This window comes from Adiantum capillus-veneris, chromosome 22, assembly GCF_014529385.1.
Source record: "Adiantum capillus-veneris isolate H3 chromosome 22, ASM1452938v2, whole genome shotgun sequence".
Taxonomy (NCBI): domain Eukaryota; kingdom Viridiplantae; phylum Streptophyta; class Polypodiopsida; order Polypodiales; family Pteridaceae; genus Adiantum; species Adiantum capillus-veneris.
This window is the reverse complement of record NC_140952.1, coordinates 97,576,345-97,648,433: the sequence shown is the minus strand read 5'-3', so window position 1 is coordinate 97,648,433 and position 72,089 is coordinate 97,576,345. Positions and strand designations below refer to the sequence as shown.

General features: G+C 42.2%; 1 pseudogene; it reads left to right on the top strand.

The window, feature by feature from the left end:
• The first annotated feature begins 40,585 nt into the window (after positions 1–40,585).
• LOC147429870 (F-box protein At5g46170 pseudogene) lies at positions 40,586–42,864 on the top strand (annotated as a pseudogene).
• The last annotated feature ends 29,225 nt before the right edge of the window (positions 42,865–72,089 follow it).

The window sequence follows — 72,089 nt, the reverse complement described above, 5'->3', positions numbered from 1 at the left end:
AGAACCACGTCAAGGGACTCAAGGCCAAAAGGTGCCGTTAAACATTGCCAAATTGATGGATTTCATGTCTTTAGAAGTTAGAACCACCATCATGTCCAAACTATATAAAGACCCTGAGCTAGTCTCAACTCTTTGAGCCTTCCTCAATGGAGAACTGAAGTTTGGGCTACCACAATTTGCACAGATGGATGGAGCTGGGGAGATTCCAATAGAGGAGGAATACATAGATCCACAACCCAACCTAGATGAGAACCTTGTTATAGAAATACCTGTTAACAAGTTGGGACAATACTTTGAGGGTGATGAATCCAATGCGACTATACCAATCACTACTAAGGGATTAACTGTGAAGGGAATCCTTGATGGTGGCGCTGGGGCTAGCATTGTGACTAAAAATTGCTGGGAAACTATGGAAAGACCTCACCTTGCGACCACAACCATAGTAGTGAATATGGCCAATGGGTCTATTGTTAAACCTATTGGGATGCTAGAAGATCTCAAGATCAAGGTCTTTGGACATAAAATAAGGATTATCTTTATTGTTATGGATTTCTCCAAACACACTATGGCATCGGAGATGATCTTAGGACGTCCTTTCATGAGGGAAGCAAAAATGGTGCATGACTGGTCCAAAAACCATGTCTACTTGCAGTTCCAAGATTCTGTCATTCGAGTGGATCTTGTGACGGGTCGAGCACATCCTCTAGGAAACAGATTTATAATTGATCATAGATCTGACACCACAGTTCACTCGGCCCCATTGCAGTATTGTTACACATGTAAAGCGGACACTGATGTTGGGGAAGATTCTCCTTATATGGATGTACTACCTGGGATGACTGAGTCGGACAATGTGGATTGGGTCCACCTAGCAGCAACCACAGACACTTGGAGAAATAGGGAGACGACCTGGGTAACACCTAAGGGGGATGAAATACCACCACTTGTACCCTTAAACATGCTAGAAGCAATGCATATAGCTTCTGATGATCTACAAGCACTACAAGAGGCTATTCATATTAGCGACGCTCACAAAGCGACGCTCAAAATAAAAAAATCCCGGCGTCGCTATGAGCGTCGCAAATTTACAAGTAAATTTGCGACGCTCATAGCGACGCCGGCTGGGCTAAAAAAAATAACAGAGAGCGCCCAAAAACTCAGATCTCAGATCTGAGTTTTTCGGCGCCCTCAAGCAAGGAGCAGGTAACTCTCTCCCTCTCTCTCTCTCTCTCTCTTTCTTCTCCACACACACACACACACGAGGAGAGGAAGGAGAGCCAGGTATGCTCCTTCCCTCTCCTCACTCTCATGTTCCCTTCCCCTCTTTCTCTCTCCCTCTCTCTCTCTCTCTCTCTCTCTCTCTCTCTCTCTCACACACACACACACACACACACAGTGTTTTAGAGAGAGAGAGAGAGAGAGAGAGAGAGAGAAAGAGTACAAACATAAACAAAAACGCACACACACATACATTAACAAAGAATGCACACACACATTGAGAGAGGAAAAGAGAGAGCATGCATAAACAAAAAAACGCACACACATTGAGAGAGAAAGAGAGAGAAACTAATTTAACGTCGTAGGAAACTAATTAAAATTAAAAGACCTAAAGATCTAGCCAACGAGGAGTTGAACTCAAGACCTATTATTCAAGAGGGAAATGGAATAACCAATCTATCATACTTGGCATGGGTGATAGAAAGGTTATACCATTTATCTCTTTTTATTGGCACACATATCCACACACGCGCACACACACAAGAAGAAGAGAGTTATAACGTCGTAGGAAACTATCCTAAAAGACGTTAAAGATTAGGTTAGATGTAGACTTACGTTAAATTAGATTTAGGTTTATTTAAGTTAAATTAGATTAGATTTAGGTTTATTTTTAGTTAGATTTACGTTTATTTACGCTAGATTTAGATTTACGTTATATTAGATTAGATTTAGGTCTCCATAGACTACGATGCCTGCATGAAGCGGGTGGAGAAAGCCCTCAATGGAATATAGGGTATTGCTGCCTTCACTCATGGTGGGCTCCGTCGATCCAAAAGTACTGGTGAAATGTCTTCAAAAGATAGGGAAGAAGGTGGATCTTCAGGGCGGCAAGAGTCACTACATCCCCAACAATGACCATCTAGACAACCTCTAGTCATTCAACAGCAACTTCAAAGTTAGTAACAAGAGCAAGAACGGTCCAAAGGGCCAATTGCTGTCGTCAGATGTGGATGGAGATGAGGCAGCGTCACCACTGGAAGTTAACTCTCACATCTTTAGTGATGAGAATGCCAACTCTTGCCGAGTTATGTGAAAAATTATGTGTTAAATCAGTTTTAAGGTTCTTATAATCCCTGTTAGTTTAGTTCTTTGTTTTTAATATAACATAATTTACGTTAGATTTAGATTTATGTTATATTAGATTAAACTTAGGTTTATTTAGGTTTACCCACACACACACACACACAAAAGAAGAAGAGAGTTTTAACGTCGTAGGAAACTATCCCAAAAGACGTTAAAGATTAGGTTAGATATAGACTTACGTTAAATTAGATTTAGGTTTATTTTTAGTTAGATTTATGTTTATTTAGATTTACGCTTATTTACGTTAGATGAGTCCACGCAAGAATTACTTACGGTTTAGGGTTTAGAGTTAGACGAACAGTGAAAAGATCTACTGTGAAAAGATGTTAAGATGCTGTGAAGTGCTACAGCTAGAGAAGAGGCAAAGGGGTTTTGTCCACTACATGCAGTATCATGTAGACGTGGGTCTGTAGATTTCTTGTACCCACAAATATAGGTATTGACCAATAAAGACGAGATTATAACCCGGTGGTTCTGATCTCCGTGCACCTCTAGACCGAGGTGTGCGGGGATTGGACATGACTAGAGAATGTGAGGTAGAGAGAGAGAGAGAGAGAGATAAGACGAAGAATGCCAATAGAATATTAAATTTGTTGTCCAGGTTATAAGATTTTTATCCTCATTATGAGTAGTGACGAGGATGTGGGACCGTCCAACCGAAACACCTATCTCTCAACGAGGGTCTTATGTCCTTGTAATCAATGCAAGCATGCTGTGCGACGAACAAGACGTGTTTCTTTGCAGCACGTTCGCGAATTTGGCGAGTTCGATCCATCTATTATAGATCGAGTTGTTGCCAATTATAACTCGTCGGACTCTGACACTGGCCAACAAGCAGCAATCTTGCAACCCAATAGACGTGTTCGCGGGCGCTTTGGTCAAGCAGCACATGTGAGGCCACAAGATGTAGCCTCTGATAGCTCGGGGGATGATCATGCAGAGCACATTCCCAACGAGGCAATGTTTGAGCCCGAGATTGATGAAATGATCGAGATGATCATGGATTCAGAAAGGCTTATCTATGATGATATGAAAAGTGAAGCCGATACGCCATTGTATAATGGAGCACGTATGTCTAGATTGAAAGCACTCCTGGTTCTTCTCAACATGCAGGCAAAGTTTGGATGGAGTGACACTAGCGTCACAACGCTTTTCAGGTGATCTATTACAATTAGTTTACTTTAATAAAACTCTAAATGTATAATGATCTGATAGATTTTTACACAACTGTATCGTATTTTTATGTTGTGTAGATTGGTTAAAGAGCACATACTACCAGCTGACAATGTGATGCCAGATTCCCGAGATGAAGCAAGAAAGATTTTGCAAAACTTGGGGATGGATTACAATTCTATCCACGCTTGTCCTAATGACTGCATTCTTTTCAGAGGGGAATACATAGACATGGAGAAGTGTCCGAAATGTGATTCCGAAAGATATCGAGTAGATCTCCACGGGACAAAAATTCCACAAAAGGTTTTGCGACATTTTCCTCTGCTTCCTCGCATCAAGCATTTCTTCGGATGTAAGTCCATGGCTGCCCTAGCATCATGGCATGAGGAGAATAAATCTTCGGATGGTGTGCTACGAATTCCTACAGATTGTGCAGCCTGGAAACATATAGATGGAACATGGTCGGATTTTGCCAGGGAAGCTCGAAATTTGCGCTTAGGCCTGGCTATGGATGGCGTAAATCCATTTGGTCAAAGATCAACATCTTACAGTGTATGGCCCGTTGTCATCGTCAACTACAACATTCCCCCGTGGTTGACTACGAAGAAGGGGCACCTATGGCTAAGCTTGATTGTGCCAGGGCGATATAAAGTGCAGAATATTGATGTGTATCTTCGTCCACTATTGGAAGAGCTACAACAATTGTGGATTGGCATTCACATGATTGGCATAAAATGTGTCAGGTACGTCCGGAGGGTAGCATGGCAGAAGGTTGGTTGGTATCAGAGTCCCTAGTGTACATTGGAGAGTGGCTAGACGGATTTGATAAATCCCGAGACACGCTATGGCGAACCATAGATGATGAGCGCATATCTGGGATTGTCATGTGCAATCTCGGTGTTGAGAAGAAGATGACAGAAGATCTAGAGGCTAAAATCAACCGATTTTGCATGCTTCACAATCCAGTGATGCAAAAGTGGATTTCACAATATGAGGATGCAAAGCAAGAGCGACAAAGGACACGAATCGAGTGGAGACGGGGAAGACGACCACCGATGCACTATCCGACGGGTCTAGAGAGCCTACCAACATTCATGAGCTTAAGATGGTTGCACAACCAATTGAAAAGCGCACAACAATGCGGTGACGAAGTGACTGAGGAAGAGTGGGAGTACTCTTGTGGTTGCGCGACCAAGGTAAGTTTGCAATGTACGACTAGCTAGTGACTTTATATCTAAACGTTTGAACGACCACTCATAATCTTGCCTCTTCTATCACTCAATTCATTGCGTCATTGTATTTATATGCGTCATTACGTCATTGTATTTAATGGTCTTTGCGTCATTGTCTACTCTATTCATTCAATATTAAGTTTAAATATTCGTGTGTTTAATGCAGGTATGGATGATGAGGAGTTTCTTTCTTCTTTGTCACCGCAGCAGAGACAGTGATACGTGGAGCGTCATCGCTCTGGCGCATCATCGCGCGTTCCTACTCCATCCGCATCTCCCTCTCTTTCGGAGCATTCGGCGCGCTCCGAAGCTTCGGTGTCGACGAGACGATCTTCACACTCGTCTAGACACCGGTGCTCTAGTGGTGGCGGTGGCAGTTGTTGTGGGGATTCCGCCGCCGATGCCTCCACACCGCCTCGTGTTCGACGAGGCTCTTTACCCTCCCCTTCTTTGCCCGCCCCCACACCAGCCACAGCATCGCCATCTACGCCAGGTTTTGCGCGGCTGACTGTTCCTAGCAGCTACACACCTCTACCTACTCCACCAGGAGCCACCCCACTCGACACTCCTCGCTTCGGGGCCCAGACACCGGTGGAGACACCTGACGTCCGTACCCCCATCGACATGCCGCTAGAGACCCCTGCCGAGACACCCAGGTTCATGCGTCACCGGCCAGAGGGCTTGCCTTACTCCGTCGACTTCAGCGGCGGCATCATCATGGATGATGACGGCAAGAAGGTGATCTCGCGCATGCGTGGTCTTTGCTCTCAGCTATTTAGACACTACATACTAAACAAATGGAGTGAAGTACCAAGTGATTTAAAAGCCAGAGTCATCAGCATACTTCATGATGAGTTTCCCATTCCAACACGGGATCAGCGCTTCAATGAAGACCTGATGAAGATTCGAATGCGCGAATACTGCAAACACAAGCGTTCCGAAGTGCAAAAAGCAATCAAGCATGGGTGGAACAGGCCAGATTGGCTGGCCAAAGAAGATTGGAAGAATGCGAAGAAAGCAGCGCGCGAGAATCCCGACAAGTGGAAGCAACAAAAGGATGCAGCCAGAGCGCGAGTAGAGGCAGGGAGCTCGCACCACTTGGGGAGCGGTGGATGGGCATCATTTGAGGCCGATTTTGTAAGTGTTTTCGCATTGCTCTTTATGTTCGATAGTTTAGGGTTTATGAGTTTTTTAATTCTAACATAATGAAATCTTTGTATGTTTTGACAATGGTCGATGACAGGACGTGATCCCACACCGTACGAGCGCGAGTACGCAGGCAGGAAGGGCTTAAACGCCCTGATGGACATTCTCAGTTCTCGCGACGGCATGGTTAGTATTAGGGTTTACTCTTTTCTATTTTTTGTATTGTTTTATAAATGTCGTTATATGTTTATACTTACTGAAAGCTGTCTTATTGTCTTTTTTTGCAGAATCCGACAGATACGCCGCTTGGACGCGATGAGACGTCTGACTAGACGACGTCAGTTTAACCGTAGCTAGATAGCATTAGTTTAGGGTTTCTCATAGCTTATGTATCATGAGACGGATTTTATACGTCTTTTTGAACCATGTATATTATTACATTTGTCACCGCAGTTCATTTTGCCAATCAATTCTTTATGCCTACGATGTTGTACAATTGTCATTATTACATTTGCCAATCAATTCATTTTGCCTATGATGTGTACAATTGTCAATTTTACTGTTGTCAATTTTGCAAACAATGCGTCTTGTGGGTGACTATTTTGGGTCTATTATCTACCCTTGCACCTTTTTAAAAAAGTGAATCAAGTACAATATGGTTGATGGGTGGCAGGGCATTCAATGCCCTGTCACCAAAAAAAATTTCTCTCGGGCGTCCCTATAACCGTCGCTATTTATGGCTCTAGAGCGTCGCTATAGACTTCTGTGTAAACATCGCTATAACCGTCGCTATGAGCGTTTCTATATAGCAACGCCTATAGCGTCGCATATAGCGACACTATTAGCGACGGTTTTAGCGACGCCGGGGGTTATAAAAACCCAGTGTATTGGCGTCGCTAACAGCGTCACAAGAGCACACAACCTCTTGTAGTGAAGATGAAAGTTTGACTGGCATTGAAACCAATAGCGCCTCACAAGACTATAGCCCACACGATTTGGGGTCAGAATCATCAGCTAAAATTGACTCTGAGGACGAAGAATCTGAGTTAAATCTTAGTGAAAATGTGGGGACAAACCATTCAAGGCCCAGTGGTAACCTAGATGATAATCTATCCAAGGGCGCAGAAGACACAAGTAGTGATTCATCTAGTGATTCTTCACTAAAAATCAACCGTAATCGAGAATTAAACAAGAAGAGTAAGAGATATAAGAGGCGACGATATCGAGCAAATGTGCGTGATAGAATAAATGAAAAGAAATCTACCGTAGAATGGCTTAATTATATAGGGGCATGTGATGCTCATCGAAAGTTGGTAGATAACTGGGGTGAATACCTTCAAAGTGTTATGTGGTGTAGTTCACAACCCATTGACATCTCACAACTAGAGGCTACACAGAAGCCAAAGTTGAGCCGTACCATAAGGAGACGACAAAATCGAGAGTTAGCTCAACAACAAAAGGAATCAAAAGTTAAATCACAGTTCACAAAACAACAGGACCCCACAGACTTACACCCTGCACCTGAACATTTCAAATCCTATACCATAGAGGAACGTAAGGTTGTGTATACAAAGGCTCAAAGAAAACCTATCGATGGGAGCAATGGAGTCTATGATGGTCTAGCGATAGTTAAGGAAATAGAATTAGCAGACCCAGGAGAAGAGTCTAAACCTGTTTTCATTGTCCAAGATCTGACCGAGAGTGAGGAGTGTGTACTTAAAGAACTTCTCAAGGAATTCAATGATATATTTGCCTGGACTTATCATGATATGAAAGGTGTTCCACCTTCCGTGGTGCAACACACAATCCCTATGAATAGCATGGCTAAACCAGTTCAGCAACGACCCTACCCAATGAATCCTAAATATGCAAAAATCGTTCAAGAAGAGATTGAAAAGCTTGTGGAATGCGGATTCATATACCCTATTGAGCACTCAGAATGGGTGTCACCAATAGTGATTGTGCCAAAAAAGAATGGGAAACTCAAGAAGGTCAATGCCGCCACTAGGAGGGACCATTACCCCTTGCCATATTCAGAACACGTGCTTGAAAGAGTTGCAGGGAAGGAAGCTTATAGCTTTCTAGATGGGTACTCTGGCTACAATCGAATCACAATTGTGCTGGAGGACCAAGCCAAAACAACCTTTATAACCGAATTTGGAGTGTTTGCATTTCGTGTTATGGCTTTTGGTTTAACCAATGCCCCTGCTACCTTTCAAAGATTAATAAACACTGCTTTTAGAGAATATTTGAGGGAGTTTTGTGAAGCTTTCTTAGATGACCTTTGTGTTTATTCCTCCTGGAAAGAACATCTATCATGCTTACGAAAAGTGTTTGAGAAGTGTAGATTGTATCGCATCTCCTTAAACCCTTTCAAATGCCAATTTTGGGTTAAACCTGGAGTCATTTTAGGGCATATAGTGTCCAAAAATGGGATTTCCATAGATGAGAGCAAAATTAAATCCATTGTTAAATTGCCACCACCTACAAATTATAAAGGAGTTCAAAGGTTCATGGGCCATGTTGGTTATTACCGATGGTTTATTTTAAACTTTGCTGAGATAGCTCGTCCTTTGTACAAGCTTCTTATTGAGTTCCAATGGACTGCGGAGTGTGACCATGCTTATGAGTCATTGAAAAAGACCTTGACTAGCGCTCCTGTTCTACGAGTGCCTGATTGGAATGTAATTTTTCATGTGCATATTGATGCATCGAACTTTGCTATTGGGTGTGTTCTAGCTCAACCAGGAGAACATAAACTGGACTACCCCATTAGCTTTGCAAGTCGTCAGTTGAATGATGCCGAAAGAAACTACATCACTACAGAGCGAGAAGGTTTAGGTATGATTTATGCAGTGAAGAAATTTCGCTACTACCTTCTGGCCAACAAGTTTGTGTTCTATGTTGATCATCAAGCCTTGTTGTATCTAGTAAATAAACCTTGTTCCATGGGAAGAATTACACGATGGTTGTTAATTTTCCTTGAGTTTGATTTTACCGTTGTGGTGAGACCTGGTAAAAGAAATTTCATGGCTGATCATTTGTCTCGCATACCCAATGGTGAAGCCCCTACTGGAGTCGATGATAAATTGCCTAATACTTCTCTATTCCTAGTCAAAACCATACCTGAATGGAGTGAGAATATTGTGAACTTTCTAGTTAATGGTTTTCCACCCAAAGAGCTTCGTAAAGACAGAGCTTGAAAACTGTTAAAAGAATGTGAACCTTACTGTCTCATTGCGGGAACTCTCTACAGGCTAGGGAAGGATGATATTCTTAGACGTTGTGCCCGTGAGGATGAGTATTTATACATACTGCAAGAAGCCCACATGGGTATAGCCGGAGGACATTTCTCAGGGGAACTAACAGCTCGAAAGGTGTTGCAATCAGGCTATTGGTGGCCAACCTTATTTAAGAATGCATCACTTTTTGCAAAAGGATGTGATGAATGCCAACGTTACAAGATCACACAACAAAAGGATAGGATGTCCTTACATCCTGTTAAAGTGACTCAACCATTTGAAAAATGGGGTTTGGACTTTGTAGGCCTAATTAGTCCGGCATCTCGTAGCACTCAATCTCGATATATTATGGTTGCCACTGACTATGTGACAAAGTGGGCGGAAGCCAGGGCGACACGTAAGGCCGATGCGAGGTCAACTGCCAAGTTTCTATTTGAGGACATTATTACAAGATTTGGTTGTCCCTTTGAGATTGTGAGTGACAATGGTACTCATTTTATAAATGGAGTAATAAAAGAACTCACTACCAACTTTATGATAGCTCACCATAAATCCACACCTTATTATCCACAAGAAAATGACCAAGCTGAGAGCACCAATAAGACCTTAATCTCTATCTTAACCAAAACAGTGGAAGCTCATCGCACAGATTGGGATTTAAAGCTTACATCAGCTCTATGGGCTTATCGTACTGCGTATAAAGTTACCATTAATTGCACACCATTCAAGATGGTGTATGGCCAAGAAGCGGTTATGCCATGGGAGTTTGTCATTCCTAGTCTTCGAGTAGCTTCTCAAGAAGGTTGGGATGGTAACCCCTTAGTTGAGCGATTATATATCCTTGAAAGGCTAGATGAAGAGAGGCAATTAGCTATGCAAAATGCACTTGTGGAGAAAGATAGGAGGAAGAAACGGTTTGACCGTCATCTAAAGAACAAGGATATCAATGTTGGTGATAAAGTCCTTATGTATGGAGTGCGTAACGAAAAGAAAAAGTTGAAATATGCGGGAAAAGGACCATATAGAGTATGTGATATCACCCCACAAGGAACCATTCGTGTGGAGACTCTTGATGGAGTTGAAACCATTGGATTCCTCAATGGGAGCAAATTTAAAAGATACTATGATCCTTTAAGCCAAGAGGAGTTGTGTGCCATCCATACAAAAAAGGCAGCCAACGCACAAATAGAATTGAAGAAGATACAAGCTCAAGCTGAGGCTAAGGAGCAACAACAACGTATACTACAAAAACGAGAGGCTAACCTTGGAGTCACACATGCATTCCACGTTGAAATCGACGAGGATTGATTGGACTCTGACACACCTCTACGATACCCTATTGAGCTAAACAACACCTATGGAAAAGTGCTATATAACGCCTTATTGGACACGGGTGCTAAATATAATCTGCTATCATATGGGGTGTGGTGTCAGTTAGGGAAGCCACCTCTATCTGAGAGTATTATCCAAGTCAAGGGTGTCAACAAGAAAAAAACTGCAGTTTTTGGAATCTAGCACACTTCTGTCAGTTATGACAATGGGGTTGTAGCTCAAGACTTTTTCGTCATGCCTGTTGGAACTATGGAGGGTAATATAAACCTAGGACGCACGTGGATGATAGCCACCAAATGCACTATTGATTGGGGGACAGGGGGTGTCGCAACACAGAAACCAACTCTTAGCCCTGCCACGCAAGCCATAGTCCCTGAGATATTGCCTCTTAAGGAAATAAAACCCAAAACATTGCATGTCCAAGAGGTTGAACCATATGTCCCCATAGCCCAAGTCTCTAGAGCTTCAACTGATGTAGTTGAAATAAATCTTGAGACACACAAGACCCATCCCAATATAACAAAGAAAACATACAAGTGAGTCCCTAAAGCTTCTTTAGCAACCATAGCCAATGCTAAAAGACAGGAGCCTGGTAAGAGACGTCCCATTCGCCCCAAGAAACGTAAAGAAATGTTGCGTTGGATTCCTAAAAAACTATTGGAAGCCCAAGGCTACTATGAAGGAAATGATCAAATCTGGGTGCCAAAACGTAAATTGTGCTCTTACTTGTCACGGGGCCCATGTGAGCTCAATCCTGTGGCTCCAAAACAAATTGAAGATCGTGGAAAGGAAAAAATCATGGAATGCGACACACCCGCTCCAGAGCTAGTTTGGGTACCAAAGAAAGAACGATTTGTTCCACATAGCTCAGGAACAGGGAAAGCAAATGAAGCTTCTTGCTCTTCATGTAGTTCCTATACGGAAATAGAAGCTTCGACACAACCTCCACCTACCATTGTACATATCCATACAAGCAAGAAAGAGTTTACACCTCCCGTTGTGAGTTCACCACCTACAACGATGTTGCAAATAAATTCATGGGAGAGTACCTTACCACTCTTGCAACTAGATGAAACGCATAGAGCGGTCGAAAACTATTGGTTAAAGCCTTCACCTATAACAACTTGGAACAATCGGTTTCAAAGGGTGACGGCATTATTTCAAACGGTATGATCTACCCAAGGAAGGGGGGAGTGTTTGTTGACATCCATCATTCACTTGCTTCCCTCTCAACCTTTCTCCCTGACCTCTTAATCTCCAATCTTAGGGAATGTACATATAAAGCCTTATACTCACAAAAACAAGATAAAAAAGTAAAAGAGCAAGAGCCATAACACAAAATCATAAAAACACATTATGCACAAGAACACGACCCTTGTAATATTTGCACTCTAACCATCATCTATTTGCATGTACGGATATGGCTAGTACGCTAGAGTCATCCACTCATGCCTTGGGTGAGAGGTACCCTCGTTACTTTTCACAAATGTTTCACATGGTCTTTCCGGTGCTTGCATGTGAATGGGATTTGGTAGGTACGCTAGCATGTGAGAGGAATTTTGAGGAGTTAGAGTGGCTGATACGTCTCTTGACCACGACTCATCCATACTTAGTAGAGAGCGTTTCTCCCATTGCACAAGCCTATCCTTTTGACCAAGATGACTATAGGCGTCTAGTGACCTTCTTAGTAAACATAGGTACCTATGATGAAGAAGAGGATTTACATGACTACACGGATGGCACATATGGTCTCATGGATGATGACTTTGTTTATCTCGACGACGAGGATAGGGGTTTAGCCTTAGGGTTTCCTCCCAATCTCTACAATATCCTATTCCCTTGACTCTCTAGGGGGAGTGAAAATAATTAGGTTAGGGTTCCTTATGTTTTTTTTGTTGTGTTCAATAAGTGTTGGTACCTTTTCCCACTGATGTGCCTCCTAGAGGTATTCTTTGTGTTTCTTAGTGTGTACAGGAACGTGTTGCTGTTGTTAGGATTTGGACCTTCATGGGAGCTTTCTCGCATTCACACTTCAAATCAAGCGCGACCATCGACACAAACAGGTGTTTCTTGTCCATAAGCATTGCCCCTTATCTTTTTGCATCCATATTTGTCTGCCTTGATTGTGATTGGTGGCATAATATTCAGCGCATTTGCTTAGTACCAAACATTAAATTCAATGATTTTTTTGTCATAATCACTTGTCTAGATTTAAAAATCAAGCAGTCCGACTAAGCTAGTTTGACCAAGTTAGGTGTTAGAGATCTTCTCTTAATACCATGGGGAATGCCTTCCTAATAATCAATGGTTACTTAGGTTCTTAATTTGATTTAAGCATCATTGTGTGAAATGTACTAGGGCTTTCTAGTGGGCTTGATCCTATTGACCTTTAGCTTAAGTATTATAAAGGGAGTTTATTTGTGTGATGAGCCTAGGGAGGTGTATCAGTGTTATATGACCCCCCAAAGTTACAAAATTAAAATGCTGAAAATGAACAAACAAAAAATCAAAGTGCCACAATGTAAAATCTTAAGCTAGAAGAGAAATTCAGCTTGATTGGGTACTTCACTCACATGTATCGCCTATGGTACTAGAGCCCTAGAGGTTCCCAGTGTGGGCGCTTTTCCTTGAAAATTAAAAAACCAAAGGCATATAAAATAAGCACACACATCAAAATTGAATCACTGTGAAAAGACTTTGGGGGGTTAAAAAAAAGGTAATCAGTCAAGCGATGATTTCATGAGAAATTCCTTTTTGTAGACATGTAGTAGTGTTAGTGTGTATACGCGCTTCACCAGAGGCACTTTTCTCCCACTAGGTTTTTCTCCCTGGACATCTGGTGTGAAAGGACACCTTATCTCTTAGGGTTTCATATAAACTTTGTAGCTCTGAGTTTGTACATACTCTATTATTCTAATACAGAGAGAGAGAGAGAGAGACTACAGAGATCTCGTACGCAAGCTCTGTGTCTTCTCCTTCTCCATCTTCTTCCTACTCTGAGTTGCTGTCTTCCTTCTGTTTCCTGTTTCATCATCTTCAACAATTGGTATCAGAGCAAGGTGATTTTCAGAGCCTCTACTTGCTTCAGGCAGTTTTCGGAAAATTTGCTCGTGGGAGCATCCTCGACGTTCCGAGAGTATTCTGAGTAGGTGACCTGAAGTTTTACTCCCCTTTTGAAGCCGTTCGAGCCCTCAAAATTTTGTTCTGAGCAGCGTAGCAGAAGTTACTTTTCGGAGACGTTTAGATCAAGAGGGTGTGCTTTTTGACAGATTTTCTTCAAGTAAACAGTTCTTTTAGGAAGCATCTTGTCTTAGCTTTGTGCTGAGATTTTGTGTAGAGTTTTGCTTGGATTGGAGAGGAGATTTGTGAATCTCTTGGAGGTTCTTTTGCTTTCTTGTGTGCATCTACAATATGGCTCAATCTACGGAGAAAGAGATTTTTGGTGCGTTTACATCCGAAGACAAATTGGATGGTACCAACTATTCTCTTTGGTCTTTTATGGCCAAAAATGTTTTGGTTGGTAAAGGATTGTGGGATTATGTATCTGGAGATGAAGTTCTTCCAGGTAGCATTGCACCTGCCACGCTTGGTCGTGGTGCAGCTGTTGGTGCAGGACCCTCACAAGTCACTCCAGAGCAAAAGAGATGGGATACTAAAGATGCACAAGCTATGGCTGTGATTGCCTTAACCATAAAGAGGACAATCACACCACATATCAGATCTTGCAGAACTTCTGAGGATGCTTGGAACACTCTGCAAGCTATGTTTGGAGGAAGAAACGCTGCCAGAATATAGTTTTTGAGGAAACAACTTGACAAAATACAGATGGACGAAGGTGACGATATCGTCGAGCATCTTACAAAAATCAGGGATCTTAAAGAGCAATTGCTTAGCATTGATGAAGTGATTCCAGAGAAGGACTTGGTTTCCAAAACACTCAATTCACTACCACCATCTTATTTGACTTTTCAGACTTTGACTTTGTCTTTGCGAGCTAATCCTGAGCCTCTTCATTTTGAAGAGTTAGTGGCTTTGCTATTGTAGGAGGATCAATCACGTAAGAACAAGTCTTTACAGGTGGATGGTATGGATCATGCTCTTGTTGTACAGAACAAAAACAAGGGTAAAGAGAGTGCTCATCACTACAAGTCTGGTGCAGGACAGTCTTCAGAGAAGTCTAAAGGTGATTCCGACAAGTCTAAGAAGAAAGGTAAATGTCACTACTGCAAGAAACCTGGTCACTACATTAGTGAGTGTAAAAAGCGAATTGCTAAAGAAAAGAAGAAAGAGTCAAGTTTGGTTGTTTCAGCTTCTGGTGATTCTTCTACAGCTAAAGAAGAGTCTGCAAACTTTGTGCAGGATTCTTATGCTTTCTTAGTATATTCAGATTTTTTTGCTTACAGTGTTGACGAGACACAAATGATTTGGTACTTTGATAGTGGTGCATCTAGGCATATTACTTCAAGGAAGGATTTGTTTTGTTCATTGGATGCAGCTCCAGCAGGAAAGAAGGTGGCATGTGCAAATAATGCTTCTTATCCAATCAAAGGCGTTGGTAATATTTTGATTACCATTTCAGATGGTTCAGATTTATGCTTGCCAGATGTCTTATATGTTCCAGGGATCAAGATGAATTTTTTGTTTGTATCCTCTCTTGCAAAAAATGGTCTTCGGGTCATTTTTGAGGATGACAGATGTGTTGTACGAGATCGAGAGAATGGTTATTATCTTATCACTACAGGTACGCTGGAAAATGGACTATTTGTGCTAGATCGTTATGAAAAGCAGATTCAGGTATGTATTGCAGAAACAAAGACTCACGCCATGCAGGATGCTGAGTTGTGGCATGCTAGATTTGGGCATGTTAGTTATGGCAGTTTGATGACTTTACAACGTCATAATATGGTGCATGATTTGTCTTTATTGGAGATGCCACCAAGACATGTATGTGAAGATTGCGTTCTTGGAAAGATGCACAGATTTGCATTTTCGTAGGATGGTTCAGTTAGAGGGACACGAAAGTTGTAGCTTGTACACAGTGATGTATGTGGTCCTATGAGGACGCCATCTATAGGAAACAGCCTTTATTTTGTGACCTTCATTGATGACTTTTCCAGGTTTTGTTGGGTGTATCCACTCAAAGCAAAGTCAGATGTGTTTGCAGTTTTTCAACATTATGTCGCCATGGTTGAAAATGAAACAGGTTGCAAAGTACAGACTCTTCGTACCGATCGAGGAGGTGAATACATGTCAGGTGCATTTAAGGATTTTTTGGGAACGAAAGGCATTAAACACCAATGCACTATGCCATACACACCACAACAGAATGGTGTTGCAGAAAGGAAGAACAGGTCTTTAATGGAGACAGCTAGATGTATGCTCAAGGCTAAGAGTTTGCCTCATAAGCTATGGATGGAGGCAATTGCTTGTGCAGCACATGTTTTGAACAGGTGTCCTACTCGTGCCTTGAAGACCATTACTCCATATGAAGCTTGGTATGACAGAAAACCTTCAGTCAGTTATCTTCGTGTTTTTGGTTGTCTTGCTTATGTTCACATCCCTCAGCAGTTACGTGGGAAGCTTGATGATAAGGCAATCAAATGTATATTTGTGGGGTACAGTAGTGGAAGTAAAGGTTATAGACTTTACAATCGTGCTACAAACAAGATTTTTGAAAGTCGTGATGTAATTTTTGCAGAAACTACTTCTCAACCTATGGTTTCTTTTGATGTACCTCATATGCAGACACATGATGTATTTGAAGGTTTGCTTCCTTCTTTTGTGGAGAATCAAGAATCACAACAGGTTGATAATCTTGATCAATCTTTTAATCAGCATGTGACACCTTATGATATAGAGGAAATTGTGCGTGAAGACCAAGAAGTTCTCAGGGAAGAAAGAACCTTGCCTAAATGGGTGCAAAAAACTTTGCAAGATAGCAAGTTGGATGCAGCGTTGCCACGAAAAACACGTGCTGGTACTACTTTTGGTAGAGAGCAAGTAGATTTGGCTTGCTTTAGCACTCTTTGTGATGCAGATGAGCCTGATTCATTTGAACAAGCTTTAGAGTGTGTTCAGTGGAAAGATGCTATGCAGCAAGAAATTGATTCTATTCATAAGAATCATACATGGGATCTAGTGGACTTGCATACATGGGATCTAGTGGACTTGCCTACAGGTAAAAACCTATTGGTACAAAGTGGGTTTTTAAGGTAAAAGAGAAACAAGATGGTTCTGTTGACAGGTACAAAGCAAGGCTTGTGGCAAAAGGCTATGCGCAACAGAAAGCCATAGATTATGATGAAACCTTTGCTCCTACTTCTCGTGCGTCCACAATTAGATCACTAGTTGCAATTGCTGCTCATCATGGTTGGAAAGTGCATCAGTTGGATATCAAAACTGCTTTTTTGAATGATGATTTGCAGGAAGAAGTTTATGTAAGTCAACCAAGTGGTTTTGTTGTAAAAGGTCAAGAGCAAAAGGTATGTAGATTGCGTAAAGCTTTGTATGGTCTCAAACAGGCTCCAAGAGCATGGTATGAGAAGATACATGCTTATTTGATTGGCCAAGGATTTCAAAATAGTCCAACAAAAAGTACTTTGTATGTCAAAAAGAGAGATGGAGTTCTCATTATGCTAACACTTTATTTGGATGATATGCTTCTTACAGGCAATACTGCAGATGAAAGCGTTTAAAGATGCTTTGAGAAAAACCTTTGAGATGTCTGATCTTGGTTCACTACATTATTACTTGGGTATTCAGTTTGTGCAATCAGAGGATGACATATACATGTTGTAGGCAAAATATTTGCATAAAATTTTGGACAAGTTTGGTATGCAAAATTGTAAACCAATCTCTACACCCGTAGAAACTGGATCAAAGTTGAGCATGCACGATGCTGGAGAACCTTTTGATGTACATACTTATGCAGCAGTGGTTGGTTGCTTGATATATTTGGCAGGCAACACTCGTCCAGACATTCAATTTGGGGTTTCACAAGCAAGCAGATTTATGCACAGCCCAGGTATGCATCATTGGCAGGCTGTGAAGCGCATACTTCGTTACCTTTCAGGTACCCCTAATCTTTCCATGTTCTTTCCAAGGGGGGATATATATGCAAAGCACAGTTCTATGCAACTTCTTGGTTACAGCGATTTAGATTGGGCTGGTGATTTTAACACACGACATTCCACAAGTGGCAATTGTTTTTTCTTGGGAAATGCATGTATATCTTGGCTAAGTAAGAAGCAACCCACATTGGCTACATCAACTTGTGAAGCTGAGTACAGGGCAGCTTTCACGGCAACAGTTGATTGTGTATGGATACGCAGGTTATTGGCAAATCTTTGTGAGTGTCAACAGGCATAGTTCTATGCAGCTTCTTGGTTACAGCGATTCAGATTGGGCTGGTGATTTTGACACACGACATTCCACAAGTGGCAATTGTTTTTTCTTGGGAAATGCATGTATATCTTGGCTAAGTAAGAAGCAACCCACAGTGGCTACATCAACTTGTGAAGCTGAGTACACGGCAACAGTTGATTGTGTATGGATACGCGGGTTATTGGCAGATCTTTGTGAGTGTCAACAGGCACCCACTACCATTTTCACTGACAGTCAGAGTGCTATGGCAGTTGCAAGGAATCCAGTATTTCATGCAAGAACAAAGCACATAGAGGTTCACTACCACTATGTCAGGGAAACGCTACATGCAGGGGAGATCACACTAACTTACTATCCTACACAGGATAACATTGCAGATCTATTTACGAAGGCGTTATCACGAGAAAATTTTGAAGCTTTCCGAAAAGCTTTGGGCTTACTCTCATACACATGATGATCTGCTACCTTGTACGGATTCACACTATCACTACAGGGGGGATTTGTAGACATATAGTAGTGTTAGTGTGTATACGCGCTTCACCAGGGACACTTTTCTCCCATTGGATTTTTCCCCCTGGACATCTGGTGTGAAAGGACACCTTATCTCTTAGGGTTTCATATAAGCTTTGTAGCTCTGAGTTTGTACATACTCTATTATTCTAATACAGAGAGAGAGAGACTACAGAGATCTCGTATGCAAGCTCTGTGCCTTCTCCTTCTCCATCTTCTTCCTACTCTGAGTTGCTGTCTTCCTTCTGTTTCCTGTTTCATCATCTTCAACACTTTTATCGTAGCTTAACTACAAGGTCTTCTAGGTATAGCCTCTAGTTAGCCCTCGAACATGAAATACTTGGCTCTCGCGATTAAACAACTGAATTGACCAGAGAAAATTAAGAAGCTTACCCATGGTATTAATAGTCCATCTCTAGTGCCTTTTGATCGTTAAATTAGCGACCCCAGACTTGTTTAATTTTTTAGCTTTACATCTATTTATGCATTTGATTATACTGCAATTTAATGTTTATTGCTGACAAATTGTTTAAAATTCTGTTACCAATCAATTTGTCTGCCTAAAACTGCATATGCTTTTTAATTGCTTATGAGTATGCAATTATTATGCCAATGTTGTTTGACTTTGTAGTGACTGAAGAAGGCTAAGGACATTCATCTCAAATGCTCTTCCACCTCGACGAACGAGCTTCAACTCAATAGCTTCCGAGGACGGAATCTACATCAGGAAGGGGGGCATGTTAACCCTCACGGCTCACGGACACCCTATCATCTACGACAGACGTTGTAACCTACGGCGGACATTGTATTATTTATTTGGTAGAGTCAGGTACCGAGCTTGTCGGTCCAATAGCAAAAGGGTAAGAGTGATCGCCGATGAGAGGCGCACTCTAACTGGAACATTTAAGGGATTAGTTGGCTAAGCATGGGCGCCCAAGTGTGAATGGGGCGAGCTCATATAAAAGTCAACTAAACCTAAAATTCACTCATTCTCTCATTTGAGAAATAGAAGAGTGCTCTTGCTCCATCTCCATCTTCTTCTTCTTCATCTCCTTGTGTGTGTGTGTATACGTGAGAGAGAGAGAGAGAGTGCGATCGAGCATAGCGACGACGGCACGGCGGTGGCGAAGCGGTTGAGCACGGCGAAGCGGCGGCTCCTTCTTCTTCGCGGCGAGGAATCCTCCACGAAGCAAGCATAGAGTGGTGAGTGACACACCATCGCCTTCTTTGAGCTTACTAGTTTAGGCTTGTTGTGTGCTTGGAGCCATTTGTGGCTCGCACACGGTGTATCGGCAAGTTCCTTGCATTGACACGTGCGACATACACACACATGGCCTCAGTATATGAAGATATTTCTGTGGAAAGTGATGTGGGGTGCTCTGCCGACGGGTGTAAAGATACAAGAAAGAGGAATCGGGTCCGATCGTTGCTTGGGGTGCAGAATAGCTAGTGAAGACCTAGCCCACCTTTTCATGGAATGCCAGGCAATCAGTGGCATGGCTAGAAAATATGCAAGTGGATTCAAAGGACATGGCAAATTAAGTTTTTCAAGACTAATCTGTTCTTTGGTAGTAACAGGTTGGGAAGTCCTGCTCTTCTTGTCTGCACTCAATAATCAGGTACTACTTTTGTCACCATATTTGGCAAGCAAGGAACCGCCACGTGTTTGAGGGGGATCTGGCTGTGGCAAGCTTTTGTGAAATCATACAAGAGAGCAGAGTGACGATCCACATGATCAGAGGCAAACAAGGCTCAGAGGACTGGTCTAGAATAATACATGTCATGATGACATCTTGTAATAAGTAAAGCGTAGGAGTAGTTGTGGTTTCTTTGTCAAGCAGAAAACTTGTAATCCTTTCACCCTCAAGGCTCGGCCTGAGCTCGAGGTTGGTGTATATTTCTGATTCTGATGTTCTTAATACTATCCACTCAGAATTGTGAGTTTTGCAAAAAAAAAAAATGATTTTTTTGCATCGTAGATACTATCCCAAGGGTCCTCAATGATCCTGCATGGGAATATTATTGCAGTAAAATAGAACACTTAAAAGGGAACTGGAGTAGCAAACCTACCAACTTTGGGTTATCAAAAGGCTATCCCTTTTTTTGTGTTCTTACTCAAATCCAAAAGATCTCAAAGATTTACCAATTTAATCTTTGGATAATAGAAAGATTATGCTTGTTTTTTGTGCTTTCTCTCACCCAAACAATATCTTCACTTATCTTAACAATATCTTATCTTCACTTAAACTTTAAAAAAAAAAAAAAGGTTTTTTAAGTATCATATGAACAATCCCAAGAGGTCTCAAAGATTTATTGGGTTCATGGGATAAGTCTAAGTCTAGCGAGAATTGAACTAACTAGCCTACCACCTTTGGCTAATAGTAGCTTTGGTTATGGCAAGTTCACTTATACCCAAAGGGTATTGCAGCCATGGATAAGGTTAAAAAAAATTCATAGGAAGAGAAAACAATCCCAAGAGGCTTTAAATACCCATCAAGTCTATGATATAAGTCTTAAGCTCAAAATTTGGTATTCTAGAGAGAATTTGGTATTCTATGATATAAGTCTTAAGCTCAAAATTTGGTATTCTATGATATAAGTCTTAAGCCTTGGCTATTAGAAAGTCTTTGGCAATTTAAGTGCTTACTTATACCCAAAAGAGTCTAGAGCCATGTCTAGGGCAAGAAATTTTCTCCTAGTTTTCTTGGGTTACCAGTACTTGCAAACCTTAAATATCAATATCTACTTGACGAGACCTATTTAAATCTTATACTATAGATGAGAACTAGGATAACCGATCTAGTTTTCTTGGGTTACCAGTACTTACAAACCTTAAATATCAATATCTACTTGACGAGACCTATTTAAATCTTATACTATAGATGAGAACTAGGATAACCGATCTAGCTTCAAAGATCCATTGATTCTAGGGGATAAATCTTCAATTAAAATCTAGTACTCTAAAGAGAATTGGAGTAACCATGTTACCACTTTTGGCTAATAGCAAGGTTATGCCAATTTCATGAGCTTAGTTATACCCAAAAGGGTATGCACACACGATCAAGGTCAAAAAGGTTATTCCAATTCTCTAAGGAGGGCTTCTAATGTCAAATGTTTTCTTTAGTAAAGAATAACTCTTTTGGAAAGGTTATAGAGCAACTACACATTGAATTACACTATCTTTTGTTTTCCCCTCGGTGGCAATATAGCATGTAGGATTTTTGCTCAATGCATAGAAGAAGAAATGGAGATAGTTTTCAATCACATTATGATCGGTTACTCTCAGAAGGAGAAAGCGGGCTTTTATCAAAGTATTTTTCAAGGCCTCTTTCTCGGTGTTAGTATCAAAGAAGCCATTGATTGCACAACTATGACTAGATGCAACACCAAGTGTTTGTGAGGATTCAGGATGGCCCCTCTTGATGGTTTTGTAAGCTACACCTTCTAGATCTAAGTATTGTTGGGATACTCAAATACCTACTACCTAAATTCGGAGTTAGGCTTCTATTCTATCTCTGAGGTTGTTAGTAGAATTTATGTTCTAAAAAAAATTGTGGGTGTTGAAAAGATTGAGAATTTTAAAATGCTAAACCCTCTTTTCCAATTTTGAAACCTTCTTTAAAGAAGAAGTACTTGATTACGTAAGAAAGAAAGGTTTTATCTTATTGTAAGTTTGTTCAATTATTAAATATAAAGCTTGAGTTCTATTCATTAATTGTCAAAAAATAATCCACTATCTAGAAAAATTTCAATAGATTCATGCACATCAAAGTGAAAGAGATAAAGTTTATCTTTTTATCTTTAGTCATTTTGGAGGCATGTTATGAAAGAGGGTCTATACTTAGTATATAATATAATAGAAAGGTACTATTCAAGGAGAGGCATTTGTTATCTTAAGCTTTTACTATGGAAAAAATAATAAGTGTCCCTTCTATTTGGGCTTTCATTCTTCCCCTTTGCAACAATTGTGATTTTTGTGTATAGTGAAATGGAGATTGGGTATGTTGCACCTCTCGCAATTGCAACCAATGGAGCAACCTCTTTTGGAATGCAGACAATAGCTACATCTCTTCATGGAAGAGACAAAAAAAAACTCCTTCTTGATTAAGGTGCTTGAGGTGCTTGTCATGCTTGTCTAAGATGCTTGAGGTGCTTGTCGTGCTTGCCGACTAGAGAGCTTGAGGTGCTTGTGGGAACACTACCCAAGCTTGACGTGCTTTGTCATGCTTGTTGACTAAGGTTCTTGAGGGTAAGGTGATCCACAAAGTCAAAAAGGTCCCTACAAGGAAGGGGCGAACCCTACAAGAGGGGACTAGAGAGAGAGCACACACCCTCACACAAGGCAAGCTTGGTACCAAGAAGGCAAATAGGACACTTGTCAAGCTACTCCTCATCCCTCATGGTGTGCCTAAAGCCTATTGGTTGGCCTTCTAAGGGGTCCAATGAGATTCAAGCATGAGCTACAAGCGGGGGTCGCCTAAAGCAAGAAGGGGGCTAGCTTGGGGGGTATGATCTCCCACACACACACACACACACACACACACACTCTCATTGTGTGAAGTGCAAAGTGCAAGAGATCCATCTCCTTCTCCAAGCTAGTAGAGAAGTTGAGAGCCTACACCAACACTCTTGGCTATGGAATGCAAATCCAACCAAGAGCCATGCTTCAATGCTTAAGCTGTATATCTTCTCCATCTTCATTACTATATTATTATGTATGCTAGCAAGAAGAGTGATGATAAGTGAGTAACTAATTCTTTCTCCTATGGAATGTTTCTTCTTCCTCTTCCCTACCCTCATTCCCCGCTAGTTCTCTCCACCTTCGAAGGTGTTTGAGGCCTTGGGACTGAGGCTTGGGATAGTTAATGCTTTTTGCAAAGTTTATGTTATGTTCAAGATGCATGAAGCTTTCCATCTTCATTGCATCGCCTAGGTCACAAGGAACACAAAGATTTTATTGTACCAAGTCTCTCTTGATGGGATAATCTATAATACAAATGGCTACTGGAGGGGGAATTGGCTCCACATAAATCTGGTCCTCAGCTGTTGTCATGTTCTCCAAACTCTCTCTCTTGCAAAAGAATTGTTCGTGCCAAGTTAACTAAGTACTATGTTTATGTTGCTACCATCAATTAAGTTCATCTCTATGCTCACAAGTAATCTCACAAAAATGCTTTCTCTAATTTTCCTAATTTTGCTACTCTCAAAGTTCATCGGCCATTTCCATTACATTTTATATATTGTCACCCACTCCCCCCCCCCTAGCTCGAGGGTTGAGAGATGGGTAAAAGCGACAGATGTGCACAGATTGGAGAATGAACATACTTGTGAGGAAAATTTTCTCAAATTGTGGAAACTTAGAAGGTGATAATAGCACTTTTGAGAATCTTCAAGGTCATTCGCAAACTTTTAGCATGAACCACAATCTAGTAATCAAGGCAATACTCTACAACACGAAGTTAGACCACAGTGGATTGTGGATATGAATGAAGATGACCAGGAGCAAGGGGAAGAGGTGACAGTCAAAGAGCTTGGTGGATGTACTTTGCTTGAATTGAATGCGAACCTTGAGGTGGATGATTTTCCTCCTACTCGGCAACGAAGGGCATTGCGGAGAAACGATGTAAACATAGATTTCATTGTAGGTTAACACTTCATTGAGGTACTAAACAATTGAATGTCATGCAAACCCTTTTTTTGGTGGCTTGCGGCCCATAGGCCAAGTGACATACCATAATTTTTATTTTATTGTCATTTAACACGATAGTCTGAGTTTTGTCATTTATGAATATAAAAAGTATCATAAATTTTTTTTGCAATTCCAATGGGAGGCTTTGTACACTTTGCATTTATAAAATTACTTTATGCACCAAGGAAGACTATCAAACCTTCACGGATCAATTTATCAACATTCAAAAAGTCACAACAAGTTTTACAAGTCTTCAATGTTTGTTATTACAAGGGAGACATATACAAGGATCATAGAGTCACTGCAATCCACTCCAGGTTAAGATGTTTAAAATTCACAAATATAAATTCAAATTATCCAAAATAGAGTCTCTCTCCCATGCAGTTGCCGCCAATAAGCGTTGAAAGTCTTTCTCCATTTTGAACATGGAATACATAAGCTCATCAATCGGAGCCTTGCAAATGTGGCAACTGCAAGGGAGAGAGAATAGTTTGTGGCCACATGCATCATTTACCATGTTTAACATGAGACATGGAAAATGATGCATGTGGCTACAAGCTATTCTGTAGTGTCCACTCCAACTATGGAAAAAGTGTCCGCAAACCAAGCAAAGGCCCACTGCATCCAAAGTTTAAGCTGGAGGTGGCTGCACTATGTTAGGATGATCGATCATTGTCATGATTGTTTTTTGTTGAACCCATTCCTCCATTTCACAGAGTTTACGCCTGAGCAGCTTGATATCTCTCTGTAACTCTTTGTTATTGCTTGAGTCCCCTTCCCCCGTCGTCTATGTGGAGGTACGAAACTGTGTTTGCAATTCCTCCACAGTGTCACGTGTTTGCATAGAGAAGCCAGCCAATGCATATCTTAGATCCTCTCGTGATATTGTGATTGTCTCACTTCGGATATCCACTATGATCTTATTGGGGGCTTTGCTGCTAAAGTCCACTGGCTCATTTTGAACAAATTGGACGTATAGAATCTTTGCAAACCACAAGGAACAATCTGTGTGGTTTAGTGTACCCCGCGCATGTAAGGTATATAGTTGTGGCATGCGTGCGAATGTCTGGCACAACACACTTATCCAGCTTCCATCTTCCCTTGCGGATAGAGAATTCAGACACATTTGGCCATGCTTCTTTGACCATATCTGTGGTGACGTCTTTGTTGATGTCTTTCCACGCTTGCCATTTGCCGACACCCACTCACTGGTCCTTGCAGCAACTCTCGCTTGGTCATTTAGGCCAGTTGCATCTGCAAGTGCAGGCAAGCAATCGTATGCTTTTTTAGATTTCTCACGCTCGTCCATACTTGGCACAAACACATTTACACTATCTCAATGTGCGATAGAACTTAAGTTTGCTTCACAGATACAATTGCAAATGCAGTGGTACACCGTGGTTTAAGTTATTAAAACACACCACATTCTGTATTAATCATTTTGCAACATGAGTCCATCATTATAAAAATACTTTACTTGCAAATATAGTGCACCACATTTTGCATTGATCGCTTTGCACCATGACGCCATTGCAAATAGATGTCCAGATTGAATAGAAAATATCACAATACACCACATTCTGTATTAATGGCTTTGCTCCATCATTATAAAAGACTTTACTTTTGAATACAGATTCCAAAATTCAACAGAATATATCACGACACACCACATTGTGTATTAATCTCTTTGCACCATGACTCCATCATTATAAAAAGGTACTATTTAACTCAATGCTCCGTGAATATACAAAAAGCTCCATTTACATTTGTCAGATAATCCAATATCGGCCACTGTTACAAAAGCGACCAAAGTAAACTAAAATCTAGGCATCATCTCACTAAGCGACACAAATACACCTCCGATTGAGCTCTAACATATCTAAATGCTCACTCATTGTCTACAATGTCTTTACCTTCCTAGGTGGTTGTTGTAAGTAGTTTTTTCGCATTATAGAGGCAATCATGCCGCAATCAGTTTGCTTTTGCTTTTGCCATGGCACATTTTAATGCTCTAAAAAATATTTGCACCCATCACATCGTTGTTCAATGCAAAAAGCAACTGCATAGGTGTCAGTGGCTTTCGAATACAGACAACCAATTTTGGGTTGCAAAGTTCGAGGGCCCTCCAAGGACGTAGGGCATGCTCTGTGGGGTCTTTGATGTTGGTTGCTCGATTCTCAATGCCTACTCGCAGTGCCAACCCCCAATCAATGACACCCACATGCGGCACACCCTCCTTTATGAAGTCAGTCATGATGTTCCATGGGTACAAGTCATATTGTTTGTTGTGTGCGTGTGCCATGGTCTTCACCAGAGCATCCATAAAAGAAGGCACCCAATTGAGCATGTCCTTGCACATCTCTAACTCTTGCTCTATGGGAGGACGTCTAGGATCTTCTTTTTGAGCTGCCAGTATGCTATAAAATTTGCCTTTGGGTGGTGGAACACACTCTAACATGTCACCCAGGTCCATTCCATTGAAGCGAGAAAAAATTAGGGACCATGGCTCTTGGTGTGTCTGTGCTATGCATCTAACGATGCCCATATGGAACAATTGCACGCTCGCCTCCAGAGCGAAAGATTGGGGGCTCTCTGCTGCATCTCCTTTGAAGTATTTGACCACATACTGCACTTTTGGCGGCAACCAAGTGATTCCTTTGATTGTGCACTCTGACACAACTCTGTAGCATCTTTTCCAAGCTTTCGGCCATGTTTGGTAGCTTCGGGTGTGAGGTAAACACCGATGGCACACTGAGACACAAAAAGGGTGCATAATAAATGCTTGTGGTCCGTCCTAGCTTCTGTATTTGATCTTCCCACTACTGCATCTTGAGAGGACGCTGTTGAATAAAAGATGGATCTATCTTTGTGGCTATGGACATCTTGAGCATCAATATCATGCGCTCTTTTCCACTTTGACCTCTCTACACGCCATATATTAGTCCAATGTTGTAGCTTGGCTAGATCCGCATCCCGCTAGTGCATCAACACCCAAGTCTCTTAAGCGTTGTGTCATATTTCCCACAATACTATCTATTAGCCTACGGATAGCCTTGGCATCTACAGTTGAGAAGTGTGCCTGAACTGCTTTAATTATGGTATCAAAGAAACGATCTCTACGTGTCTCACTCTCCAATATAGAGGTGATCTCCTCCGTAGTCAGGGCACATATACACGTGACCAACAGAGTTCTGATCTTGGTTTTTAACTCCTTCACTTCCATAGGATCCATGTATGCTACAATCATCACATATTTCATGATTTTTAAAGACAACATAACTTTAAATTTTATAACAAATATATACTTCGTGCATTGAAACTGACGACAACACTAACTTAAAGAGTAGGTAATCATTCAATGAGAGTGATGACACCTCCAACCCAATAGTAGGGTTGATGTCGAAACCACCACTGAACTAACCCAAAAAAACAAGGCATCATTCAATGCAACTAACGACACCTCCAACCCAATAGTAGGGTTGATGCCGATAGCAACACGAAACTAAGCCTAAAAAGAAGGGCATCATTTGATGAAACTGACGACACCTCCAACCCAATGATAGAGCTGATGCCAAAAGAAATACCAAACTAGCCTAAAAGCAAGGGCATCATTCGATGAATCTAACGACACCTCCAGCCCAATAGTAGAACTAATGCCGAAAGAAACATCAAACTATCCTAAACGCAAGGGCATCATTCAATGAATCTAACGACACCTCCAGCCCATAGAAGGACTGATGCCAAAAGAAACACCAAACGAGCCTAAAAGCAAGGGCATCATTCGATGAATCTAACAACACCTCTAGCCCAGTAGTACGATTGATGCCAAAAGAAACACCAAACTAGCCTATCAGCACATATATCACTCATAAAACAAAGAAAGCAATCTATTAGCTTGTACAACAACACTCCCAGTCCAATAATAGAACTGATGTTGATAACAAGGCTAATAGAACTACCTATAAATTGAATGTAACCAACCATGTTCAGCAACGACACTTCCGATCCAAAATAGAACTGATGCCAAAATGAACACAATCCACACATTGTAAAACAGTGCCTATTGTTCTAGCATTTCACAACAGCACTTCCAATCCAATATTAGGACCGATGCCGGCTTGAAAAGAAAGATCAACATCCTTTTAAAACTACAAAAAACAATTATTTTAAAAAAAGTATACCGACTTAAAAATCAAAGTGGTTAAACAAGTTATGAAATTAAGCTAAAAATTATACCGTTGGAGAGGGGGAATGGGGAACACACCTGACACACAGTACAATGCCTCCCTATAGCGCAAGGTATCCACAACACCCCTAACCTCCTGAATAACACCTTCAAATTGGCTAATTTACACTAACAAAACCGCCTTTGCACACAAAACAACAATTTTCTACTTTGCAAAAACACCACCCAGCACGAATGCACCTTGATAGCTCAACTCACCCTTCCCAACTCACACAGCACCCTGATTCTTCCCTCTTTGCACCACCCTATACGCTGCGGCCACACACCTCCACAAGCATCGACATGCACACAAAGAGCAAGAGAAAAGGAGGGGGATGGGGAGAAGCGACACCTGGAAAATGGGGCAAAGGCTTAGTTGTATTTAGCAAGCAGATAGCTCAACTCACCCTTCCCAACTCACATAGCACCCTGATTCTTCCCTCTTTGCACCACCCTATACGCTGCGGCCACACACCTCCGCAAGCATCGACATGCACACAAAGAGCAAGAGAAAAGGAGGGGGATGGGGAGAAGCGACACCTGGAAAATGGGGCAAAGGCTTAGTAGTATTTAGCAAGCAGATAGTACAATCGATTTTGCAGCTCCAATGGCAAACTTCTACACACAGGCTTGTAGACCTTCAAAAAATCCTCCTGGCAAAAAAGCCCTTTAATTTTCATGTGCAACCCCTTTTATAAGAGTGGCTAAGCTCAAAGAAAAAAAGGGAGCTCCCCAGCTCGTGCACCTTAACTTGAGCTCCTTTTGGTATTTTTTACATCCTTTACTTGCTTTAATCCTTTTAGAAACCTCTGCATGAGCTTGCCACCCTTACAAGTTTCTATTTCGCTTCTCCCTCCCCCTCCAATGGCACTTTGATCACTTTGTCCGGCTTGGGTTTGGACCCTTGGAATTGCCCCCTTGGATTGCTTTGCCGCTTTAAATTATCCTCTAGGCCACCTGGCTTGTCCGCCCTTTGAACTGGTCCTTACCTCACCTTGGAGCCCCCTTGGATTTTTTCTCTCTCTCTCTCTCTACTCCCACTTTTGGACTGTCCCTTGCTTCCCTTAGCATATGGCGCCCCCGTTGGGGGATCTTTGAACTCTCTCTCTCTCTCTCTCTCTCTCTCTCTCTCTCTCTCTCTCTCTCTCTCTCTCTCTCTCTCTCTCTCTCTCTCTCTCTCTCTCTCTCTCTCTCTCTCTCTCTCTCTCTCTCTCTCTCTCTCTCTCTCTCTCTCTCTCTCTCTCAACATGGGAACCACCTCCTATATGTGCTCGGGACCACTGGCCATATCGCTAGTGGTGCCCTAGCCTTTGCCTCAAAAAGCTTGGCGGCGTGTGAACCGGCCCGCAACGGGGACCATGCCACGTCATCATCATGCGCGCCTCCTCTCAAAGCCACCGCCGGCCAGTGACAACGGGCTCTGCCACGTGCTACCTTCACCAACCAAGATCGCCGCCAACGATCAACTGCTCCAACGCGCACGGCCAACATAGAGCCCGCCGAATACGGCCCGCCATCGCTGAGCACTAGGGAGAGCTCTCTCTCGCCTTCACACTCACAAATGGGCTCACGCCCCAGGTGATATACGCTGGCCGCCTTCTTCAACACTTTGCATGTGGGTTTAATGTCAGCCTGCCAGGTGGCCGCATATGGGGGTGTCTCTCCTTTGAGTGGGTTGAACAAATCTCCTTTAGCATAGAAAAACACATTTTTTTAATGCCACTTCCTTCCCCTGCCATTTCTTACCTGAGGCTCTAATTGCCCTGTTGTAAAAGACCAACCACAACTCCACTTTTGTGACTTCGAACCCCTTTAGCCCTGCATTTCGACTCCCGCATGGTCTCGAACAGCGAGTACCAAAATTGAAAAAAACATATGGCATCACTTTTACCGCAACTGCTCCCTGACTTACAGTTGCTTTAACTTTCCGATCTGGGCTTCGTTTGACAAGCAACAACTTTCCACCATCTCCATATGAAGTGTTCTACCTTCTAGAATGAGGTTGAACCCAAAATGATTCTCGATGGACCAATTCCCAATGCAATCAACTCGACGCATAACTGGCCCCTGGCAAAACTTCAATTGGCCATAACTTGCAATCCAGAGCTCTGATTTTGGCAATCCGAGTCGACGGCCATTCTCCATAATTCAAGCACTACACGTCTATACAATAACATCCACTTGGGCCACCTGTCCCCAGGTGCCCTTCCCGGCAAGGATTTGCAATGCACTACACCTTCAAACTCCAATATCTTGGGCTCCATAGCTCCGCTTGATGAGCCGTCTGGACCTGCTCCTTCAACACCTCAAACTCTACATATCTAGGCCCAAAAATTGCACATTGAACCTCTTTCATTTGCTACCCAAATTAACCCCTTTTGGAGCCCTTCCTGGCCTATAAGCTGCATCAGCCATACATATCCATTGCTACCTATCTGTCGAGGATCTTTGTAGCTGCTCTAGCCCTTTGCCATGCTTCTACTAGCCTGCACATACCTGTCCAAGCCATCTTTTGTGGTCGACAAACTTTGGCTGCATTATCATTGCCCACCCCCTAGTTGAGCATTCATGCTCAACCAAAAAAGGAGCTTTATTCCACTACAAACTGCAAACACTGAGCACACTATGAGAAAACCCAAAAAAACTCAGTTGTATGTACATAGTTTTATTCCTAGCCTATTAGAAGCTTGCTTAGGTTGGTTGCCCAAACGCCTCCATTAGAACCTGATGCACTGCTGGCACCAACTCCCTCTCGAAATAGAGCTTGAGACGCACACCATTGACCCTGTTCTTGAGAAAGCGACCATCTATCCTCATCAATGCGTAGGTACCATTGGGAAAAGCCTGATGGACCTTGTAAGGCCATGTCCACTTCTTCTTGAATTTCTTTTGAAAGGTGAAGTCAAGATAGCTCTTGTACTTCATCACTAGATCACCCTTCTCGATCAGCTTTTTTGGCAAATGTTGGTTGAACTTCGCCACTCTTTTCTCCTGCTGCTTCACTAATGAGTGCACGTGTGCACGAATGAATGCATGTGTGCGGGGAAGGGGGAAGAGCACAAGCTGGTGTGGGTGGAGCAGCCTCGAAAGACGTAAGATGAGGAGCTCCTTATTCTCACATGTAATGAAGATTAAGGGTATGTACACACATGGGCGAGTGGTCGAACACTGGACATCCGAGCGGGCAAAAGACAGAGCGCCTTTACCCCAACAATCATCAATGTGCGTGTGCACGGTGCTGTGCGTGCGAGGTAGGGGAAAGAGCACAAGCCGGTGTGGGTGGATCAGCCTCGCAAAACTTAAGATGAGGAGCTCCTTATTCTCATATGTAATGAAGAATAAGGGTATGTACACACGTGGATGCGCGGCCGGGACACTGGATGTTCGGGCGGGCAAAAGGCAGAGCGCCTTTATCCCAACAATCTCCCACTTAAAGGCGATGCGTCGATAAGTGAGGCCTACTAGCTAAACTACTAGTATGTACAAGAAACTAGGCGAGAGACTCTCTCAACCTACGTCCACTGGCTCACTCTGTCGATCTACACGCAGTTGTATTGGTTCTGGTGGTAGGCTAGTGTGCGTACCCATGCTAGAGCCTGCATGTAAAGCCCGCACACAACTCTGTATGGTCTGCAAATCTCTGCAAAGCGTCATGCTAGTGTCAGCCACCGTACAGCTAACAATCCTTGTTGCAAATGCTCCCAGTGCACTTGCTAGGTCGGGCCTTGATAGTAAGAAGTCGAACATGAGACGCCCGATCGCTGATGAAATATGCACAAGACTGGCTGTACTTGCCTCTCTTGCGCTATCTACAAACACTGCATCCTCAAGGCTATCAATCGCGTATGGATGTGTCAACACCGACACTGGGGAAACTACGTCCCTCTCACCCATAGGAAAAACTATGCGTCCTGGCACAACTCATTAGCCTCTAACATGAGCATGTCAAAAAACTCCATATCTGTCAGCTATGTCCGTGTCTCTAGGAAGCAGACCAGATCTACCTCTACTTGCACAAAGTCTGACAACAGCTATTGTGTCTCACTAGAGCACTGCCGCTCTATCTCTGTCTCTACATAGTCTACTAGCATGTCTTGCATAGCTAAATGCTCTGTCTCCTGAGCATGATGGAGATCACTGGCAAAAAAGACACGTCTCATCTCTCGCTCAAAGCATGCTAGCAACAAAACCGAGACTACGCCGTCTTGAACCTCAGACACATGCATAGGATATACCAGGCCGCTGCGGGCTCTTGTGGCAATCACTAGTGAACTGCAATGCATCTGGAAAGACTGCTCTCTAAGCAGTACCTAACAACCAAAAGCTTCCAACTATCTCACTGAGATCAAGCTCTATCTCAGTTGAGGAACATAGCGCACATGTCATAGCGTGTGTGACGCACCACTGGGCAATGACAAACAAACATCTCCTGCACCCTCTATGTCAAATGCCAAACCATCGGCCAAGTGCACACAACCAAGTCTCCCACTAGAAAATGTGCTAAACCACTCACGACATGGTGTGACGCGGAAAACTGCATCGCTATCTAGTAACCACTGTGGAGAAAGTGTGCTAACCATAGACAATTCTGCAAGAGGTACACTGGAGGCAAGCGTGACATCGCCGTCACTGGCATAGACTGCCACTAGAATTGCCTCTCTAACATCTGTCAAAGTTGTATCTGCATCTCGCATACATCTCCGCTGCTATCTCATACGTCTAAAACAACGGCATCTAATGTGCCCTGTGTACCACAATGCCAAGAACACATGTATCGGCAAGAACAAGACTGCCGTCTCTCAATGTCACACATGTCTGCTGCCATAAGTGAACGCCAAAATAGCAACAAAGCAGAAGATCAGTCGATCACTATGCTAATCAAGCATAAACCAACTAGTAGCTCAATAGTGAAAACTGTAACCTGCATGCTGTAGTCTCACACTTGGAATATGCATCGATGTGAGAACATGAGGCAAAATCAAAGGAAACCTGTAACCACTACGAGCATACTATAAATGAATGGCTAAGAACCAAAGTATGGCAAGAAATCTAGGAAAATATGACAAAATCTCCCCTGTAAACTGAGCAAAACCTCAAGTACAATCTCAACCATAAACCATGCCAAACTGGCAACAAAGTGGGAGGTAACTCGACCACTACACAATGCTCAAAAGCATGATCAAACGCATCAAAACCAATGCTCACATATGCATAAAGCTAACTCCACAATCTGCAAACTTTGCAAGCATAAACTAGGACAAACTACTCAATAGAGCATAAAGCACATAACCATATACGCAAGTAAAGAACAAGCTAGCTCAAAATGCATCCCACAATAGAAACTATCTGCAAATATTTGCAAAAAATATGTGAAACCTATGACTAGCAAAGTCTGTAGCCACACAAGCATGCACAATGTTTTCTTTCAACAACCCTTGACTCACACAATCATCGCAAATTCTTCAAGGCGCAAGTGTATGTGATTGCATTTGGAGAGATGCCCTGTCTCTGCTGAAAACAACCCAAAGCTTACCCTTGCCTTCGTATGTGATTTCACCTCAAGAGGCACCCTAGCTTTGGATCCACCGAAAAGAGCCTAGAGCTTCTTGGCCTTGTCCAAGTTGGCATATCCCGGAATCAGTGCATTCCAAGAAACAATGACATCCTAGACAGGAAGCTCCTTAAGCACTTTTTGTGCTTTATGAAGTGCACCACATTTGATATACATGTCGACCAAGGTAGAGCCAAGTATGACGGTTTCTTTCAGCAATCCCTGACTAACAATATCATCGTGAATTCTTTTGCACATATCAGCCTTTTGTGTGCTACCAGATGCCTTCAAGGTGCAGTTGTGTGTACATGATTGCATTTGGAGAGATGCCCTCTCTTTGCATCTACTGAAAATAGCCAAAATCTTCCTAACCGTGACCATGTTGGACATATCCTACAATCAATGCACTACATGAGACATCATTGTAGCCAAGAAGCTCATCGAGGACCTCTTGAGCTCACAAAAGAATGACTTTTTCTCTTCCCCTTCATGTTTGCTTGTGTGGCGATTATTGCTACTTTCTTGGTGATGATATGTTTTCATGAAACCAAGATATCTCGTATCGACCTCTTCAACTACATTCTAGTCTAGCTCTACACCCCAGTTGACCAACACCATCTCCCTTGACCTCATGTTTTCATCCTTCGTCACTCCTCCAGTTATAAGTACGTCTTCCACCCTGTTCCTCTCCATTACAGACACATTTGTTTAGAGGATGTAGCCTCCGAACCAACTCAGTTTAGTAGTGTTGCACCTAATCCTCAAGTGCAAGATACTACTATTGCTCCAGAGAGAGCAGAGTCCAACAGTCATGCACTGAGACGCTCTGTAAGAGTATCACGTGCGCCCAAGTGGTTTGATCCGGGTATACACCACATTTTGGTCACTGACAGTGGAGAGCTAACCTGCTACAAAGAAGGTATACAAATGGACGATATCGTCAAGTGGGAGCAGGCTATGCAATCAGAATACAATTTGATTGTGGCTAATGAGACATGGGATTTGGCTGAATTACCAAAAGACAAAAATGCTTTACCTTGCACGTGGGATACAAGAAGAAGTATACACCGGAAGATCACGAGCCTAGATACAAGGCTCGTCTAGTTGCCAAGGGTTTCAAGTAGCAAAAAGGTGTGGATTTTGATGAGTCTAGTAGTCAAGATGACTATGCTTCGCACTGTGCTTGGCTTGGTTGCTATCCAGGACATGGAACTTGTCCAAATGGACGTGAACACAACATTTCTTCACGGGGATCTAGATGAAGATGTCTACATGAAACAACCAGAGGGATTCATATGTGAAACCCAAAAGCCAATGAGGGCAGAATTGGTTTGTAGACTTAAAAAGACACTCTACAACCTCAAGCAAGGTTCAAGACAGTGGTGTCAAAAATTTGACAAATTCATGCAGTCTCAGGGTTACATAAGAAGTCAAGAGGATCACTGCTTATACACAAAAAGATTGAACGATGGTTCTTTAATCATCTTGATCTTGTATGTAGATGATATGCTTATCGCAGGTAAATAAATTGATGAATCAATCAGTTGAAAAAGATGCTAAGCACTAAGTTTTCCATGAAGGATTTGGGAAATGCCAATCAGTTTCTTGGTATGCAACTCAAGAGAAACAGGCAACGTGAAATTTCTTGAATTATCTCAAGAAAAGTACATCCACAAAGTCTTGCAACATTTTAGTATACAGGGGGGGAAGTCATTGAGTACCCAATGCAAGCATACTCCAAACTTAGCAAGGACGATTCTCCCAAGACAGTTACTGAGAAAGAGGAAATGGTGAAAGTGGCATATTCTTTAGCAGTTGGCAGTTTGATGTACGTTATGGTAGCCACAAGACTAGACATTCCACATGGAGTGGGAGTGGTTAGTAGGTACATGGCAAACCCTACCAAGAAGCATTGGGAAGCAATGAAGAAAATTCTCAGATATTTAAAGGGTACATCTAGCAAGTGTTTAAGCTTCGGAAACAATGATGCATCTATTGTAGGTTACATGGATGCGGATTATGCGGGTTGCATGGATCCTAGAAGATCCACATCTGGCTATGTGTTCATGTTTGCCAGAGCAGCTATCTCTTGGAGATCGTGGCTCTAAGACTGCACGTCTTCATCTACCACTGAGGAAGAATATGTTGCTGCGTCTGACGCAAACAAGGAAGCCATATGGTTAGCTCGTCTAGTGGGAGATCTGGGCATTCACGAGGTTCCAATACTGCATTGTGATAGTCAGAGCGCCCGGTGTTTCACTGAAAGTCGAAACACATAGAGGTCAGATACCATGCCATACAAGATGCATTGGCTGACAAGCGCATCGAGCTTGTCAAGCTTCACACTGACAACAACCCCGCAAATGCTCTCACGAAGAGCCTAGCCTCGGAGCGATTTACACATTGTATAGAACTTATGGGTGTAGGATGAAGCCTAAGCGATGCTCCATCAACTTTGTATAGACTAACTATACTGATGCCACTATTGGCCACCATGACCTTCAAGTGGGAGGTTGTTGGGGTGTAGGCCAGGTGGTCGTGGGAAACCGCCCTTGTTTACTTTCTTTACCTAATGAATATAGGGAGAGAAAGTAAGAGAGTTGACCACTCTCTCACCTTCCTCTCCATTAACCCAACTCCTTGGTGTGTAGCTTCTCTGTGCTTCATCCCCTTCTCCTTCCCTCTCTTGCACTCACCGCACGGAATCTCCGATCCCCACATCTCCAACACGCACGATGAGGATGGAAAGCTCATCATTCTCCACCTACTGATGTAAATGGGTTTTTGGTCGCCATCACCTCGGTTATGGAAAGAGTCAACACACCCACACACACAAATATGCGACGCTCACCAAGAGCAAAGGCTCAAAGAGTCTCTCTCTCTTTCTTTCTCTCTCTCTCTCTCTCTCTCTCTCTCTCTCTCTCTCTCTCTCTCTCTCTCTCTCTCTCTCTCTCTCTCTCTCTCTCTCTCTCTCTCTCTCTCTCTCTCTCTCTCTCTCTCTCGCCTAAGACGTTGGGCTGGAGGGGTCACTCATCGGGTGAGCCATGTCATCCTTTCACCTCACTGGTGCTCTTTGACTCTTGAATTAACAAATCCCCCAATTTAGCTTTCCTTTTGATAAGCATTGTGATGTGAAGCCCACAACCTTTTCAAGTGAAACGTTGGCCCGAATAATGTATAATAAATTACCCTTCTTTGTTCCCATATAGACTTATCTTGGCTTCCAATGCCCAAGGTCACCCAAATAGGAACCACAATAGCATATAAATGAAGACAAAAACTCGGGTGCAGCTTCAATCCTGCTCAGAGAGTCAAGGGCATCTTCTCGATCACCCTCGCAAGGCTATCAAAACACCTAAGGAAACCATACCTTCCTCATAGGTTCATGATAAATTGACCGTTTCATTTTATTACATCTCTCTTTATCTCTCTTAGAGTTCACAACAATCTCGCTCTCTCTCTCTCTCTCTCTCTCACACACACACACACACACACACACACACACACACACACACTATTGTGAACAACCACAAACACTGCCACTATACACAAAAACACAGTCGCAGAGTGTGTGGTCATGCATGACATGACAATGTGTGTGAGTGTGTCCGAGAGAGAGAGAGAGAGAGAGAGAGAGAGAGAGAGAGAGAGAGAGAGAGAGAGAGAGAGAGAGAGAGAGAGAGAGAGAGAGAGAGAGAGAGAGAGAGAGAGAATATACCTGATCATGGTCCGCACCTAGGTGGTATTGCTCTTCGACATCGGCTGCATGTGTGCGGGTGGTGCTCTTGTTTGTCAGCAACCATCAAAGCTACTCTCCCTTGAAAGCAGTTTGCCACAGTTATGCCAAGACTTTCCATCTGTCCTCATCACCGTGTTTGTTCCCCTCGAGTGCTGCCCCTTTAATGCGATGATTGTTGGGTGTGTAATCGACTCACAAACTCCTGCTTGCCAAGGTGTGGGTGGAATTGCCTACTCACGATCTATTGCCCTTGCGTGGAGCTCTTGCAACTCACACGTGCAAGCATGCTCATGAACCTCTCTCGCTCTCTCTCTCTCTCTCTCTCTCTCTCTCTCTCTCTCTCTCTCTCTCTCTACGCAATCAAGTGCCTACCTATGGGAGGTTGACAGCTTGCAGTTTTGTGTCCGTCTCGAGAGCTCGCTGCAAGTGTTATGGATTTGATATCTTACTATTTATTGCAGCTGACAGGTGGCAAAAGCTTGACCGAGCTAGGCTATTGCAAAAGGATATTATATTTTATGTATATTTGATTATTCAAGTGCTCTTATGAGCTTTGGCCATTTATGACCGGCCGGCCAGTTTGTACTCAATAGAAATCTATAAATCAAATACGTGCAAGAGGGAAATGGTCACTCTTGCATGGGGGGGGATTGCACCCAGCGTCGTCTTATTCTTCTCTCCTATCCTCTCTTTTCATCTCTGGTTCCTTCTTTCGTTCCCTGAGTGCTATTTCTCCATATTTATATACCTATATATATATATATATATATATTTGTTCGTATTATATAATTATATCCAAAGCACACACTTAATATATAATCTCTTCTGCATACTGTGGATGAAGCTAAGCAGGTTTAAATTCCCGTCTTAAATAAGAGATTATTTTAATCTACTAATTCAGGGTATAAATACATAATTGAGGAAACATACATGCACTGGCTACGTAATACTTACATTAATATTTCTCAATAATAAGATATCTCTCCTAATATTTCTAACAAAAAATAAACAAAAGAAAAAAATAGAATGAACCGTTCATATTCTGCTACAGATGGAGGTGCAGTTGCCCTGCAAAATACTCGAACACATAACAAGACATAAACGAATAAATCTACGTACCTGCTGACTCGCATAAATCCATAAGCGAGCACGACACAAGCAAAGAGATACAGAGAGCGAGAGAGAGCGAAAGAGCACGTGCAATGGCGCGCCTCCTAGAGCGGAGTGCTACGCCTGGCACATCGAGAGAGACAAGAGAGAATAGGAGAGACGAATAAGACGACACTGGGTGCAATCTCCCCCCGTGCAAGAGTGATCATTTCCCTCTTGCACGTATTTGATTTATAGATTTTTTGAATGGTCAAATTGAGTACAAACTGGCCGGCCGGTCATAAATGGCCAAAGCTCATAAGAGCACTTGAATAATCAAATATACATAAAATATAATATCCTTTTGCAATAGCCTAGCTCGGTTAAGCTTTTGCCACCTGTTAGCTGTAATAAATAGTAAGATATCAATTTAATAACATCATTTCACTCTTGCGCGGGGGGAGATTGCACCTAGTGTCGTCTTATTCTTCTCTTCTATCCTCTCTTTTCTCTCTCACCGTGCCAGGCATAGCACTCCGCTCTAGGAGGTGCGCCTTTGTACGTGCTCTTTCGCTCTCTCTTGCTCTCTGTATCCTTCTGCTCGTGTCGTGCTCGATTATGGATTTATGCGAGTCAGCAGGTACATAGATTTATTCGTTTATGTCTTGCTATGTGCTATTTCGAGTATTTTGCAGGACAACTGTGCCTCCGTCTGTAGCAGTGGTATCAAAGCGCAAGGGTTGTTCTTGGGGAGCTGTTTATCATATCAACAAAGGCCTCCATGTGCAACAGAATATGAATGGTTCATTCTATTTTTTTCTTTTGTTTATTTTTTTTGTTAGAATTATTAGGAGAGAGGTCTTGTTATTGAGAAATATTAATGTAAGTATTACGTAGCCAGTGCATGTATGTTTCCTTAATTATGTATTTATACCTTGAATTAGTAAATTAAAATAATCTCTTATTTAAGATGGGAATTTAAACCTGCTTAGCTTCATCCACAGTATGCATAAGAGATTATATATTAAGTGCGTGCTTTGGATATAATTATATAATACGAACAAATTATATATATATATATATATATATATATATATATATATATATATATATATATATATATATATATATATATATATATGGAGAAATAGCACTCAGGGAACGAAAGAAGGAACCAGAGATGAAAAGAGAGGATAGGAGAGAAGAATAAGACGACGCTGGGTGCAATCTCCCCCCATGCAAGAGTGACCATTTCCCTCTTGCACGTATTTGATTTATAGATTTCTTGAATGGTCAAATTGAGTACAAACTGGCCGGCTGGTCATAAATGGCCAAAGCTCATAAGAGCACTTGAATAATCAAATATACTTAAAATATAATATCCTTTTGCAATAGCTTAGCTCGATCAAGCTTTTGCCACCTATCAACTGCAATAAATAGTAAGATATCAATTCCATAACAACAAGAGTTCTCTCTCTCTCTCTCTCTCTCTCTCTCACCACCAGATGTGGCAGATGCTGCCGGAGTTAAGAAATATCGACACTTGACAAGGAGAGATGTTGGAATCCCTCCATGCTTTAATTATTAGTATAGATAGATGGTATGAGACAAATTACCAATTTCTGTAGCATAACCTTATGCCCATATATTTGGACAAAACATGCCCCCTATTTTAGTGCACACAGTCCTAGAGAAGGTCACCCCCTTTGGCACTTCGAGCAACATGGGATGTGCGGATGAACGACTTGTCACCTTCCTCTCCGCGGGAAGGGGCTCTATGGTGAGGTCTACAGAGAATGAGATTTTATGTATGTGTATGAGTATGGGACTTTTCAAAAGGTGCTCGGATAACTCTCAATGCTTATCACCAAGAATGGGATCCTTGGGAAGTTGGGGTCAAGCAAACCATGTTAAGTATTTAGGTTTGGCCCCCAAGCCAAACGTTTGCAAATATATTTTGAACCAAAGTCAAGCCCATGTCGTCACACGGGCTGCAGTAGATAGCTCCAGCGGCTATGGCGCTTTCTCGCAGGGGTTAGTCTTTCTGTAGATGTTCGTGTACTGACCCTTTTGGTCATCATCACCATATCCTGGACTCTTTCTTCTAGCCTCTTATTTCTCTCTGTACAAAACAAACCCTACCATACAGTCCTTGAGTTAGAGACCCCCTCCCGTCTCCTTGACATATACGATAGCTATCTCAAGCTTTCCATTACCTTCTGGTTCCTGTCTTCGCATTTCAAAACCCTAGTACCCCTACGCTTTTAGGGAGCGTGAACCGCCTTCCCCAGTTGTGTGTGTGTGTTCGAGCTTTCTCCTTCTTTTGGCAAATAAAGAACTGTAGATTGGTTCAGGGTCAAGGCCATATCATCCTCGTCTCCGTCTTTCGCTGCATAATTCATGCATTTTCACAATTTCACCTTCGATATAGATCGTGTTTGAAACTATCTCGGAAGCGAATTTTTTCAAGGAAGGAGACTAGCATCTGCCGGCTGTGAGCAAGGTAATGGAAAGCTCTACCTTTTTAACAGGGATGTACTAGAGACCGTAGCAATCATGTACTTGGAGGTCAAGCTCGCAGCTGATCAGCCGAGAGCTCACCCTGATGTGTCTGTGACAATGCTTGCCAGGGAGGAAAGTGGTGCGGACCCCTTTGAGAGACTTCATGATTCAGTAATTCTGCACATTCTGAATTTGGTATCAGACATCAAGACTCTTGGGAGGTGCACGGTCGTGTCAAAGAGGTTTTATGCTCTTGTCCCCATTGTAGAGAGTGTCACGGTGAAGGTAGATTGTGTCATCTCAGGGGAAGACAATGGGCTGAATGTGAGGGCAAAAGGTATCTTTGGTCATCTGGTTCGTTTTGTTGTTGGAAGCCTTGCAAAGCCTTTGCAAGCACTGCAGCACATGCTTGGGCCCAAGAAGGCAATGCTGGCTGCTGTTTCACATCATTCTCCAGGTGAAGTTTTGAAGAATTTTAAGGCCATACAGAGGCTCCGAATTGAGCTTCCTGGAGGAGAGCTTGGTGTGGAAGATGGAGTTTTACTGAAGTGGAAGGCAGAATTTGGTAGCACACTTGAGAGTTGTGTGATCTTAGGGGCAGCTGCCCATGTTAAACCAGAAGCAGAGAGGGAGAAAAAGGTCAGTAAGTTTGAGTTTGGAAGATCTTGGTTTTTGCAGAGCAGATATGATGACAGGTTGCCTCCAGAAACAGCAGATAATGTCCTGTTTCCTGGTGAAGATGACAGTGGTAGCCTTCCGGAATCCTTCTACACAAATGGTGGCCTGAAGCTGAGGGTTGTGTGGACCATAAGTTCGTTGATTGCCGCATCAGCAAGGCATTATCTGTTGCAGCAGATTATATGTGATCATCCTACATTGCAGAGTCTGATACTCACAGACACCGATGGTCAAGGTACTCTGTGCATGAGAAAAGAGCAGCTAGAGGAGTTCAGACACAAACCGTTAGCTGCTTCTGCATCAGCAAATCGAACACAGGTTCCTGCATTGAATATGAAACTTTGGTATGCTCCTTACCTGGAGCTTCCCGGTGGCACAGGGCTGAAAGGAGCGACACTGGTTGCAATCAAACCCAGTGATCAACCTGTGCGCAAAGAGGTAGATGGGTTTGTATCTGGTGCCTTTGAAGAGCCATTCAAGACTGCTGTCAGTCTTTTGGCAAAGAGGCGCACCTACCTTTTGGAGATGAATTCCTTCTAATCCGCAAGGGCAAAGGCCTATCCTGTCATTTTCCAATGCGTCTGCTCCCCATTAGGAATTCTGTTGATAAGATGCAATGCGCACTTTGAATGGTTGGGGATGAGGCTCGATACTGCTCGTACTTGTTTTGCTGCGATGGCAACTGCAACACTGCCTTGTCTGTTTAGTTTTGCCTTAAGTTTGTGCTGCCTTTCTTGGGCTGCGAGCGAGTTTACAGAGTTTACTGTAGATGATAATCATCAATCAGCACTTCAGAGAGTTTTGTTCTGTACAGACTCATGAGCTCTGTAGTCCGTGAAAGGACGTGTTAGTAGCAAGGTGTACTTTAGCCAGTATTAAGACACTGCATCAGTGTCTGCCTGGACGGCTCTCGTGTTTTATGCACAGGTGCCCTCAGTGTAAGTGTTTTACAGTCATTATGTAATATATCAAGCACGAAAAGACTCTAAAACTGCTGTCATGTGCTTTTTTATTTTGGTTGGGTACCTTTTGAGAGATCTCTATTCTTTCACATTTGAATGTTGTGATTTTTTGGACATGAATAAGCTTTTGTGCATTTTTCAGGGATGGGTGAGGTGTCTGCTCATGTCTCACCATCTTTTTTGATATATCTTGGCAAATGATGCAGGGTTCGATCAATTTATGGAGAAATCGTTCACCTCTGTATATAAAGTGTTGTGTGTGTATGGCTTTCAGGTTCCGTTAGCAAAGTTAATCATTTCTCATGTTATACTAGTTACCTTTCAGGTTTGCCTTTGTATTATGCGTGTTGCTTTTTTAAAATTTGGAAGCTATTTTTTTAGTGTAGGTCTGTGCAAAGATCCTGTTGTTTACTCCAAGTTTGTATGATGAGGGCCACTTCGTATACAATGTTATGTTATGGAAGCTGTGAATGGGATCACTTAAATAGGACTGCGGTAATTGTTTATCAACAGAAAAACATGTAATGATGAGTTGCCTTTCCATTAACTCTTTCTTGTGTTATCTAGTAATTAAAACAAGACAAGGTCTCGCAGCAGACATTTTATGACATTATGCGTGGAAATGAGTAATCAAATTTCCTTGTTTTCCAAATCCTTCCTTCTGCTATTCAGGAACTGAAACAAGGCAAGTTCCTGCTGAACATGTTCAGCATTGATTTTGAGCCTTATGCATGGATATGTGGTAAATTAATGAGACGATAACATCATCATGCCAGGTAAGAATCTACTTGATGATAAGTTCTAGTCAAAGGTGATGTATACGCTCTGAATTTTCCATTATCATTAAGCAGAGATGCTGACTTCATACTTGATGTTATCAACAGACCTGATGTTGCTTTTAATTTACAGATTCAGGCGTGGGTCATTTACAGAGACTGATTATATTGTTAGGAGCTTGTAACAAAAGAATCTACGCTGAAGGATCTGAAGAACTTTATGCCAGTCTTCTGCAAAGGTCTCAGCCAGTGAATGTTTGTGAGTGGGTTCTAACTTTAAAATTTGCAGTTTCTTAATTGAGTGAGTTTTGTGGTTGCAAGTGTTTGAGCAAGATAGTGCCTTGTTTTGAGTGGGCTCAAACTGCCCTCATGCTTTAGATTTACAGTTTCTCGATTGTTCTGGTTTTGTGCTTGCGTGTGTGTGTTTGAGCCAAGGTATGCCTGGTTTTGAGGAGTGTGCTGCATGCTTGACTGGTGAGGCGAGGTCAATTTTTGTTTTTCCTGCAAGAAATTCTCTTTTGATCCGGGAGTACGGAGTATGGAGTCTTGAGAACTGCTTTACTTATTTGCATTCTCACAGCCTTAGAGGGTTTGTGTTTGAAGTTCTGAATAATGGTCGTGCTATTTAACTGATGTGTTGAGAGGGACTTGAAGATCGTTTATGTACTCCGAGTGGGATGGTTTTGGATGGTTCATGTCCTTTGACTAGGATGACTACCACGAGTCTATAGTTTGCACTTTCCTTTAGAGTTTATTCTGGGCTTATCCTAGATTCATCTAGGTATACATGACTGCCATTTGATTAGCTTGGTTTCTTTGGCCTAACAACCGACTAGAAGCAGCTTAGCAGTTTAGTTGCGTGACAATTTTGTTTTGAGCTGCTACTGCTGTGAGTGCCATAGGTTTCATTACAGAGGTGAGAGTTATGGTGATTTTTAGGTGTCATATATTGGCCGCCTGCATGCCTATGACTACCACCTAGGTTTGTTCTTGGTTTGCTTGTTCAAGCATACGTGGGGTTGGGAGTTATGGACTTCACTGTTTATTTCTAATTTCATATTAGTCAAAAACCCAAGCTACATCAATGCCGCTGGTGGTGGCAGAACTGTGCATGTGCCACTCGTGAACATACCCTTAGATAGCGAATATTTCAGATACCAAAGAATATACCAACCTCACAGTATATTCCATCCATAGAGAAACTTGTAGCACCTTCTACTAGCTTTCACAGCCTAGAAACTTCTAGATATTTCTAACCAAATATCAATAGCTCATTGTATGCCTATAGAAAGGCACTTACGCACATCCTATGCTTTCGCATTATTTCCTACATCTGGTTCACCAATGTTACGTTTTCATTTCAATTAATGAGCCATAGGGAACTTGTAAGATGTGTCAGCTACTACCCTAGCTCTATGGCCTGGACGTTGCAACTTGCCATGCCTTCCTTTCAGGAAGATGCCTCCTGATGAGATATTACTTAGGATGGCAGCTGACGATTTGATTTCCTGACATATATGGTTTACTATCCATTACTATCCAGGATGTGGAGGGCAATCCTATTCATGGAGAGGACGCTCCGATTTAGTTTACAACACCTGGTGTGAGAGAGAGCGACAGAACTTTCTACTTATTTCTTGCATGCTCCTTCACGTGGCTGATTCGCCTAATCTTCAAAGTAAATGACTCCAATTTATTCCCCTTATTGAGTTTATCGCCCTTGTTCCCACCTTGCCCACTCTCCCTTCGGAATACCCCTGAGCTCAACCTGGGGTATCCACACTGCTAGCCACTAATGCCAGATCATGGATCCACTCAACCATCTTGGTCGGACCCTAATATTTGTAATGTTCTTGGTCATTTTCTTACACAGGATAGCGGTAATAGTGGCCTTCATGGCAGTACATTGTTTTCGTGGTTTGCTATGCACAATGCAGCCAGATTATAATGTTTATGGTGAGGTACCTTACTGAGAATCCCATCCAATGCCCAGGCCAAGATGCCTTTACCGATTGGGTAATTTCTGAGTGTCTTTATTTGCTCAGTGTCTCATCAGCCAAGGATAGGTGACTCTTATAAGAGTCCATTTCCGCACTTTCAATGTCATGAGCACTAGGCCCCAGGTGTGACACTCGGCCTGGCACAAGGTGGCCATTCTGAGGTGATGGGCGCCTGATTTCTGGGAAAAACTGTAAGCGGGGGCTCGACTACCCTGTCACATGGGTCCCTTTTCAGTTACCCGGCCATCTTTTCATTGCCCTAACCAACAGAAAAAGGTTGCATGCGAGTGTCAGCCATAGGGCTTGAGCTATGACTGGCAGTGTCAACTCAGGCAACTTAGCTACCGCTTGTTGGGAGCAACACGGAAAAGAAGGTTTTCCTGCTCCACACATCTTTCTTCCTCCCTTGAGTATGTGGCGTAACTTTGCAGAGAGGAAAACTAAGGCCTGCATCACATTGGGGCAGCGATCACTCCACCACCTTCGCTTTTGATGGTGGGCACTGGGCTTCCAGAAGGCTGTCACACTAGGACTTTACTTTCACCAATCACTCTTTTTCTGCATGTATCGTATTCTCTTGGATACGTGCATGTGGAGGGGATTTTGTAAACATGAGTGATGCCATTTAATTTCTCGAAAGATTATTATGACCAGATCTAGTCTCTTTTTGGGTGGTTTGCTTGCATGAAGTTGGTAACCCATTTCTACTTCCTTGTCAAATATTGTGAAAGCTCCATTATAATGAGAGAATTTGGGCCACATATCCAAGTCTCCCCTTCCTAAGGTAGCAGGCCCTCTATGAGATTCGATTAGGATTCTAGCTCCTATGTAAGGCCTTTCTAATATCGCTGTGATAGGGTGCGGACATCTGTAAGGAAAAGGAATGCTGCGGCCAAAAATCAAAACTCAGGTAGAGGACACCGGGGCATTTTTGCGCATGATGTTGGTACTTATTTTGCCATTAAAGGCAAATTTTTTATCGCTGTATTCAACTTCATAAGAAATACTACTTTCAAGCTCTTGACGCAGTGTGCCTTAGATTCCTCTCGGAATAGTAATCTTGAACGCAGCGGCATTTTTTGTTAACACATTCATGAGCTTTGAGCAAGTCTAAGCATTTCATTTATGTCTTCTAAGACATTTTTGATTCTTATCCATCTCTTTTCGTAGTTTATCCACATAGTGATCTCTAGGTTGAAATTTGTACACCAGCATAAGTGGGGTGTAACTCTATGGAGGGGATCTTCTCAATCAATTTGTCATCTATTTGCGTCTGATTTAATGATATTTTGTAGCATTCGGTTGATACTTTTTGCTGGATTATCTGTTCTAAATGCTCGGCATGTTTATGTGAAATTTAAATGCTATTTTATGACATCCTGTATATGTAAACCCTATTTTTTTGACCAAATAGCTCTTGAAGAGAATCAAGAAGCTTGGGCATCATGTAGAGAAAAACTTGTAGTAATTGCTCATCTTTGTTTGTTGAGAGCTTTTGTAGGAGTTACGTTCATGAGATAAACTTAAGTGTCGACTGCGTTAACCCGGTAGATGTTTGGAACTTTCTCTTCAATGAGCATGGTGCGTGCTCAACAAATTACTCTATTATTCCTCTTTTGACACTCCATTTTGTGAAGTTGAGGCACATGTGTATTGCTTTCCGACTTCTTGTTATCATAGTCCTTTCACTTTTACTCTCGCCCTTGATTTATTGCACATGGTTTTGATGCATACCATAGCTTTGAATTTTTCGATGTAAGAAAACGTATGAGGTGTTTTCTTGAAAAAGTAGACCTGTACTTACACGAAGTCATGCAAAAATATCATAAAGGGGTGTGGTCCTTGGTGAGATGTACTTTCTTTGGTTCCCAAAGGTTTGTATTGAGCGCATATGCATTAGTGACTAGTTAGAATAGATTTAGTGGTTGGAAGGAGCTAAGAGAAAATTATTTTCTATGGAGTTGAGGAGACACACATGGGATAAAGGTTTATCAACGTATATTTTTGGTAGATTTGTCATGCCATTTCCCTCTTGACTAACAAGTCTTGAGTTCAACTCTCATCGGATAGATCTTTGAGGTCTCTTGGGATAGTTTCCCACGATGTTAAAAATTCTCTTCTTCTTTTTAGTTGCCAAGTACGACATTTGAACTGGTGACAGGAGGATTTTCAGTCCACTGCTCCACCAATTGAGATATCTCGGACGACTTGAATAGCCCAAAATGGTTTTCGACTTGTACGTTAGAAGCATTATTCTTATTGGTTCGCGTAGAAGAAGGTGCCTTGCTCACTAAGTGCTTTTGTAGGACTTGGTTTTATTTTTCTTTGCTTCTTTATATATAAGCAAGATGGACATGGATGCTCTTGCTCTTTTCTCCTCCTCGGCTAGATCTTTAAGGTCTCTTGGGATAGTTTCCTACGACATTAAAATTCTCTTCTCATGTGTGTGTGTGTGTGTGTGTGCTTTGATAAAAAGAGGAAATGGTATAACCTTTCTATCACCCAAGTGTGGTAGATTGATTATGCCATTTCCCTCTTGAATAACAGGTCTTGAGTTCAACTCTCCTCGTTGGTTAGATCTTTAAGGTCTCTTGGGATAGTTCCCTACAATGTTAAAATTCTCTTCTTCTGCTTCTTCTCTCTCTCTCTCTCTCTCTCTCTCTCTCTCTCTCTCTCTCTCTTCGGGTAGCCCTCGCGTGAGGATTTCTTTCTTTTGACTATTCAGGGCCTGGGAAGTCTCTTCAGCTTCCTCACTCCCCTAGGCTGCGCTCCCATCAGCCACCAACACATTGGTGCAAGATGCCACAAGCCACTTTTTAGGCCACATGGCCTCCCTAAATTTCTTTCTTCATAAAAGAGTAGTATCGAAGTATAAATACCCACCTTAAGTTGGTGCGCTAAATGTGTGGTGTGTTGTGTATGTTGGCCCAATTGAGCATGTATGAGAGAGAGAGAGAGAGAGAGAGAGAGAGAGAGAGAGAGAGAGAGAGAGGTGTAGTCGGCTCTTGCATTGTTACATGAAAGGGCTAGGATTCTAGTTGACACATGGTACTAGTTCTTGCCTCTGGCCACTCCAAGCCTCACATTGTTTTATTGTGGTATTGTCCTTCCAAGACTACCTCCTCGGTTTCCTTCCAAGACTTACAGGCCTCCCGTTTTTGTTTCGAGGCTAACAAGTGCTAGGGGTTACGTCGCCTCTGAAGGCCGTGCGTTGGTTGTTGCCCCAGCCTCTATGACATATGGGTAAAGTACCCACACACACACACACACACACACACACACACACACACACACACACACACACACACACAACGTAACGAGTTACTGATATGGCAAAGCAGTATGGATCTTCAGAATTTGTGCTGACGTGTAGACGACGTAGATTTTCGCGATTTGCATTGATAGTTTTGCGTTTTGCGGCTTGGCAGCTTTTGGACAACATTTGCTTTTTAGATTTTGAAGCTTTTCATGTAATTGCTTTTGAATGGCCAAGGGCCTTTAAATATAAACTGTGGGCTCTCACTCTGGCATTCTACCGTGGGTAGATGCATAGCAAGAGCCACAGAGTGTACCTTGCTTGATCAATATAAAGAAATACCGAAATGGGCGCCACGGTCTTGGGGCCAATACTCTTTGCGGTGGAATTCCACCACTCCGTGTCGCGTGTGCTCTCTCTCTTTCAGTCCAATTGTTATTGAAGTGCTAAAAGTTTGTTTAGTCTGTTCTTTTCTATTGGCACGAGGTGCCGTCGTGGCTACAGAGCCTGTGTGCATGTGAGTGTGTGTGTGTGTGTGTGTGTAAGAGAGAGAGAGAGAGAGAGAGAGAGAGAGAGAGAGAGAGCTTAAAACTAGGCCAAGCAGATGGAATTTGGAAACCACATGGGCTTGCTGAGGCTTGCCAACTGTTGAGAGAGAGCGGGGAACAGAGCGCTATCAATAAACCTGGAAAAAAATTCACTAGGATCTATCTATTCTTTTCTAAGTACAACTAATTGTAGACCGCATGGAGCTCGCATTTCCCTTGGGCACCCACAACCATAAACTGTGTGGAGAGAGAGAGAGAGAGAGAGAGAGAGAGAGAGATTTCTCAAGGCCATAAAATCACTAGGATTAGAAACAAACATTTTTCTTTGGTGTGTTCATCTTTTGGGTTGTTATTAGCCTGTGTTTTCACTATATTGTGCCCTATATTATATTTCAAAGAGTTGACCCTTATAACAACTTAGGCATCAATATATATTGAATACACTATTGAATGGTTAAGAATGATTGTTGTAGATATGGGGGATGTAAGAGAGAGAGAGAGAGAGAGAGAGAGAGAGAGAGAGAGAGAGAGAGAGAGAGAGAGAGGGGGGGGGGGGGGGGGGGGGGAGGACTTGGCGTAGATGGAGTAGTTTCAAGAGACCTCATCACTATTCACTTTCCTTGTAGTTGTAGCTTCGTTGGTTTGGTGGAGCCCTTTAGTAGTTTGACTTGAGTGTTCATTGCAACAGAGGACTCCTTTCCTACAGACAGATTTTGGATTATGTAGTGGCATTGGTATATCTCTAATCGAATTAAAAATTATTGTAGGTGATGTAAGTGGTTCATAGGTCATTTGTAACATTCTCTCTCTCTCTCTCTCTCTCTCTCTCTCTCTCTCCCCCCCCCCCCCTTGCAAAGACCAAGGAACCATATGTATAGACATGTCATCACATTGAGCAAGCGTTCCATGGATAGCCAAGGATAAGGCCCATTTCATTATGCTCACTTGAAAATTATGCCAGCTCTCAGCCAAGGCTTGAGCCTTGAAGGCCAAGTGTACACAACATGCAATATGTGGATGTAGTGAAGGCAATGTGGCCTTACTTAGCTAGCAAGGGTATTGGATGCCTCCTCAACGTTTTGCTTTCTATGACATAAAAATCTCTCTCTCTCTCTCTCTCTCTCTCTCTCAAGTGTGGTAAACGGCCCGAGCATGTAGCCTCCAATCATGATGTGAATCATTTGTACCTACGTCTAGACTTCAAACGAGCACTTATATATGCTGATATGGTGGACCAAACGTTAAACATGATAGAGCACTTATCATAGGATGTTATGTATTGATCTCAAGTGTGGTAAACGGCCCGAGCATGTAGCCTCCAATCATGATGTGAATCATTTGTACCTACGTCTAGACTTCAAACGAGCACTTATATATGCTGATATGGTGGACCAAATGTTAAGCATGATAGAGCATCAAGGGAGCCCAACATTAGAATGCAAGTGGAAAGTTTTCAAAGAAGTAATTTTCTCTTGTGCGAAGGAATGCTTTTCGGTGAAACACATGTCTTGCAAAAGGTCTAAGAAGGGTAGCACCAAGAAGAAATGGTTTGACATGGAATGTAGTCAAGCCCGAAAACACTTGCTAAGATTGGATGCAATCAAAAACAAGGAAGTTTACTTGGAATGTTCACACACATACAAAGCACTTGTTCAAAAGAAGAGGAGAAGGTGGGAAGTCGAAAAACAACTTCTTTTAGCACAAGAGAAAGCACATGCATGTGGCAAGTTTTGGCAAAATCTAAAAGGCAAGCGCGTTGAGAGCTTTGGTGACTTGACTCTTGAGGATATGTATATGCATTGTAAGAACCTCTATGAGCAACCCAATGTTGATAAGATGGAGGGTTGTAGCTCCCTTCCATTTATGTCTCCCTTCTTTACCATTGAAGATGTATGCCGCGCGCTTGAGAAACTTGCTACTCGTAAGGCAGGTGACCTTCAAGGTGTCAAGGCTGTAATGATTAAATGGACAAGCAAGAAAACACGATATTGGATATGCGATATGTTTAACCTTGCACTTCAGTATGGCATGCTTCATGATTGGAGTGCAAATTGGATCAAACCTTTGCACAAAGGAGGAGATGTAAACAATGTGAACAACTATCGCACTATAATGGTTGGTTCTTTGATGGCAAAGTTATTTGGATGTATCATGGAGATGAAGATAAGTGAATGGGCTGAAAAGAATGGCAAACGTGCGCTTGGCCAAGCAGGTTTTCGAAAGCATCATAGCACTATTGATCACCTTGTCACTCTTCGAGTTCTTATGGAAGCGTCTCGATTGAAAGGAAAAAAGTTGTATTGTTGCTTTGTGGATTTCAAGAAAGCTTTTGACATGGTACCGCGAGGAAATCTTTGGAGACGTATGCAAAGCCTTCAAGTGCCGAGAGAATTTATGCATGCAGTCTTTCGCATCTACCAAAAAGTGATATGTCGATTACGTATGGGAGATGGAATTTCAGAATTTTTTGCAAGCACTATTGGTGTCAAACAAGGATGCCCACTTTCCCCAACCCTCTTTGGGCTACTCATTGATGAATTGGAATACATGGTTCTTGATTTTATGCAGCAAGAAGGCATAGAAGAGGTTAAGATTGGAAATGCGGTGATCATGCTTTTGCTTTATGCCGATGATGTAGTGCTTTTGGCACATACCTTAGAAGATGCACAAAAGCTTATGAGTGTCTTGGAACGCTTTTGCCTACATAGCGGGCTGATCGTGAATGGATCCAAAACCAAGGTTATGCTTGTAAAGACCCTCAATGACGAAAATCCATGCATTGTATACAACAATGAGAAACTTGAAGTGGTAGATCACTTCAAGTACCTTGGCCTTGAGGTTCCATCCAATCATAAATGGAAGGATTGTGCAATGCGTCGCTTGGAAGCCGGAAAGAGGGCTTATTATGCATTTGAGAACATGTGCAATGCAGGAGAGATCAAGTGTTGGGCTCTCAAAAAGTACCTCTTTGACACATTGGTGACACCGGTGCTTCTTTATAGAGTGGAGGTGTGGGGTGGAAGCATCGGGAAGTCTACTTGGAAAGAGTTTGAGAATGTCCAAAAGCGTTTTCTCACCAACTTTCTCCAAGTCAAGACACAAACACCCTACATGCTCTTACTTCTTGAGTCCGGATCGCTTCCCATTGAGGTCTTGGGTATGGAAAGGGTTGTGGAGTACATGCGTAAGACACAACGTAGCCCTTTGCATCGACTTCCTAGAATCGCATATGAAGCAAGTCAAAAGGTTCAAAAGACATGCAAGAGCAAAATACTAAGTTCGGGGTGGATGCTTGATATCAAGAAATGGTTTGGAAGATGGGATGCATGTCACTTGGTCAAGGATGCGTCGATCGACTCCCAAGTTAATGAGGCCTTCTTACAACGCCAATGTATCATGGCTTGGGAGAAATCCGGAGGTTCTCGCTTCAGCCATTACACCACACACGTTGCCCCAAACTACAAATCTCTCTTCTTCTCGGAACGAGGTAACCGAACCCATTCCTACATCCTTGAGCCCATCCCGTTGAGTGCGATCCGCACCATTGCCTCCATTCGTCTTAGCTCCCATTCTCTACGCTGCGAGACAGGACGTTGGGGCACTGGCGAGGAGTGTCATCGACTTTGCACCTTATGCCCTCATCAAGTGCAAGAGAGTGAGTACCACACACTACTTGAGTGCTCAGCTTTTGACCACATTAGGTCCTCTTTTCCCCATATATTCAGCCATGAGCTCTCCCTACATACCTTCCTCTCCCAACCACGATGTGGACTCTCTATTGCGACGCTCATTTCAGCCATTTTTGAGCATCGAGAGTCACTTATGAACTCCACTCACACCACGTGACATGTTCATTTGGTCCCATAGGTCATATTTGACCTCCCAGGACGATAATAGAACTATCTATCTATCTATCTATCTCTCTCTCTCTCAAATCCTCTCAACCTCAACTTGAGTTATGCAATCTAAACAACATTGATAGCATGGAGATGACAATTTCAACTAGTTGTGTATGTATAATCGTGCAAGGAGTCTCAATGTAGTTGCTTCAAGACTACAATTTAGTGCATTTGTATTGTGTCACCATAAGTGGTAGGAATTGAAGTTGTAATAGACTAGGGTGAATGGGGACAAGACCTTTTGGAGAACATATAATTTCTTGATATCAACTCTTTCTTATGTTGTGCATCAAAGTCGTCATCACTACATTAGCTCTAAGAAATCATTAGAGTTCACCACCGATTGGATTAACATGCATTCAAACATACGATTAGTGTGATGTTGGTTTGCGTGCCACCAAATGCAAATTGAATGCATTATGTACGCTCTCTCTCTCTCTCTCTCTCACACACACACACACACACACACACACACACACATCTGCCAAGCCTCAACTTGAGCTACGCAATCTCAACAACATTGAAAGCATGGAGATGAGAATTTCAACTAGTTATGTATGTATAATCATGGAGTCTCAATGTAGTTGCTTCAAGACTATAATTCACTACATTTGTATTGTATCATCGTTAGTGGTAGGACCTGAAGTTGTAGGAGGTTGGGGTGAATGGAAGGTATTGAAGGAGTACGAGCGGAAGTGCGACGCGAGAGAGAGTGCGAGAAGAGGAGCACGACGATATGGTGAACTCGCTCTATTGTAATGTGTAGAGCATAGTGAGTTCTTATTAGGTTTTTACAAAAGAATATGTGTACATACCTGGCGGCCCGCCGACTTACCTGGGCGACCACATTGGGCTTTATACCCCAACAACCTCCCACTTAAAGTCCAATGTGGTACTTTAAGTGTGAGAGAAGCTACTATACAAGCTAATATACAAGAGATGTGCAGTATGTTCTTGTTGCTCATGGTGGTTCTTGGAATTGTTGCCAAGTTCAAAAGTGGACAGTGCAACAATTATGAGCAAAGTCCAAGTCTTGTTCTTGTCTTAATACTTGTTCCAATGCAAGCTCTGTGTGTGTGTGTGTGTGTGTGTGTGTGTGTGAGAGAGAGAGAGAGAGAGAGAGAGAGAGAGAGAGAGAGAGACACACACATAGAACACTTACGATTAGTTTTTGAACAGCTACGAGCTCATGCGTTGTATGCTAAGCAAAGCAAGTGCCATTTCTTTAAAGCAGAGATACATCACCTCGGTCATGTGATCTCTTATTCTAGCATCAAGATGGACACTGACAAGGTCGCTGTCATTCTTTGATGGCCACATCCCAACACGATTGAGGAGCTTCAAATATTTTTAGGCATGGCTAGATTTTATTGACAGTATATCCGTGACTATGCCAAAATCAGTGTTCCTATGACGGATCAACTTAAAGAAAAAGGTAAGACCTTTTCTTGGGAAGAAGCCCAAAAACGCAGTTTTGAACAGCTCAAGGTAGCTATAGCCATTGGTCCCATCCTAGCAATCGTCGACCCACTTAAGCCGTTAGGGGTTGTTCTCACGGGTTTGCAGCTTTGTGCGAAAATGAGACATAGCTCGTCGGCTCCGAACTTGAAAGAGCTTATTAAAAAAAAAAAAATGAGTATGGAAAAAAAAAAGTTGGTGCAAGGCTTTGTCAATGTCCATATCTTTGTAGTACGAGTGGAACGACACCCATGAAGCAAAATTTGACTTCAGAATCATAATCTGCATAGTAAAAAATACACTAAAAATAGCTAAATTTTAAGAAAATTATCCCAAAAATTGTGCGCTATTTTTTTGTCCGATATCAATAAGTGTATTTGAAAACCCATTATGACAAAGTTTGTCGTAGCGTAAAAACAAATTTTAATTATTTTTTAAATTTATGCCACTTGCGGATATCCCTTGAATGGCCGAAATTGTTATGAAGACACCTCAGCCACCCCTGGGCTCACACCATAGGATGGCAATGTTGGAGGTCAAGGATCAAAGCGTGCACTCAGTTCCATTTGAAAATCCTATGTCCTAGGGTTTTCTTCTTCTATCTTGTGAGATCCTTGTGGCCCTACGGTGGCAATGTGAGCTTGTGGACCTAGGGCCATAGGGTGGCAATGTATAAGCTCAAGAGCCATAAGTTGCCCTATATTCCATTTGGAAATCCTATGGCCCTAGGATTTAGGGGCGACAATAGATAAGCTCCAATACATAGCCCTATGTTCCAGTTGGAGATCCTATGGGGGCCTAGGTCCACGATAATGTATAAGCTCAAGATCCATACGTTGCTCTACTTTGTAGTTGGAGATCCTATGGCCCTAGGGTCATGGGGTGACAATATGTAAGCTCAAGGGTCATAGGGTGCCACATGTCCCATATGGAGATTCTACTGCCCTAGCGCCATGGGGTGGCAATGTATAAGCTCAATGGCCATACATTGCCTATGTTCCATTCGGAAATCCTATGGCCCTAGGGTAATGGGGTGGCAATGTATAAGCTCAAGGGCCATACATTGCCTATGTTCCATTTGGAAATCCTATGGCCCTAGGGTCATGGGGTGCCACATGTCCCATATAGAGATCCTATGGCCCTAGGGCCATGGGGCTGCATTGATATCTTGGCCACCCTTAAACCCACACCGTTGAGCTTAGGGGCCTTAGGTTCTCTTATTGTATGTTGTGAGATCTTGTGGCCCTAGGGCCATAGGGTGGCAATGTATAAGCTCAAGGGCCATACATTGCCTATGTTCCATTTGGAAATCCGATGGCCTTAGGGTCATGGGGTGCCACATGTCCCATATAGAGATCCTATGGCCCTAGAGCCATGGGGCTGCATTGATATCTTGGCCACCCTTGAACCCACACCCTTGAGCTTAGGGACCTTAGGTTCTCTTATTGTATGTTGTGAGATCTTGTGGCCCTAGGGCCATAGGGTGGCAATGTATAAACTCAAGGGCCATACATTGCCTATGTTCCATTTGGAAATCCTATGGCCCTAGGGTCATGGGGTGCCACATGTCCCATATAGAGATCCTATGGCCCTAGGGCCATAGGGGCTGCATTGATATCTTGTCCACTCTTGAACCCACACCCTTGAGCTTAGGGGCCTTAGGTTCTCTTATTGTATGTTGTGAGATCTTGTAGCCCTAGGGCCATAGGGTGGCAATGTATAAGCTCAAGGGCCATACATTGCCTATGTTCCATTTGGAAATCCTATGGCCCTAAGGTCATGGGGTGGCAATGTATAAGCTCAAGGGCCATAGGGTGCCACATGTTCCATATAGAGATCCTATGGCCCTAGGGCCATGGGGCTGCATTGATATCTTGGCCACCTTTGACATCGTGGCCATAGGTTGTCTTTTTGTATGTTTTGAAGTCTTGTGGCCCTAGGGCCATAGGGTGTCAATACTCACACCCTTGGGCTTAGGGCCATAGGTTGTCTTTTTGTATGTTTTGAAGTTTTGTGGCCCTAGAACCATAGGGTGTCAATGCTCACACCCTTGGGCTTAGGGCCATAGGTTGTCTTTTTGTATGTTTTTAAGTCTTGTGGCCCTAGGGCCATAGGGTGTCAATGTATAAGCTCAATGGCCATACGTTTTCCTATGTTCCATTTGGAAATCCTATAGCCCTAGGGTCATGGGGTTGCAATGTATAAGCTCAAGGGCTATACATTGTCGTATCTTTCATTTGGAGATCTTATGGCCCTAGGGTCATGGGGTGCCATAGGATGTATATATACTTGACATGAAACTCCGTGAGGTGATCTTGAGGACAACCCTATGGCCTTCAGGCCTTAGGGAGCTAATATAGAGCAAATATGCTTTATACCAGCATAGAGAGCTATGGCCCTGGGGCCATAACAAAACAATGAGGGTTTTTTGGAAACAATGAGGGCGCCTTGTGGTCTAGGGTCCATAGGAAGTCAATATAGATCACAGAGCATATACGATAGATCACAGAGCATATACGATACTTAGTAGCATAGAGGGAACCCTATGACCTTCAGGCCACAGGGTGCTTCTCATGAAACACCCACATACATACTTGTTATGCTTTATGCTACGTAAATCATTATACTCTGCAAGCGGTTTGTTTAACAATAATTCTTGCAATCTTCTTGCAGGTATGGCTAATTTCAATCATGGTGATAGAGTGTGCATGTTTGTAGCGACACAAAAGGTTGCCATTGGGACTGTATTTGAAATAAATCCAAGTGCATATTGTTTTGGAATGCTTATTGGGGAGGGCAATGTATCGGTGTCAGTTGATTTGTGTTTTGAAAAGAAAGCACTCATCCCTTTTCCAACAATGGATGCATTGACAGTGGGAGATGCTTTTCATAGTATTGTGAAATGGAGTAGTGGGTTGTTGCAGCATATAAATGAGATGCAGTACAAAGGGGCTTCTATGCATGAGGCTGACAAAGCAGAAGGAGCATTGGATGCACAATGTAATGGAATGAGCTACAGAGAGATTTGGAAGGATAAGAGGGTTCAACTTTGGGATGAAAGCAAAACACATGTAGTAGCTGAAGGGGTTGTCATGTACGTGTGTCCGTTTGACTCTGTAAACTTTGGTGAGCTAGGTGAAGATAACATTGGTATTGGTATCGAAACATCCTATGTAGATGAGGCTACTATTTCTGCAGAAGCTAGTGTATGCAGCATTAATCTAGTTTGTTGGCCTATCAAGAGAGTGACAACTATGGATGGAAAATAATTGTTATGCTATGAGGATCTACATGATATGCATGTGTTACAAGACATATGCATTGAATCAGCTTATTTGGTAGAGCCTACTTCAAAAAAGCGAAAATATTGCTTTGTAAATAGGAAGGAAAAAATGTCAGTGAAAGCTTCTAAGAGATCCAATCAAGCATCTCTAGCATCTGTCCAGCTTGTTTCAACCATAGATTGTTGTTCCAAAAGGTGTTGTCAATATGCCAATCGAGATAAAGTCATGGCTATGCGCAATGAATTTTGGGGAAAGAGTTTGCAAAATAGAACAAACTATGTGTATGATACAATGTTGACTGCATAGCGTGAGAACAAAACAACTACAAAGACATGCTATGTGTTTTCTTTTAATGGCAGTGAGGTTTGCAGTAGAGCTTGGTATGAAATTCATGGCATTCCAAAAACTTCATTTTATCGTTACCGTGAACATTTTGAGAATGGGGTTAGACGCTCAGTTCATGGTAATGATGGTTTCATGAGAAAAGGAAGAGACCATACAGAAATGGGAAGGGCATTGATGCGCTCTTTTGTTGATGAAAACTCGGAGAGAATGCCACATAAGAGTAGAACCATGGAAGATGGTACTAGGGAAACTTTGCTTGCAATACCAAACACGTACAAGCAAGTAGACATTTTACATGATGTCAATAAAACACTTGACAGTATGAGTCTCAAGCCAATGTCTAGCACGACATTCAATAGGATTTGGAATACAGAGTTTGCTAATGTGACATTGTAAAAAACAAGTGAGTTCTCCAAATGTGTTGTGTGTAGTCGGATAAAGTCTCAACTAGAGTCAACAAAGGATGACGATATGATTGCACGTTTGAAGGATGAACGTCGAATTCGCATGTTGCAACAAAAAAGTTGTAGGAATGTGTAGTACACCTGGCGTAAGTTCTCCAAGTTGCAAAAGGATAAGTATTTATGCATTATACATGATAAAATGGATTAAAAAAAGACAGCAATACCTAGGTTGCGTGTGAACTCAAAAGATTATGCAAATGCATATCAATTGCAAGTATCATTAACAGGTATGATAACACATGGACATGGTCATGGAATGTATGGTCACTTCTCACTTAATGGTCTATGGCCTTCAGATCCCAATGCTACAATTGTTTCCCTTGCATTATGCTTACAGAATCTGTAAAGAACAGAAAACCATGGACAAGGATATTTATGCCATGACGGTATGCCACGCAGCAATGTAACGTTATTCAATGCATTGAACTCAAGGAGAGCTCTAGACCTCCAAAACAAAATGAAGTAAGAGCGTGAGAGGAATGCATCAACAATGACACCACTGTTGGCCATCCAGGGATGTAATGCAGAGATTGTACACATACAATCGACTTCCTCTCAATGTGTTGTGGATACCATATCCACTCCTGTATTTCAAAAATTGCCTGAGAATCTTTTGCTACAGCTAGATAATTGTGCAGGAGAGAATAAAAATCGATATTTGTTTACATACTTATCCTTGTTAGTAGCAAAAGGAGTTTTCAAAACCGTGCATTTGGGATTCTTAATGGTGGGTCATACACATGAGGACATAGATGCAATGTTTAGTAGGTTCTCAGAAAGATTGCGAATAGGAATGACATTCACTTTTCCACATCTGATGGAACATTTTCAAAAATGTGAAAGCTCAGCTCCAACACCATTTTTGATGACACAAGTTCCCGACTTTAAATCCTTTGTGCAAGGGTACATGTGTGACGGACAAGATGCTCTAGTCGGACACTCTAAGCCACTTCAATTTCGTTTCTATATGCAAGGTGAAGTCCCAGTAATGCAGTACAAAATTCATCCCAAATCACCCGATTGGATGCCAAAGGAGTCGGGAATTGAGTTGTGGAAAAAAGATGACCAGGGAAAACCAAAATTACCAACAGGCTGTCCAGATATGGTACCTATAGCAGACTATGTGAGAGATAGTCCGCTTGTTATTCAAGGGATTAAGTCATATCTTGAATTTTGGAAAAGATGTTCTCTATTAAATGGAAAGGACCATGACTCCACAAAATACATGGAGCCTGTTATCACTTATTGGCAAAACATAATCAATGAGCTTGAACAACCAACCAATAAACACATTGGTGAATATACAACATTTTGGCCAAAGACTGTAGGGAGTCATAGAATGCAAGAGATAGAGGAAGACAGAGATGAGTTTCAAGGATATGAAGAATTGAATGATCACTATGTTGGTCCTCAAAGTGCAAGGCCACAAGAGGCCTTTAGGCCTCAAATTGATGTAAGAAAAGGGGATCTTGTTCTTGTGAGATCCGCAGATCCTGAATATCCGATATGGCTAGGAGTGGCAGAGTCAAATGTTGATGTAGACAAATCATCTCCTAACTACAAGAAAGTTCTGATTCAGTATTGGGCACCAAAACATCGAAAACGAAATCCCACAATCCAAGAACAATATGAGGATTGTTGGAAAAAGAGTTGGTGCTGCAATCTTGCTAACCCAAAGCGCTGGGAGTGTGTTGATACAATTGTATGCTCATGGACTCCAAGGGGTGGAAGAATTGCGGAAACAATCAAGATCCCGTCAAATGTCATGGATAAGGCACAGGCTAGCTTAATAGGAGAAATTGAATAGCATTTCATATCTTGCTCATTGTTTTATTTCCCCAGCATATGTATGATTTTATGAAGTATTTTTAAACACCCACATAAAAATAAAAATTCTTAAAGGTGTTTCTCAACACCACCATTTTCTTGGGAATCTATCTCTTTTATGAAGTGTTTTGAAACACCCACATAAAAATAAAATTTTAAAAGGTGTTTCTCAACACCACCATTTTCTTGAGAATCTATCTCTTTTATGAAGTGTTTTGAAACACCCACATAAAAATATAAATTTTAAAAGGTGTTTCTCAATACCACCATTTTCTTGAGAATCTATCTCTTTGTCACATTCCCAAATTAAATGAAAATTTTCCAAATTTAATGGGAAATAGGAATCCATAGGCATTGAAATTAGTCCCAAGGTTGTGGGATTTTTCCATTTCATCTAAAATGGTGTTCACAAAGTTTGTGGGATTTCTAAACCCTACATCCACCACTTGGCCATTCTAATTAGGGTTTGGAAAGTAGGTGCATCAAAGATCCACCAATCGGCCATTATAACCAAGGCTTGAAATGTGGATCTAATTTTTGGTGTCTCCTAGATCCACCACCTTGCAATCTCAAATAAAGTTTTTGAAATATGTAGACCTTGGATTCCCTAGTGGTCCATTCTAACCAAGTTCTTGAGGGTGAGTGCATCATTCTAGCCAAGATTTGGAAGGTGAATGCAATGGTTGGTGTCTCTTAAATCCTCCAATTTATAGCTTTCAACAAAGTGTGTGAGAAAGGTAGGCCTTAGATCCACCACCTAGCCATTCTAACCAATTCTTGAAGGTGGCTGCATCCAAAATCCACCACCTGTTCATTCTAGTCAGGTCTTGCAAGGTGGATGCAATGGTTGGTTTCTTCTACATCCACCAGCTTCCCATTTTAAGCAAAGTGTGTGCAATATGTAGACCTTAGATCCACCACCTAGCCATTCTATCCAAGTTTTGAAAGGTGAAACAAAGTGTGTTGGATAGGAAAACCCGAGATCCACCACTTGGTCATTCTCACCAAGTCTTAAAGGTGGTTGCATCCAACATGAACTACTCACCCATTCTTGGGAGGTGGGTACATCCAAGATCCACCACTGGGCCATTTTAACCAAGTATCAATAGGTGGGTGTATTCAAGATCCACTTGGACATTCTAACAATGTCTTCAAGTTGGGTGCATTCAACACTTGGTTATCCTAACACTTGGAATTTTAAACAATTTTTTTGAGATGAGTATACCTTAGATCTGTCACTTTGTCATTTTAATGAAGGCTTCAAATGAAGATGCAATCATTGGTGTCTCCTTCATCCACCACCTTGAAATTTCAAATAAAGTGTGTGAAAAAGGTAGGTCATTCTAAGCAAGTCCTAGAAGGTGAGTGCATGCAAGATCCAACACTTGGCCATTCCAACCAAGTTTTGAATGGTTGGTGTCTCCTACATCTACCACCTAGCTATTCTAACCACGTCTTGTACGTGGTTGCATCCAAGATCCACCACCTAGCCATTGTAACCAAGTCTTGCAAGGTGGATGCAATGGTTGGTTTCTTCTACATCCACAACACCTTGCAATTTGTAAACAAAATATGTGGGCTAGGTAAGCACGAGATCCACCACTTGGCCATTCTCACCAAGTCTTGAAGGTGGATGCATCCAACCTCCACCACTCACCCATGCTAACCAAGCCTTGGGAGGTGGGTACATCCAAAATTCACCACTTGGCCATTCTAACCAAGTATTGGTAGGTGGGTGCATCCAAGATCCACCACTTAGCCATTCTAACCAAGTATTGGTAGGTGAGTGCATCCAAGATCCACCACTTAGCCATTCTAATGATATCTTGCCACCACTTGGCCATTTTAACCAAGTTTTAAAATCTGGATGCATTCTTGATATTTCAAATAAAGTGTGTAAAAAAGATACATCCTAGATCCACCACTTGGCCATTCTAGCTAGATCTTGAAAGGTGGATGTAGTCGTTGGTGTCTTCTATATCCAACACCTTCCAATTTTAAATAAAGTGTGTTGGATAACTAGACCCTAGATCCACCACTTGGCCATTCTAAGCACTCTTCCCTTGACCTTAGATCCACCACTTAGCCATTTTAACCTGGGTTGCATTTATACGCCCGTATAACAAAAATTATACGTATAAAACGTCATTATATGCCGTATTTCCGAATAATGCCCGAATACCCGTATAAAATAGTTTTCGATCGAGATATTTTTCGATCGAAAACTTTTTCGAACGAAAAATATCTCGATTGAAAACGTCTATACATATACGATTGTCGCCATATTCGATCGAAAACCATTCTGGAGCTTTTGGGAGTTAGCAGAGCTTGGAGCTTTTGAGAGATTAGCAGATAGCGACGGCCCCTTCAGTTTACAGCCATTTTCAGGTATATTTTTTAATTTTCAGTAAATACTAACTTTTTTTTTGTGTTGTGCCAGACTTGTGTGGTGCAGTAGTTTCGACTCTCACCACAAAGTTGGCTTGCAGGTCGTAGGCCACTTCGTGGTGTGTAGCCATATGGCTCACTCCAGAAGTGTGTAGAATATAGTCTCCTTTCCCGTGGTGTGTAGTCATATGACTCACTCCAGGGAAGGCTTAGGGTAAATTTAGATTCTCACTCGTATAGTGTAGTAGTATACCTCTCACCATAGAGATGAGTTAGGATTAGAGGTCGACTCGTAGAGTGTAGTAGGCATGATGCTATACCTCACTTCAGAGTGGCCTATAAAATTTACAATCTTAAATTAAGCCTTTGTTGAAATTATTCTACATAGAAGCACAAAGATTAACGTTCGTCATTTTAAAAGTGCAGAGATGCATACTTTATGCCCTCTTCATCTTAATGTGATGTTCGTTATTTTTGTGCTTCTATTTCTCTAGTAACATCATTGTTCATCAGCAGATGACTTGGTGTTACTCTGAACGTAGATATATACAACAATTGATTTACATTTGAGATTGTTGAGCTGTTTGCTGATGGTTGTGTTGTGCGTTCCACACACTCCATTAGAAATAGCTTATAAAATTTACAATTTTAAATTAAGTTTTTCTATCATATGTGTTACATCGAAACACAAGCGTTACCACTCATTATATTAACACTAGAATGGTAACCTAACAGGACATAAAAGTGTCCTTTTAGGGTTTTGGGAAAAAATTCCAAAACCATGCTAGATCCACTCATTTTGAAAAATCCTTTCATGAGCTTATAGTTCAATAACTACTACATATGGAAAAAATGATAAACTTGTAATTTTTCTTATCCCTTGGTCACTACAAGCCTCCAAAGTTGATGGACCAGTGCATTTTGCCGAAAACAGCAATTTCTTACAGTTGATTGCATATAAATAAGAGTGGGGATTTTTGTAGGACATGAGATAAAATTACCCGTTAACTTCAATGGGTTGGTGACCAAAAAATATGGTTGCTTTTACCTCACTAGTTTGTTTTTGGGCAAAAAAAATAGGTACAAAAAAGTTGCATTTTTGCCATTCTGCGGACCTATCATCAAAGTTTCTATAGTCACGCTCAATACAGATACTATATACATGTTTTCTTAGTTCCCTTTAGGCCTCTGGATTCAAAAGGAGCCATGGAGCATGTCAAAAGGATAATGGATCTCTTACAATTGGAACCTTGGGGGCAATGATAAAGTGCTAAATACAACAAACATGAAAAAATTGGGTTTAGCATTATGACCTCTAGAAACCCATAGAAACTACTCAATATCTAGCCAAGTTTGTAGTCTATGATTAGATATGGTTACTACCTACAAAATACACACAATTGGCCTAAGAAACTAGCAATAGTGAGAAAGTTATACTTGCTACTCTAAAATGTATCGTATTCTTCAACAATCAAAAAACTCAACCGTCATCACATACTGTGCTATATAGCATATTAGGTCCCCCAAAACTCAAGGAAGATTAGATTTATGTTATACATTACACTTACTCAATCAAAATTGAATTTGGATATCAAGAAAGCCACCAAAAAAATCATAAAAGTGCTAATTTTGGCCAAAAAACAGGATTATGCAATTCTTGTAAATTGGTCATAACGTTCAATTTTAACACTTAGCTCTCCCTACAAGTATCAAAACATGTTGAGAACTATGAAGGCCTAATTTGTAGCCATCTAAAACTCACAAACATGAAGTTTAGAGTGGTATAATTGCCAAATTTTGAAAACAAAGCCAAAAACAGGACCCGTTTTTTCACACAGTTTAGGTTCAAAAATGTTGTGCAAGAGTAAGGTTAATGGTGAGATCGATACTCCAAACAAAAAAGCTAAGATTTTTTCAGGTCATAAGGTAACTTTGTGGATATATAGCGCCTAGAAATTCGTTTTCATACTCTTCAAATAATTCAAGCAAAATGGTCACATAATAGGACACAAAAGTGTCCAAGGACATAAAAGTGTTCTATTACCATTCTAGTATTAAGAGTGAAGAGATGCATATTTTCATGCCCTCTTCATCTTAATGTGACATACTGGTTACTCGTGTGTTTCATATTCCAAAGGAACATCATTTTTCATCTCATTAAATGACTTGGTGTTGTTTTGGACGTAAACACATACGATAGGTAACTTATATCTGCAATTGTTAATTTATCCCCGCTGATAGTTGTGTTGTGAGTTCCACACACTTTATTAGGGATTAGATTGATAAAAACTATCAATCTATTTTACAACAGCATCCAAGACTTGTGCTGAGAATATCTCACACTAGCTGGGTTGTTCACATGTACAATTTTCCAATCCTTTAGATGTGATTTGTTTTATCATCTCACACTTCTGCACATATCAGGGTCTAGTTCTTGTGTTGAGAGCATCTCACACTCCTGGCCCCTCTCTCTCTCTCTCTCTCTCTCTCTCTCTCTCTCTAATTTAATTTTCGTGGTGGTCGATTTGCACAATGTGGTTTGTAATCATAAGATTTTCTCTTTAATTTGCAATAATTTCATATTGTTTAATAAATTTGTATCATCATTTAATATATATATAGGGTTAACACTCATATATAATAACTATGTTGTACAATCTTATCGTAAGATTCTTAATTTATAATTTTGTCATACAGATATGGCAGACACAAAGCTCGCGAAACATCAACAAAAGTTCGTCTCCGAAGTGATTGTGAGACACTTTCATTACATGTCAGAGATAGAGATTAGGCATTGTTTAAACCTTGTCGCTCCGGAGCATTTTTATCAGCTTACAGAGACTCTGACCAAGTCTGTGTTTAAGCAGCTCCAAGCAGAGTTTGCACTAGCTATTTTTGACATAGCCCTCATGACATCACGTGCTTTAGTAAACATGGTCAAACAAAATATTGGGGAGATAATGAGGACCTTTCAGGAACTAAAAAATCTTGCAATTACTTCCTTGCCAAATATAGTTGAGCGCATACATCTTGTGCAAAAACTTTATACGGAGTTCAAGAGCAAGGAGAAGTTAGAAAGAGCAGCAAAGCGTGCAAGAGTGGAAGCCATCTCTTCCGAAGCTGCTGTTGAACCAGAAATCCTTCTTAGAACAGAGCCTGCAGTGTCATCCGTTGTTGCATTAGACCTCTCTCAGCTACCACCTATTTTACACCTTTTACCCGACACAGCTGTCTTCAATATCCAAGCTCCACAACTAGGAGAGGGAAGATGGACACATGTGAAGCGTGTGGGTGTCACACATCCCGCTTTCAAAGATCAAGGGTATGCTGCAAAAGTGTTCAAAGTACACTTACATGGGCCCACCATGGAGCAACAGGTCAAAGACGAAGCAACAATTTTGGATATTTCACATCGTGGTATTATCTACCCTCTTGCCATGGTGCGCCACGTGGAGCGACCTATGCTCATTTCACGATTTTGGAATGGCGGCCATGTGGAGCAATGGATAAAAGAATGCACTGCAAATGGCAGCCAGCCTGTCATTCGCAATTATGTACTCATTGCAGGAACAATAGAGCTATTCCAGGAGAATATTTTGCAGATCATCAATGCTCTCCTCCAAACTCTGAAGTATATACATACGCATAACTACCTCCACAATGATCTACACTCTCGCAATATGATGCTGCATTTTGGCGAAAAAGGTGTTTACGCCGGCATTGTGGATTGGGGTTCATGCACCAAAACAAATACGACAGCCGGTTTTCCTCCTCTACGCGATATGCAGATAGAAACTAGAAAACAATATGAGAGAGATTATCCATGTGCATCCCCCAAATGCATATCTAGTAATCCTCCCTCTTGGACCAAAGCTATGGATATTTATTCCATGTGTCATACATGTAAACGCATTTTGAAGTGCTTACCAGACTCCCAAGAACAAAGAAAGAGACTTTTTTTAGTAATTTACTTGACCATCTTGAAAGCGGCAAGCACGTTCACCCCAAAACCCGGCCTAATGCTTTTGATCTCTCCTTATGTTTAAATGGTGCCCATAGAGTGGGTTACAACATTGTAATGAAATCTGGCTTACGACCACTTGATGATTAATGAAAACGCAGTCTCATGATTTCATCATTGTTTTACTTTTGGTGTCAGATTTAATTGTATCTTTAATTGAGCAAAAATTCTATGTTTGTCATTCGACATACTGTCAAATTAATTGAATGGGTATTTAAAAGTAATGACATGTTCACCTGATATGTAGATATGGAAGAAGAAGTCAACCACGTTGAAGCTCAAGCAATTTTTAAAGAAGAACAAGTTAGATGTGAACAAGCAGATCTTTCTACTATTGCCAACATTGAAGAAGATGAATCTGAGCTGCAGGGCAAACCATTAACCCTTAAAGAGTGCAAAAAGCTTTGCCCTAATCACTTTGTATGCCATCAACTATTTCAAATAAGTGGCAATGCAAAAGATACAACTCCGTTAAAGCTCTCTGATTTGCAACATAAAGGATTGGCACGTGTATTGCTGCAAAGGCTTATACGACAAGAGAGATTCCTACCAAACAACAACCAAGTAGCAATTTACTTTATCTAGTGATGGGGGCTTTTCACAAGCCAAGCTCCCATACCCCTCTTCTCTCGTCCCCACCCCATGAAAACCCCCTCTTAGGGAGGGAGTGATAAAAGGCATTGGAAAAATTAAGAAACAAATAAACGATGACTATGTAAATATATAAGAAAGGTAAAATAGGTCACCTCATGCCTGCGGGATAGCCCATCCCCACCTTGCCTCCTTTTTTCTTCACTGTTGCCCCGCCGTGTGTCCCTTTTCCTCTCCTCCACTCAAAAGGTCAATCCCCTCTCTCTTCCCCTTGTCCTTTCTCCTTTCTCTCTCCCCTCAAGCTACCCCACCTCTCACCAATAATGCATTATAACTCACCAATAATGTACCCTAACTCACATGCAACTTACCCTATCTTCCAAAATAGTATACCCCACCCCCTCTTTCTCTCTCCTATCATATCCCATGACCCAAATACCCCCCTCTCTCTCTAAAGGGCACCATGTCTCTTGTCTTGTAGCTAAATAACCTCCCCCACACTCACACACACTCAGTTTCATTAAAAAAGGTGCCCACAGACCCATCCCCACCCGGTGGTTACCTGATTTTTCTTGTGTTCACACACATCTGCACACAGATTCACCTCTGAACACACTCCCCTCTCTCCCCTCTTGTAATTACTTTAGTCTCCATGTCACCTCTCACTTTTTTTCATCAACCCATCTCTCTCTCTTAGTCTCTCTCTCATGAGACTTCTGCTCTGGCACATATACACACAGCCAGACAAGTGGGGCCCACAATCACATGGCCTATGTAGATAATGATTTCTTCATTTCTAAATTCTATAATTTCTCCCCCCTCCTCCCCTATATAAAGAGGGGTCACCATCACACTAAAGACACACACCATCACCAAAGAGTACACTATGCACTGTGTGTGCCTAGTGCACACACACACACCCACACCATCACCATCACCGCAATCACCATGCTCGTCTTGAGCATGACCTCTACACCCTTGGGCTATGGAAGATGAAGGGAAACTAAATGAAGGATGATGGCCATAACCCTCGTGCGAGTCTTCGCCATCAACTCCCACCTATCCGCCATGTGCTCTACCACGCTCTCCCTTCTCATTCCCCTACCCTATGCTCCCCATTTCATCGCCTTATTCTCTAAATAAAGCTTGAGGTTTTGTGAGTATGTTTTCTTGCAATATTTTGCCTATATGAGGTGTGCGGAATCGCCACCTAGTCGTGTGTTTGGAGTGAGCTTGTGTATGTGTGAAGGGTGTGCGGATTCGTCATCCTTTTGTGGTGCCTAAGTACTAAGCTGCTATACCCCCTCCCTCTCTCTCTCTCTCCGTCTCTCACTTGATCTCATTCCTTTTCCTCTTCATCATTACTCCCAAGCATCCATCTCTCTTGGATGAAAACTTTGTTATGGTGGTGTGTTGTTTGCGTCCTAGCCGCTGAAGCTAGGTGGTGCCCCCTGTTTGCTTTACCATGACAGGCTCGAGGCGCGCCATTCGGTCCCCGGTGTTTTAGAGGCCGTCGGGGTTCGGGGTTCGCTTTGCTCCCGTCATTTGGTGCCCCCACTAAGGATCTTTTCATGAAACCCTTCAGTTTACAAGACTGAACCCCTTAAACTATTGTGAATGGATGAATGGCTAGTAGGATTTGCTAATTGGACGACAGAAGAAGAAGAGCTCCAAGCACAACTAGACGAACTCCGCATCTCCATCGAAGCTCGAGTGCCAGGCGTAACGGTAATCGATTTGCAGTGGGAGAGTCAACCAACATGCCAAACCCAGTGGATATACATAGGCCAAGTGCCAAGAAGAAGAAGGAGAAGGTCGAAACCATGTCCGCAACCTACAACCAACCCACAACAACAAAATGGAAGGAGCTCTACACAATAGAGAATCAACACTATTCTACTTTGAGAATCGGGTAACTCAAGTCACCGAGGTAATTATCACAGTCAGTTTTCAAGTCGCACCTGATGGTGCAGCACAGATAACGGAATCATTGGCTCACACTCTCACTAGAGAAACTAGGGATCTACTGAGTTTGTTTCAGGAAAGAACACCACCCTCTCCCACAAGCTTGGACAGTGACTAAGCACCTCTAAGCTTCACATGAATTAGTACAACCTACCTCAAGACAGATCACACATACCAACACGTGTACGCTCAATCACGGTAATACTGGATTTGAAGGCTCACTACCAGCACATCATTGACACCATGCTGGGTGGGGAGCGATTTTTTGAGGTTCTGGCATCAGATCAACCATTTGTCCTACCTTTGGTACAAGGCAATGTACCGTTTGAAGTTTTAATCTATGTCCTAGTATAAGAGGGTATACACGCCTCCTTGTAAAGAAGAAAAAAACTTTTGCAACTTAAGCAGTGTGTCTTTCTAGCTCTCTCTCATTAATCATGGCAAGTGTAGTATTTCCAACATTTAAAGGAAAGAAGGGGGAGGATTTGGTAACAGACTTCTTAGATGACTTTGAAGTAGCATGTGTAGTGAGCAACAAAGATACGGATGAATCCCGGGTTAGAATCTTTAAGCATCTCATGAAGCTAGAAGCTAGATCATGGTACAATGCACTTCCACAAGCAACCAAGGATGATTGGGAACCCTTAAAAACCGCTTTTAAAAGGCGCTTTGGGGGAGGTACCACTTCAGAAAAGTTGTGGGACAAGCTGAGAGACTTGAAGTAGGAGGGTCTTTTAGAATATGCCACCTATGAGTCCAAATTTGTGGATTTGTGGGAACGGTGGGTTGAGTCACTGGCAAGGGGGGAAGCCGCACCCGATTTCCTAAAAAAAGATCGGTTCACGCATGGCTTATGGCCGCTTCTCAAGGAGAAGGTGAAAGGTAGATTCCAGGCTACGTACGAGTTAGCCGTTGAGATTGCTCGCCTTAAGGACAAGAAGCTACGAATGAAAGCCAAAGAAACCGAGTCAACGGTAACAACAACATCACGTTGACCAACAACTACGACAACCACCATTCCACCACCACCACCGGCTCTTGGGGTAAGAGATGACCAACAAGATATGTTGGCCCATATTACTGACCAAATGCAGAATTTGTCTGTCCACTTAATAAAACAAGGGAGGAGTCAAGAAAGAGATCAAGACCCTGGAAGAGCACGACGACAAAACAGGGAGTATCATTGCTACAACTGCGGAGAAGACGGTCACGGTATGTACTACTGTCCCAAACCACGACAAAACTATAATAGAGGAGGTAGGAGGAACCAATTGTCACCCCCTAGAGAAAGAACACCCCCACCCTGAGCACCAACCCCACCAACACAAATTCTACATCCACCCCAGACACCACTACAAGCATCCATTCCACCTCTTCCACCAACCCCACCACCTGATCGCCCTGTAAACATCATAAGGCTAGAAGAGAAAGGAAAAGCCGTAGTAGTGGATCCACCCAGAGCAAAGGAGAGGGACAAGGGTAAGGAGAAGGTAACCTTTTTAGAACCACTTGAGGCCATGACTGTGAAAAGAGCTAGGAGGGAGAAGGCTACACAATCAGATGATGAGTGAAGCATGAGAGGAGAAACTAGCAAGAGGCCATCCAGGCCACGACGGAAATTGGGCATCACCGACTTCCAGCTAGGGGAAAGTTCTAAGCCCTATGATCTAACATTGGATGTGGCAGAGCAAGGACCGAAAATTACATGGCCACAGCTGCTACATCTTGTACCTAAAGTAAGGCGACAATGTTCTAAAATGATAAGTACAAGACTCTCCAAAACAAAGGTATCCGGAGCAATTTCGGGATGCAACATGGATGACATCCTTCCAATTGTCGACGTAAACATAAAAGGAAAGAGGGTTGGAAACACCTACATTGATGGAGGTGCACAAATCTATGTAATGAGCGAAGCTATGATGCTTCGATTAGGGCTCGAGGTTGACAGGCCTTCTCCATGCAAGGAAAAGATGGCAAACAACGCAAAAGTAAAGTGTGTGGGTGTGGTAAGTGCCATGAAAATCAAAGCTTTCAACACTGAGGTAGAGGTAGATGTTTTTGTAATGCCTACTAAGGGGGAGGGCTATCCACTAATTTTGGGAAGGCCATGGTTGATGGCCATGAAGGCAGAACAGGGTTGGGGTACTGGCCTTCTACGCATGACCGGTAAGAAAGGGGAGACAATCTACTACAACATGAGGATTGGCAAGCAGAAGCAAATGAATCTGGAAACATCGGCAGATGAAACCACTAGCGAATCTTCTAGTTCTGAGGAGGATACCACATCCACCGAAGAAAGTGATAGTTCCATTGATGTGATGGGTATCATTATGAAGGATCCACAAAGGGTAAGCACAACTGGTGATCCATCACCAAAAGGGAAACCCAATGAAGAGGAGAGAAAATCACATGGCCTAGGAGGAAGTAGGTTGAAGGGTATGTTGTCTACGGAA